Source organism: Danio aesculapii, chromosome 1 (genome assembly GCF_903798145.1).
Source record: "Danio aesculapii chromosome 1, fDanAes4.1, whole genome shotgun sequence".
In the NCBI taxonomy this organism is placed as follows: Eukaryota; Metazoa; Chordata; class Actinopteri; order Cypriniformes; family Danionidae; genus Danio; species Danio aesculapii.
This window is the reverse complement of record NC_079435.1, coordinates 7,351,551-7,423,639: the sequence shown is the minus strand read 5'-3', so window position 1 is coordinate 7,423,639 and position 72,089 is coordinate 7,351,551. Positions and strand designations below refer to the sequence as shown.

At 33.3% G+C, this 72,089-nt stretch overlaps 2 protein-coding genes across 2 annotated transcripts in view; both read left to right on the top strand.

Annotated features, from left to right (window-relative positions):
- The window catches only part of rnf150a (ring finger protein 150a), a 23,556-nt gene extending 21,823 nt beyond the window's left edge, over positions 1-1,733 (top strand). Inside the window, exon 7 of the mRNA XM_056463808.1 lies at positions 510-1,733. Within this exon, the coding sequence (XP_056319783.1) occupies positions 510-622 (113 nt within the window). The 3' untranslated portion in view covers positions 623-1,733. The remainder of the gene's footprint in view (positions 1-509) is intronic.
- A 23,251-nt stretch (positions 1,734-24,984) lies between these two features.
- On the top strand, positions 24,985-66,926 carry tbc1d9 (TBC1 domain family, member 9 (with GRAM domain)). Its single transcript, XM_056463687.1, has 21 exons — positions 24,985-25,496; positions 38,011-38,121; positions 42,131-42,249; positions 43,884-44,112; positions 45,314-45,575; positions 46,935-47,142; positions 48,312-48,518; positions 48,999-49,172; positions 51,566-51,716; positions 53,989-54,203; positions 56,860-56,977; positions 57,705-57,990; positions 58,077-58,206; positions 58,991-59,089; positions 59,172-59,240; positions 62,005-62,245; positions 63,220-63,285; positions 64,796-64,882; positions 64,968-65,036; positions 65,766-65,869; positions 65,995-66,926. The coding sequence occupies exons 1-21, from the start codon at positions 25,376-25,378 to the stop codon at positions 66,673-66,675; spliced, it is 3,747 nt and encodes a 1,248-aa protein (XP_056319662.1). The 5' UTR covers positions 24,985-25,375; the 3' UTR covers positions 66,676-66,926.
- The last annotated feature ends 5,163 nt before the right edge of the window (positions 66,927-72,089 follow it).

The window sequence follows — 72,089 nt, the reverse complement described above, 5'->3', positions numbered from 1 at the left end:
GCAATTATGGAGGAAAAAATCTGAGTTATGGTGTGTAAAATTGGAATTCTCGAGGGAAAAGTCAGAATTGCTATGTGTAAACTCAATTTTGAGGATAAAAGTTAAAACTATGGAATGTAAACTTTGAATTCTGAGGGAAAAATCCAAAACTAAGCGGTGTAAACATGGAAGAGAAAGGAAAAAAAGTCGGAATTATGAGGTATAAACATACATTTTGAGGAAAAAAAGTCAGAATTATGGCATGTATACTTGAATTGTAGGGTGTAAACTTGGAATTATGAAGAAAAAAAGTCAGAATAATGGGGTAAAACTTTTTCGATTAGAGGGAAATTTAGAGGAAACAATCCCTTTCTTCTTCTTCTTTTTTTGCACAACAGAAATTAGCATCTCGACAAATCTTCCTAAAATTTAAATTCAGATTCCAAAATGAATAGCTCACACCAAATCTGCTACTAAAACAGGTTAGTTTCTCTCATCACTGTAGATCTCAGGTGTTGTTATTGTTGCAGGTGAGCAGCATCAGTCCTCCATGAGCAATGATCCAGACATCATGCCGATGGAGATCGTCCTGTCTGACACAGAGCTTCAGTCTGATCCTGAACAGGAGGATGTGAAGTCCTGAAGACTCTCAGTGCCATAAACACAGCAGCGGGACAATAACAGACCAAGAGCAATAGCAGCACAGGTGTGCAACTTCTTTGTTTTTTTTTGTCCATCCCAAAAAAAACGTCTCTTATAATTTTCTTCTGACGGAACTTCATATCGTCTCCAGCATTACCAGACTGCGAGGAATGCTAATGCTTTAATTTCGGTAAAATATTGACAGTCAACTTCCCTGTGGGATCACTGCCACTACACATCAGGATATTCCAAAATGAATATGCATCGATGAGTGCGGCTTATAATGGCTTTTGAGTGTCTGAGGTGTGTTTTGTGTGTTTGTACAGTCTAATTTCATCTCTTAGTGAAGATTACACTAATTAAAAAATACTATAGTAGTTTACAATAATAAATACTTGTGGTTTTGAACCATATACTCTAATGCAGTGTTTCCCAACCCTGTTCCTGGAGGCACACCAACAGTACATATTTTGGATGTCTCCCTTTTCTGACCCATTAACTTCAGGTGTTGGAGTCTCTTCTGATGTTATGATAAGTTGATTCAGGTGTGTTTGATTAGGGAGAGGTAGAAAATGTGTACTGTTGGTGTGCCTTCAGGAACAGGGTTGGGAAACACTGCTCTAATGCATAGCTCACAAACTCAATTGCATCAGGGCCACAGCTCTGCACAGTATTTCTCCAACCCTAATCAGACACAGCTGATCCAACTAATCAAGCTGTTCAAGACTACTAGAGGCTATTAAGCAGGTGTGAGTTGGAGGTGGGTGGAGCTAAACTATGCAGAGCTGCGGCCCTCCAGGAATTAAGTTTGAGACCGATGCTTTGGTGTATTACACTGCATATATTTTATCATACTGTAGTTTTAACTATAGTGTGAACTGATAAACTAATAAATACTGTAGTATTCTTAAGATTTTACTACAGTAAACTGTGGTGTATTGTTGTATAATATACCGTTTAGTTATAGAAAACTACAGTATTCACTTGTTAAGTGTGACGTCACGCGAAGCGGCGTCCAGGTCCAATCGCTCTATCAATCTGTATGGGTAGACTCATCAAATAGTAATAATAAAAGTTTACAAGGCACTAAAATACTTTCGAAAATCCTGATTGCAATATATATATATATATATATATATATATATATATATATATATATATATCCATGCCTAATATCCGATGACCAGAAGGGGATTAATTTTTTATAAATTGTTAAAATGTTTGTATTTGTGATGCAGCAAGTCCAGAGACTGTTGTGTACACCATGATTTTATATCAAATTCACTTTAATGTGTGATAGGACTATAAACGAATATTTTCTCAATTCAAATAAGTAGCGGCTTGGACCCGGACACAGTATTCCATACGTCACAGGTACGTCACGACTTAACAAGCGTATTGGCTCCTTTGTTTATATTACCATAGTTGTTATGTTGCCATAGCAACAGTAGAATCTCCACAACAGATTAATACTGTAGAATGGTTCAAAATCACTATAGTGTTGTCTACTATAAATTGCTGTAGTATTTTTTCATGTGGGTCACCGTTGTGTGTCGTATACAGGTTATACGCTATTATTGTATCTTCTCCATAGTAAAACTAACTCATGAGTATTTTAGCAGCCATTTCCAGTGTGTCACGGCAGTGTTTCTGAATGCCGCAAAAGCACAGATTAAGCAGATGCTTCACACTAGTTTAGTTTTGACAGTGTTGTCGTCTGTTCCTTCTCAAGCACACTGCTAAATACTGCTAGCGTACTGTTAACTAAATAGTAAATACTGCTAACGCTGGTCATTTGTGCAATGCCAAACAGAACTGCTTAATGAGAAGCTGAAGTGGGCTGAGCACTAAACACTTGACAAAACAAATGCAAAAGTTGTCATAATTATGTTAGCTTCAGAAAGTCTGATCAACTATTTAAGCCTATTTTTTCTTGACCTAATTTCCTCCAAGTTTTATTTATGCTTCATTTTTTCAAATTAATCAGATTTAGTTTTCATAAACAGGACAATCAAAGCTACGTTAAGTTCCATAGACTTTAATTCAGGGTCTGAAAACTTCAAGCTAATCAAGAGCTTATCAAACATTAGCTCTTACGGATCTTTTAACTCACTTGTAAACAAGCCTAAGACATGCTAACAAACTGCTTAAATCATGCTAGTAACATGGTAAAACATTTTAGTGTGCTAAAAAAAGTATATTTAAAGTAAAAGTATATGTAAAAAGTAAACATTTTAAAACAAAAAAATCTAATCAAGAGTTAATCAAACATGAGCTCTTACAGATTTGTAAACCCACTTGTAAACAAGCCTAGCACATGCTAACAAAATGCTAAAATCATCCTTGTAACATGGTCAAACGTGTTAGTGGGCTTAAAAAAAGTATATTTAAAGTAAAACTATAGTAAACAAGCTAGAAACATGTTAGCTACATTTTAGCTAACATGTCAATTCTAGTCACCAATAGGTTAACCATGCTAATAATTTGGTAAACATTTACATTTACAAGTTATGCTAGCTATGTGCTAACCATGTTAGAAACATCCGAGCTAAATGTCTAACATTTTAGCGTTATGCTACTTAATGTTAGCAAAATGCTAAAATGTTTTAGGCTTGTCACTAAATGTGCTGAAAACATGTGTAGGTGTGCTAGCATATGCAACATAATGTTAGTAACATGTTAGTTCATGACAACATTTTTAATATATAGTAACACAATGTTGAATCATTTTAGCAATGTGTTAAATCTAATGTGAAACAACATCATTCATTATAGCTATTTGTTAAAACATGATATTGGACTTTTTTTTCTTTGTTTGAACTTCACCTTAAAGGGTTAGTTAACCCAAAAATAAAAATGTACTCACTGTTTATTGATTCTCAAGTGGTTCAAAACCTTTATGAGATTCTGTCGAACACAAAAGAAGTTATTTTGAAGAATGTTGGAAGCCGGTAACCATTGACTCCTATAGAAAACAAAATACTATGGAACTGATTACAGGTTTCAAACATTCTTCAAAATATCTTCTTTTGTGTTCAACTGAAGATAGAAACTCGTAAAGGTTTGCAACAAGTATAAATGTTAAGTAAATGATGCAGTATTTTTATTTTTGGGTAAACTGTCCCTTTAAGTTTAAGCATATCCCTAATAAAGCAGTTTAAAATGTTCAGACTTTCTCAGCCAACGGGGTGTTTTCTGTTCTGTTCTGTTTGGTTGCTGCAGAAATTTCAAGCGTAGCTTTTATGGGACGGTAGTGAAAGTGTTTGGTCAGATCCGTTTTGGAGATTATGATAATATGTTGATACGCTGTAAAGAAATGATTAGTTGACTTTACTTAATAAAGTGAGTAAGCCCATTGTAACTGTTTAGTTTATTTAAGCTCATTTTTATAAAAGTGCACATAGTTCATTTACTTTAAAGTTTAAGGCAGGGTGGCACGATGGCTCAGTGGTTTGCACTAGGTTGCTGGTTCGAGTCCCGGCTGGGTCAGTTGGCGTTTCTGTGTGGAGTTTGCATGTTCTCCCAGAGTTGCGTGCACTTAAAAAAAAAACTACTTATTTAAAATAAGCTGAATCAACACAATTCTTGAGATTTCATTGGGACAACTTAATTTTTTTATGTTCAATCCACATAAAATTGTTACAAGTGTTAAGTTAACTTAATCCATTTGCGTTGGGACAACATGAATGAATTGTGTGGAACCCTGCACTTTTTACAGTGTGGGTTTCCTCCGGGTGCTCCGGTTTCCCCCACAGTCCAAACACATGGGCTATAGGTGAATTGAATGAACTAAATTGGCCGTCGTGTAAGTGTGTGCTGTGAATGTGAGAGTGTATAGGTGTTTCCCAGTATTGGGTTGCAGCTGGAAGGGCATCTGCTGCATAAAACATATCCCAGATTAGTTGGCGGTTCATTCCGCTGTGGCGACTTCTGAAATAGAGACTAAGCCGAAGGAAAATTTTAGGTTAATTAAATGAACTGTGCATAATTATAAAAATTAAGTTGATTTAACTTCACAGTTAAAATGGCTTTACTCACTTTTTTAAGTAAAGTCAACATGTTGCTTTTAAGGTAGCAGGTTTACTCCCTTTTTCTAAGTAAAGTAAATAATCACATTTTACAGTGTAATATGGGCTGGTTTTAATGACCGCTTTTTATTTATCACGTGCAATAGGAAAGCGAAAGACTGATGAATGGTTATTTTGATATCAAAGGGTTTATTTTTCTAAAAAAGGAAAAAAACTAAGACATGATAAAAATTGCAGAAGCACCCCTTTAAATATTTATGTTGTATTATTATGATTATTATTATAACTAGATTTTCTTTATAGAATATACAAATGTTGTGATCTCAATGTTTAATACAGACTTTAACGCAGCATATCTGTATATCTGGCAACCTCACATATTACTATATTGCTGTGTATTAGTTTAATAATATTTAAAATATGTCATTATTAATAATTTATTATTTGAATTAATTTGGGTGTAAAGTAATTTCTGATATTTTATTAAAATGAGTCTTTATCTCATAATGCACATCCCCAATTAAATGCACTGCAGTAGTGGGATTGGCTGATGAATGTTCAGTAGACTAAACCAAAGCCTCAGTGTTTAGTTTCCGCACATTGTTGGACATGTTTGTTTAATATGTTTGTAATGTCTGTTGGACATGTTTGTGTAATATGTTTGTAATGTCTGTTGGACATGTTTGTGTAATATGTTTGTAATGTCTGTTGGACATGTTTGTGTAATATGTTTGTTAGGTCAGGATAGGTGGATATGGCACATATTTCATAATCTGCTTATCTTCATGACGGATCCTCATATTCATATTCAGGGATGTTAAAGGTAAAGGCTAATACAGTGCTATTTGCATCTGTTGGCCAAAAAGCACATGAGATTTGCAGAATTATTTTAGTCTGGTATGTTAAAAGCATTTTTAACATTAAATGTTTTATAAGATTTAATGATTATGCACTTGATTTGGTGCTTGTTTAATCAGTGCACAAGTAAAATGACAGGGTTGAATTCCTGAAGAAGAAAATCCTGAAAAAAATTGAATAAACGTGAATATATAATTAGAAAACTTAATTCTTCTAATATATATATTATTATAGGTTTTTATATATATATATATAGTTGAAGTCAGAATTATTAGCCCCCCTGTTTATTTTTTCCCCCAATTTCTGTTTAACGGAGTGAATTTTTCTTCAACACATTTCTAAACATAATAGTTTTAATAACTCATCTCTAATAACTGATTTATTTTATCTTTTCCATGATGACAGTAAATAATATTTGACTAGGTATTTTTCAAGACACTTCTATACAGCTTAAAGTGACATTTAAAGGCTTAACTAGGTTAATTAGGTTAACTAGGCAGGTTAGGGTAATTAGGCAAGTTATTGTATAATGATGGTTTGTTCTGTAGACTATCGAAAAAATTTAGCTTAAAGTGGCTAATAATATTGACCTTAAAATGGTTCATAAAAAAAATTCAAACTGCTTTTATTCTAGCTGGAATAAAAGAAATAAGACTTTCTCCAGAAGAGAAAAATATTATCAGACATACTGTGAAAATTTCCTTGCTCTGTTAAACATCGTTTAGGAAATATTTAATAAAGTAAAAAAATCAATGGGGGGGGCTAATAATTCTGACTTCAACTGTATATAAACTTATATAAATATATATATAAATAAACTTTTGCCTTCAAACTGTAAGAAAAAAAGATTTATTTATCATAAATATGTTGGAAAATACAAAAAAACAAGAATAAAATGTCACTTGAAGAAGAATTCTTGATAAGAATATGTTTGGTGAATTCAGCCCAGTTTGTGTTCTTTTCTTTATTATCTTTATTAAATGAAGGAATCTTTTGTGAGATCACTAATCTTGTTGTTTCATGTTATTATTTATTAGGGAAATAATTTACAGTATTTGTGTGCTGTGCCTTTAAGACTGCGTCTAGAGATGTCTAGAAATGTTCAGTTATTCATTATGATAATCACTTCACCCTTTAAAGGAATGAAAGAGTTTGCTTTTCCAGTGCATTTATTTATTTATTTACTTATTTATTTATTTTTCCCACCATCCTAAATAAGGTCAAATGCATCTGTGGTTGAACAGAGTCTGCAGCTCTCTGTGCTCGTCTCCTGTCTAATTTCTAACTCTTTTACTGCTGTTTGTCAAGTTTGTATTCATAGCTGCACATGTTCATCAAGCACTTTATCTCCTTTCTGAGGAAGCTCGCATTAAGAGTTTAAAGATGAAGCGTGTCAGTTTGTTATTGGTATTGATGGTTGCAGGATGAACATTCACTAGGGCTGCACGATACTGGAATATTACATATTTTTGAGATTAATGATTTAGCCTTTGCCTAGATGAATGCTTTTTTATTCCTAAATAGTTTATTTATTTAATGAAATAAACGGGTAAAATATATTTTTAGATTATAATTCAGACTAAAAATCAGCCAAGGTGTAAACATGTAGTCTTTAAAACACTATGAATGAGTGAAAACCTGCGCAGGTATTCTGACTTCAATTGGCTGTTGTCATTTTCCCGCCATTAGTTTATTTTCAGCTCTGGGTTCAGCTTTGGGCCACTCCAGCCAATAGCAGAACAGCGACTAGTGAGGAGGCGGGGCTAAAGATGGTACAGCCCCATCTAATTGGTCAAATTTAGATAAACAACCAATGCATAAAATGTCATTTATCATACATGTCTGCGATACATATTTTGATAAACTATTATCGCAATAATGATAATTTTGTAATATATTGTGCAGCCCTAACATTTACAGAAATTCACTGAAATTTCAAGATTCAGAAAATTGTTAACCCCTTAACTTCCACTACAAGAAAATAATCCAAAAATAAGTCTTTGGTTAAATTTAGTTCCTGAAATTGACACTTTCTTTGCTTCATTGAAAATTTTGACATCATACATTCATTGTTTGATTGTTTCTGGCCACTTTGAGTTTCCTTCTTCAGTTAAACACAAAAGAAGATATTTCAAAGAATGTTCAAAGAAACCTGTAACCACTGACTTCAATAGTATTTATTTTTCCTACTATGGAAGTTAATTGATCTCAAACATTCTTCAAAATATCTTCTTTTGTGGTTAACTGAACACCGAAAAACTCTAACTGTTTTGGAACAACCCAGCAGGCACCAGACATCAGACAGACCTAAAGTTGACATTGGACTCTAATGTCAGACTAACTTTGAATATAGTTTGTATATGAAAATCGGGTTGACGTCAGAACCCAACGTCAGTTTGAGTTCAGACTCCAACGTCAAGATGTTTACACAACATAAAACCAACCAAAGATAAAGACATCTACTGATGTTAGACTTTGACGTTGTATGGATGTCATATCATGATGTAAAGGTGAATATCAATGCCAGCTAATGTCGATATTACTGACATCAGCAAATTGACGTAAATTTTGGTTACCCGACGTCGCAACCAAAATAGAACTAAAGATTAACGACATATGACATTGTGTGCCTGCTAGAAAGTCAACAATAAGTAAATGATGGCAGAATGTTTAATATTGGGAGAACTATCTCTTTAGGCGTGTTTGTTTTGCTGACCGTTGGATTTGTGTGAAAGCAACGACCCGCTTCACCTTTAACCTCTCTGATTAAACTGGTCTGATAAAGACTGAATGCTTTTGTTAGCTTCTAGGGCTATTAAATCAGACATAGCACATGATGTACTGTACAAGTCGCACTTTTCATACATGTCGGTGTGGGAGCTGTCGTTTTAAAAGGTTGTGTACTGAATCGAGCAGCTTTTTTATGGTTATGGAGGACAGTGTAAATATATTCAGTCACAGTTATGATACATCATCTCATGTCCATGATTGTGAGGGATAATAAACTTTATTGCGAGTTTTTAAAAGCACTGATCGCTTTGTCTTTGATTATTCTTCGTGGTTAAACATGGTTTTAATATAGAAATGGGGGGAAAAATATCTGTTTGGGTTGTTTATTTACTCACAGTGGCATTTTGTGAAATTAATTAATTTGAAAATGTGTTTCAAAATGCACATTTTTGAAATTTAATCCATTTCGTCAATGTCAAATCATGGTGAATGTGGTCAAATATGTGGTAATATGACAATGCACATTTTACATTTTAAAGGGTTAGTTCACACAATAATTGGGATTTAGTTCCAAAGCAAAGGACCAATCAGATGAACTTGGAGGCGGAGCAAGAGTTTTGAGCTTCTGTTTACAGTAGCAAGTTGGCATGACAACTACTTTATTTGATGGCAACATTGTGGAGGCGCTTTTAAGGAATCCATTCCTGAGAGCTTCTCATGTTTTTAGATGCAACATTTATAATTATGATGAAATATTTGCATCATCAAACTTGAGAAAGACTAAACTCAATGAGGTTAAAAACATTTTCATAGCGCCCAAGAACCACCCAATATTTTGTATGAATCATCAGAGTAGACATTATATCCTGACATTTTATTTGATTTACATGCGTCATGAGCACAGTATTGCAGCATGCCTGATTTATTAAAACGGTGAGTATTAGTCGGTGCCTATAGCGTAGTGGAAAGTGCACTGACACATGCACTCTGGTGTTCGCGGTGACCTGGGTTCGATTCCCACCTCGAGGTCCTTTGCCGATCCTTCCCCTCTCTCTACTCCCATGACTTTCCTGTCAACTCTCTACTGTTCTGTCAAAATAAAGGTAAAAACCCCTAAAAAAATTATAATAAACCGGTGAGTATTAGAGGGAACCCATTATGCCCCTTTTTACAAGATGTAAAATAAGTCTCTGATGTCACTAGAGTGTGTATGTGAACTTTCAGCTTAAAAATACCACACAAATAATGTTTTATAACTCTTCGAAAACTGCCCATTTCAGGCTTTGATCCTAATTGTGTCTTTTTGGTGACTGTCGCTTTAAATTGAAATGAGATTGAGCTCTTTTCAGAAGAGGGCGGAGCTACAAACGCCTGTGTGTCAGCAAAGTGGCAGATTCAAAACTCTAATGGCGGATGGCTGCTTCTCACTCAGGGCTGTTTATGCTAATGAGGGAGAGATCATAACTAGTGGACGGGGCTTTTCCCCCTCTGATGGACACGTACAAAGGGAGAATGTCAATCAAAGTGTTTCTGGAGACCAGAAACACACAAATAATGTTTATAACTCTCTGAAACTGACCCTTTTTGGCTTTGATCTTAATTGTGGCGTTTTGGTGACTGTCGCTTTAAATTCAAATGAGATTGTGATGTTTTTAAAAGAGGGCGGGGCTACAAATGCCTATGAGTCAGATCAAAAACAAGACTTACGCCCTATGCTAATGAGGTAAAGATCATCACCAGTGGGCGGGGCTTTCCCCCTCTAATGACACATACAAATGTATAACGTCTATCTGTCACTTAATGTCAGACTGTTTTTATCAAGTGTGATTGTAAATAATACAATTAATTCATTTTGACTATTGGAAGCTGGTCGTATTCAAACACTGCAGCCACACAATTTTGCATAATAGCTCCCCTTTAATCTAGTTAATCTGTGTCTGATGTAAAACAAATGACAAGTTTCACCTTTTAATGACTAAACCATTACATAACTGTCATTGGTCTTCCTCTAATGCAGATCATTAGTTTTGTTTCCAGGCAACAGTTAACATGAAGATGACAGACCGGACTCTTAGACAGGCGATGCAGCGGAAACCATTAAACACAATGACAGAGCTGTGTCAACAACACGTTACAGATCTTTCCACCAGAGAGGTGACAATCAGAAATGACACACAGGTTTGAATGCTGCACGTCTTTTCAACACTTTCAGTTGATGTTAACATTTCATTTTTCACATGAAAACAGAAAACTTTATGCACTTTAATTGGTCAATTATTTAACGACAGAATTTTTGATTGCCTAAAAATGCAATCTTGAAAATTAGGTTTTAAAATGGAATTATAATGGAAAATGATCATTATAGCGATAATAGTACATGCAATTTGCATATCACAGACATGTGTGATGATAAATGACATTTATTTTATACATTGGCGTTTATCTAAACTTGACCAATCAGATATGTCCTTGCAATCTTTAGCCCCGCCTCCCCAGGAGTAGCTGTCCTGCTATTGGGTGGAGCGGCCCAAAGCTGAACCCAGAGCTGACGATAAACACTAATGGCGGGAAATGGCAACAGCCAATCAGATTCAGAATATCTGCGCAGTTTACACTCATTTGTATTGTTTTAAAGACTAAATGTTAACACTATGACTGTTTTTTAATCTGAATTAGAGTTAAATCGAGCTGAAAAATGTATTTTACCTGTTTATTTTAGTACCATTAAATAAATTATTTGTAAAAACTGCTAATAAAAGTAGCATTTTTAATATCGTTATTAAATATTGTATTATTTTACCTGAACGTTTCAGCGAGACATCACTCAGACTTTGAAAAAATTACGAAATTTTCTCACAGCTGCTGTGGTCGTCAGGGGCAGGGAATGGCACAAAATATGAACAAAAATGCACCATTTGGAACAAATTAAGATGAGATTTAAAAAAAAGCACTTGGTATACAAGTCTAATCAGCAAAACAAGTGAGTATACTGAGGGTATATGAAATTATTGATCCTCAGAAGTCGTAATACCCAAAGGGCTAGTGGAAAAAAGTAGGCATACTGAGTATACGTGCGTATAGCCCCAACTACACCACTGGTTGAAATGTATTTTTTGTTAAAGATATTTTATGTATGATATTTCTGTTCGAAAATAAATCAAATCAACATAGATGTCAATCCAGGAACATGTCCTGTTGGTGTTATGTCCATGTGTATCACATGTTCAGTCTATAGTCATGTGAAAACTTAATCAAAACAACACTGGTGTACTACAGGAATGTATTCGCGGAGGTCTGTGGTGTTTTTATAAAGTTTATCGCCATCTACTGGCCTGACATGCAGAATACAGTATAATTTAATAGTTTTTGCAGATCTGTGTGAGTTGATACAATTCTGATGTCTTCTTTTGCTCAGAAAGCCGTCTTTTTAGTACATGATTTAGTCAAATGCACCCTCAGTTGTCACAGTTTATAAACTTGTTGAGCAAAATTGGTCAAAACATTAATCTGGAGTTGCATGCTTTGGGCCAGAATGCTAAAAATGACCTATTTTTTTATATCACTATTGTCTCAGATGAAGGGAATGCTGTCCAGGATGTGCCTCACCCCAGGAAACAGATGTAATATTTTACTTGACCGCTCTGTTTGGGTGGATCATAGATTGTTTCCTAATCTCATCAGTATTAATCTCATGCTTCATCTTTTGATATTTTGTAGGCTGAGACATTACAGTGGCCTAGTTACGCTTGCTAATTTTGTTTTGTTTTGGAGTGCTGTAATAGATTTACATCCACCAAAGGTAAATATAAATATATTGTCCAAAAATACGCATAATGCAGCATCAGTTCTTTACACAGTGTCTGAAAATGTTTATTTATTCATTCTCTTTCAGCTTAGTCCCTTTATTTATCAAGGGTCACCAGAGTGGAATGAACCGCCAACTTGTCCAGCATGTGTTTTTACACTGCGGATACCCTTCCAGCTGCAACCCAGTGCTGGGAAACACCCATACACTCTCGCATTCACACACATATTCATTCACTATGTGAAGTTTAATTATAAACTAATTTCGAGAGGATCACATGCTTATGATTGGTCTCAGCTGCTCACGCATCAGCTCATGATTGATTCTCCAATCAGATGATAAAAGTAAATAACCAGAGTTCTCAATATCTTCGTCTTGAAAAATCCACCCCTACTCTCCCTCCTTTCCATATGGGCGACACGGTGGCCCAGTGATTAGCACTGTCGCCTCACAGCAAGAATGTCTCTGGTTAAAGTCCCTACTAAAGTCAGCGCCAATAGCCTATTGGTTAGTGTGTCGACATGCAGCACCCTGGTACTTGTGGCCACCCGAGTTCGATTCCTGGCTCGAGGCCCTTTGCAGATCCTTCCTCACTCTCTGCTCTTCACACTTTCCTGTCTGTAAATCTATCCTATCAATAAAGGTGAAAACCCCTATAAAAAATAATCATTAAGTACCTACTAAACCAGATGACATTTCTGTGTTTTGCTCATTTTCTCCATGCTCATGTGGGTTTTCCTCGGGTTCTCTGGTTTCATCCCACAGTCCAAAAAACACGCGACCTAGGTAAATTAAAAATACCAAAAAAAAAAAAAAATCAATACCATAGCCAAGCTTAGCGAGTACACCTCTCCTCAGCCATACATACCTGTCATTAGCCAGAAATAAGCCGGGGGGGTTCATCGAGATCTACCTGAGCTCAAACGAGCTCTGCAAACGAGAGGGAGCCCTGGGCTCGAGGATCTCATAAGCTCAGGGCTCTCTCCTGGGACAGCATGCCAAACTTGCTTTATTCTCAATCATCAGCTAAGTGTGACCTCTTGAAGGCCAATTTGGTTTATTCAATTCAATTCAATTTAGTGGGTTTCCTCCTGGTGCTCCAGTTTCCCCCACAGTCCAAACACATGTGCTATAGGTGAATGGAATAAACTAATTTGTTCGTAGTGTATAAGTGTGTGTGGGAATGAGTGTGTATGGGTGTTTCCCAGAACTGGGTTGTGGCTGGAAGGGCATCCGCTGTGTAAAACATATGCTGGAATAGTTGCCGGTTCATTCCGCTGTGGCGACCTCTGAAATAGAGACTAAGTCGAAGAAACGAATGAATATAGAAAATAGAACAAAATATTTTAAAATCTTAGCTATACAAACAAACAAATAGAAAACATACAAATGTTTCTGTGTTCGTCATGAAATCTCTAGGTTCATCTCTTTGTTGCATCATGAGGATCCCGACTTTGCACAGGCCGTTCTAACCCAAAAGCATGGCCTCGATTTCCGACCTGTTCCTTATTATAGACCTACAGTCACCCTGCTTATGCTCATGTTTTAAGCCAATGCTTTTTCAATGGTTATGCATGTTCCATGCACTGTGCAAACCAGATTTATTCTCTTTTAGTGTCTTAATTTCTCATCTTGAACTCTTTGACACCTTGAATTGAGTAATCAACAAAACATGTCTTTGCTGGTTCTGTGGTATCCAGCATTGTCTTATTTAATACAGGCTGTTTGGCTACAGTCCACTTCATTACTATATGCAGAAATGCTTGTGTTGTTTTGTTTTCTCTTTTGTTTACTGCTGTCAGGAATGAGGAAGTACTCTTGATATTAATAATTGATTTTGAGAGATATCACTGATCCAGTGCCATTAAGTGTCAAGGCCACCTGTATACACCAATGATATCTCTTGGCTAATGCAGCTACCAAATGTGTGAGCATTCTTCTCATATAAACACATTGTTCTTCAACACAATCTAGTCAACATTAGCTCTTTCAGCATAAGGTGATATTTAATAACATCGTCACCTTAGAAATACCTTGAAAAATATCGATATTTGATATCATTTTCGATACTGTGGAGAGCAAATTACACAACATTAAAAGTATGCAAATTAAGTAAAAAGCGGAAAAAATATATAACTAAACCTTATAATGCTTATACCAGGTACGTCAACAGTCCTAAAGTTGTAAGTCCAAGGCTGCATCCGAAATATACCCCGTATGTACTGCATTTGAATTTAAATGTACTACTCGACCGTTAGAATAGTGCATTCTATACAGTATGAATGTGAGTACTATGAATGGAACTCGGATATTATACGTACTACATCCGCCATTTTGTCATGATTACTTGACCAACAGTCAGTTATCGCTTCACTCCCAATCATGAATTTTCTCGCTATTATGATATCGTTGGAAGTAGAAGGTCATCCGGGTACTTCTGTTTTTCGAATTCTATAAAATTTGGACATACTACTCGGCTCGCATACGTTTTTAGCATACTACATAGTATGGAAGTATGCGATATTATACAAAGCCCAAGTCCTAAAAACATTCAATAACAGTTAAAACCAACACATTTGAATGGTTCCTGTTGTATTTTACAATATTTATGTTTTAATACGCAACCTGTAAAAGACGACAAACTAGTCGAGATCCATCTGTTAAAACCAATGAAATTTCCATTACAAACATTAAAACCACCACAAATTTAATGGTTTCTTTCTTGTTTTCTTCAGCAGAGGAGGAGTATGAAAACTACTTTCGTAGCCTGGAAAATACAAGGTAATGAGTCCAAAGTGAAGCCTAGTTATCCTCATTTTTTTTGGATACTATTGTTTTTAAATGTGTATGACAAAAGCTATTCGCCGCTAGTCAGTAGCCGCTAACCTAAATAGCTATGATAAATATTCTATAAATTGTATATATTTGCACCGCCATTCCAGTGTGTTCATGATTATGACAGTATAATAACAAATTGGCTGCAAAATCTAATTGTAAAATCAATTGTTTAAAATTAAGCGTCATGACAAACCTTATTTATGCTGAACACCATTGACACCGGAAGTTTCCCACAAAATGACCGCGCTTTACCGACGTGAAAGTAAAGTTGGCTACAAACTACAAGTGGATTATTCAATGTATTGAAAAAGACTACATGTTTTACAAAACGTGTAGCTATAACATTAGCTATTTATTATCCATTTTCTTCACTTAAAAAAGGGGGGTATTGAATCAATCAGTTATGGCGGCAACAAATTAATTAAAATGTAAACCAAATGAAATATACGAACAGATTGCATAGAGGAAATTTACATGACTAAGTGGATTCGAATCTGTTAAGTATTTTAGTCTACTTTACATTAGATATCTTACATTACGAGCTTCCGACGTGTCAAAAGCGACTGAACAGTCTCACCTGAATCAGATCTCCAGTGCCGCTTGTGAGACAAATGAATCTTTTGAATGAACAGGTTCATTGGGTTGAATGTCGTGAACACGTGAACATTTAGGATGAACAATTCATGTAAATGTATAAATACTGTATAATATTTGCAGACGCTTCTGTAATTACTGCTGTTCAGAAAATTATGTGGATTATTACCTGAATACACACTGACCTCTAGTGGAGGCTGTTCATAAATATTGAATGATTATCTGTCAGGCTTTGGATTTTATGTGTTTTAATCGTTTTGATTGACACAGGAGGGAATAAGTATGTTTTTATGTAATTAATAAGTATGTTTTGTATTGTGATTAATGAACATTATTTTTAGGACATGTAAGTTATATAAAACTGAGATTCTAAATACTGAAATAATACTGTAAAACAATGATAGATGTTTTTAAATAGGCTATAAAAACACGACAATGCAGAGTAAAATAATAAAAGAAAACCTAAACATTAAAGATATTTTAAATTATTAATGTACAATATAAAAATAATAGGTATTTTTACAAGTGATGGTCAAATGTTTAAATTTTATTTTAATATAAAATGATTAATTTTAAAACTGAAAATGAAATGAACATTATTTATTGATACATATACAGTAAGTTACAACTGAAATTAAAATAAGCTGAACAGATATTTTTAAAAATAAAAATATACATGACAAAAGCTGAAAGTTCTTAAGATAAAAAAGATAAATGAATTGATTGACACTGATTTAAATTATTAAGCATTTTTGCAATTATTAATTAATATTAAAACAGAATATATATTACAATAATGTGGATTAACATTATTATACATTTTATATATATATATATATATATATATATATATATATATATATATGTATGTATGTGTGTGTGTGCGTGCGTGCGTGCGTGCGTGCGTGCGTGCGTGCGTGTATACAGTTATATACAGTTAAAGTCAGAATTATTAGCCCCCCTTGATTTTTTTTTTCTTTTTTAAATATTAAATATTTCTCAAATGATGTTTAACACAGCAAGGAAATTTTCACAGTATGTCTAATAATACTTTTTCTTGTGGCGAAAGTCTTATTTATTTTATTTTGGCTAGAATAAAAGCAGATTTAAATTTTTAAAACACCATTTTAAGGTCAAAATTATTAACCCCTTTAAGCTATATTTTTTTCTAATGTCTACAGAACAAACCATCGTTATACAATAACTTGCCTAATTACCCTAACCTGCCTAGTTAACCTAATTAACCTAGTTAAGCCTTTAAATGTCGCTTTAAGCTGTATAGAAGTGTCTTCAAAAATATCTAGTCAAATATTATTTACTGTCATCATGGCAAAGATAAAATAAATCAGTTATTAGAAATGAATTATTAAACCTATTATGTTTATAAATGTGTTGAAGAAATAAATATAAACAATATTAACATAACATTAAAATACATTAAATTGTAAGAAATTACTCAGATTTGCAAAAAATAAAAATTACAGACACCAAACCTTCTAAACCTTCTCGTTTTTTCCTCTCAAACATGTGATTTTACCCAAAATTGTTATGGAAAAAATCTCCAACACATTGCATTTTGCTCCCTGTGATGTAAATGAAGTATCAGCTGAGGTGTGTGTGTGTGTTAATGAAGCTCAGACTCCTCTTTGTCTGCAGGTGTTTCTCGTTTTCACACTCGGCTACAAAACATTTGCTCAGAGTGTGATCATTTCAAACGCCACAGAAACAAAATCACACTCGTTTGTTCTTATCTATCATAATTCATCGTCCACGTGGAGAATGAGAAACCCAATGTTGGGTCAAATTATGGACAAACCAAACTTTTGGGTTAAAAAGCTTTTAAATTAAATCGAAAAATATTTGTGCATTTGTTTCAAGTGTATAGTGGAACATTTCCCTTGTACAAGAGTTTGTAGACCACACTGTAAAAGAAAAAAGTACACTGTTATGGTATAAAAAAAACTTGGCAGCATTTGCAGGAATTTTCTGTTTAAAAAAGTTTATTTTACTGTTAAAATGATGGGTTGTGGAGTTTGCATTTTCTCTTTGTGTTGGCCTGGGTTTCCTCCGGGTGCTACGGTTTCCGCCACAGTCCAAACACATGAGCTTTAGGGGAATTGATGAACTAAATTGGCCATAGTGTATGAGTGTGTGTGTGTGTGAATGAGTGTGTATGGGTGTTTCCCAGTACTGGGTTGCGGCTGGAAGGCCATCCGCTGTGTAAAACATATGCCGGAATAGTTGGCGGTTCATTCTGCTGTGGCGACCCCTGATAAATAAGGGACTAAGCCTAAGGAAAATGAATGAATGAATGAATGTTAATAAGGACACTCGGGTTTCCCTTTTTTATTCCCAGAGTCAGATTTAGTTTGTTTATGAGTCAGATATTTTTACTGATGAGACATAAGAGCAGAATTAGACAAGTACAGTCTTCAGAGTTTCGTTCTCGCTAATGTTTCTGTGTGTGGTGAAAAGAGGAAAGTTGTTATTAGTCATAAAGTAATCTTTCAAAACAACCCCTCACCCTGATGGACATTTCAATCAAAGCTTTTCACACAGAGGCTTAACATTAAATCTATCAGTTTGTTTATTTATTAAATCTATCAGTTTGTTTATTTTTTTAAATCTGTCAGTTTGTTTATTTATTAAGCATTTTTTTTTAGGAACAACAAGTGTTCATTAAAGTGCTGTATACAGTCATGAGTTAGATCAACCCACAAGGCAATTACAAAAGTTAGACATTATGAAATGTTATGAGATAGTATAAAATAAGATTAATTAAACATGAAATATAATCAAACAAAATAAAATGAAAAAAAAATGTATTTATTAATTAAATGAAACAAAATTAATAAATAATTGAATTAATTTAAACCAAACAAACATAAAAACAAACAAAAGTAAACACAATTAATTAATTAAACTACAATAGCATAAAATAAAATACAAATAAAACAAGCAAAACAAAATTAATAAATAAACAAAGTAAATTAAACAAAAAAATAATAATAAAATCAAACAAAATTAAGTTAAATTAATTTAAAAATGAATGAATGAATTAAACTAAACTTATCAAAATAAAAAATAAACACAAACCAAATTAAATTAAACAAAACTAAATTAATAATGAAATCAAATAAAACAAAATAAGAAATAAACTAAACTAAATAAACATAAAATAAAACCAGGCAAAATTAAATTAAACAAAACAAATAAATATTTAAACTAAACAAAAATAGCAAAATAAAAACAAACAAAATAAATTTCAATTAAATTAAATAATAACATTTAATTAAATTAAAGAGCACAACAACAATACTTTGAAGAACATGCATACGTACAGTTGAAGTCAGAATTATTAGCCCCCCTGTTTATTATTTCCCCCAATTTCTGTTTAACGGAGAGCAGATTTTTTCAACACATTTCTAAACATAGTTTTAATAACTCATTTCTAATAACTGAATTATGTTTGTCATGATGACAGTAAATAATATTAGACTAGATATTTTTCAAGACACTTCTATACAGCTTAAAGTGACATTTAAAGGCTTAACTAGGTTAATTAGGTTAACTAGTCAGGTTAGGGTAATTAGGCAAGTCATTGTATAATGATGGTTTGTTCTGTAGACCATTGAAAAATAAATAGCTTAAAGGGGCTAATAATATTGACTTTAAATGGTTTTAAAAAATTAAAAACTGCTTTTATTCTAGCTGAAATAAAACAAATAAGACTTTCTCCAGGAGAAAAAAAATATTATCAGACATACTGTGAAAATTTCCTTGCTCTGTTAAACATAATTTGGGAAATATTTTAAAAAGAAAAAAGTTAAAGGGGGCGAATAATTCTGAATTCAACTGTATTTTACTATATAAAAATCAGTATCTAAATCAAGCCTTTCTGTAACATTTGCAATCTTTCATTTAGGACTTTTATAAAGTTTCTGAAAAGCAAGTTAGCTCCAAACGTAACAGAAAAGTCCCATATTATTATTTTTCTGAAGAGAGAAAATGAGTGAGAAATGAAACCTGAATTACTCATTCTGACTGAATCTCAAACTGACCATGGACGTTATTTCTGAAGGGAATTTAGCCACAGAGGAATAATATTTTTAGCAGTATTAAATGTTGATGTGAGAACTCGTCACATCATTATTCTTTCACATCCTTCTTTTGTTACACAATGCAATTTGTAATAAATTCTGATTGGCTAATCACAGCATTCTCACTGTAAATAAATTAAAATAATGAATAATAAATAATTTCATTATAAATGATAAAATAATAAGGGGGCTGCACAGTGGCGCAGTGGGTAGCACGTTCACCTCACAGCAAGAAGGTCTCTGGTTCAAGTCCCGGCTGCGTCAGTTGGCATTTCTGTGTGGAGTTTGCATGTTCTCCTCATGTTGGCGTGGGTTTCCTCCGGGTGCTCCAGCTTCCCCCACAATTTACCGTAGTGTATGTGTGCGTGAATGTCTGAGTGTATGTGTTTCCCAGTACACAGAAGGGCATCCACTGTGTAAAACATATGCTGAATAAGTTGGCGGTTCATTCTGTTGTGGCGACCCTAGATTAATAAAGGGGCTAAGCCAAAGAAAAATGAATGAATAAATCAAATTAATATTGATACAGTTGAAATCAGAATTATTCGCCCCCTTTTGATTTTTTATTCTTTTTTAAATATTTCCCAAAGGATGTTTAACAGAGACAGGAAACTTTCACAGTATGTCTGATAATATTTTTTCTTCTGGAGAAAGTCTTATTTGTTTTATTTCAGCTAGAATAAAAGCAGTTTTTAATTTTTTCAAAATTGTTTTAAGGTCAAAATTATTAGCCTCTTTAAGCTATATTTCTTTTCGACTGTCTACAGAACAAACCATCATCATACAATAACTTGCCTAATTACCCTAACCTGCCTAGTTAACCTAATTAACCTAGTTAAGCCTTTAAATGTCACTTTAAGCTGTATAGAAGTGTCTTGAAAAATATCTAGGCAAATATTATTTACTGTCATCATGACAAAGATAAATCAGTTATTAGAAATGAGTTATTAAAACTATTATGTTTATAAATATGTTGAAAAAAATCTTCTCTCCGTTAAACAGAATTTCGGGGAAAAAAACCAGGGGAGCTAATAATTCTGACTTCAATTGTATTTAGATCAATTGTGTATTTCAGTTTTATAAATACAGTGTTTTCCCCCTGAAACTTCAGTTTTGTTCACATTCTTGGTTCTGTTATGCATATTCATAGTTTTTAAAGAGGGATTTACATTTCAATTTACAATTTTAAAATACAAAATCACTTCTGTAAAAAAATATTGACTCTAATATGTTAAAAAAAAAAGAAAAAATGTTTTGAACCTGAATTCATTCAGACTTCATTCATATTTAAATAACTATTTGCAATATTTTATCTCATTCATTCAGTTTCCTTCGGCTTAGTCCCTTTATTCTTCAGGGGTCGGCACAGCAGAATGAACCACCAACTATTCCAGCATATGTTTACACAGCAGATACCCTTCTAGCTGCTACCCAGCACTGGAAAACACCCATATACACTCACATACAGACATACATGACTGTGTATGGTCAATTTAGTTCATCCAATTCCATATAGTGCATGTGTTTGGACTGTGGGGGGAAACCGGGGCACCCGGAGGAAACCCACGCCAACACAGGGAGAACATGCAAACTCCACACAGAAATGCCAACTGAGTGACTCAACCTGGTCTGAAACTAGCGACCTTTTTGCTGCGAGGCGACAGTGCTAACCACTGAGCCGCTGTGCCGCCTGAAACAGTTTCAACCAAAACTAAAAAAAAGATAAATAATTTCCTCATCCTTTACTTATTTCAGACCTCTTTGAGTTTCTTTCTTCTGTTGAACACAAATGATGATATACTGAAGAATGCTTGAAATAAAACATCCATTGACTTAATATAGTAATAGTATTTCTAGTTGCTACTATGGAATTCAATGTCTGCTCATAACATTCTTCAGAATATGTTGTGCTCAACAGAGGACATTCAATTATTCAGTGTAAATGATGATGAAATGTTCATTTTTAAGTGAACTCTCCCTGACCTATGAGTGTATTGAAGCATGTTTATTTTGCTGACTGTACTCTCCTCCTCTCCCTCAGGCTTGTTTATTTGTTGTTTTGCGTCTGCGGTTTGATTCAGGAAAAAACTCTTCATCTCTTCATCTCTTGATCCTCAGTGGCTGACAAACCACCTCATTGTCAGATGTTTTATAGGCTCTGCTGTGGCTGTAAATGCGGTCGTTTTACTTCAGTCCATCCCACCTGTCGAGCAGAGGTGTTAAACCTAAATGACGGCGGTTCACCACTTGGAAACACACGCTTGATTATAATGCTTCAGATGCAAATGCGCTCTTATTATGTGCATGTTAAGCAGCCGACGGGGAAACACCTCATGCAAACATCACAGACTGCTGTATTTACTTGACCTGTTTATAAAGAGCAAGAGTTTTCAGTCCCACGACTGCTTAAAAGACAAACACAAAAATAGCTATTGGGTTCTTTTGTTGTAAACAAGTTGTTGCACATAATGTGATGGTTTTTTTGGTAACCTGGCACTGTTGTTCAACCCAGGAACCCCCATCCAAACATTTATATTTATTGAATATACAGTTGGAGTCAGAATTATTAGCCCCCCTGAATTATTATGCGCCCTGTTTATTTTTTCTCTCCAATTTCTGTTTAACAGAGAAAAGATTTTTTTCAACACATTTCTAAACATAATACTTTTAATAACTCATTTCTAATAACTTTATAACTTTTATTTGATCTTTGCCATGATGACAGCAAATAATATTTGACTAGATATTTTTCAAGACACTTCTATACAGCTTAAAGTGACATTTAAAGACTTAACTAGGTTAATTATGTTAACTAGGCAGGTTAAGGTAATTAGGCAAGTCATTGTATAATGATGGTTTGTTCTGTAGACTATCGGGAAAAAAAAGCTTAAAGGGGCTAATAATTTTGACCTTAAAATGGCTTTTAAAAAATTAAAAACTGCTTTTATTCTAGCCGAAATAAAACAAATAAGACTTTCTCCAGAAGAAAAAATATTATCAGACATACTGTGAAAATTTCCTTGCCCTGTTAAACATAATTTGGGAAATATTTAAAGACAAAAAACAAATCAAAGGGGGGGCTAATAATTCTGACTTTAACTGTATGTACACTGTAAAAAAATATGATCAATTAGTCCTGACAGCATATGTTTTGGTCATTATAACTTATTAAACTAAATTATTCATGTTCTAACTTAATTTTATAAGTTATGCAAGATGTTTTAAGTCATTTTAACATAATATAAGTTCAATAGACTCATACGGGTCATTTGTTTCAGCTTAAAAATTTAAGGCACCAAGAGTTTTTATTGATTTTTTCATAATAAGTTATACACAGCAATGAGTAGAACATACAGAATACCGTATTTTTAAGGGAAAAAAAAAATAAATAAAAAAAATAAAAAGCAGTGTGGTCTAATTCAAAACAATATTACAATATCTCGGTGTGCACAGTTAAGGGTAAATAGACTTATAATCAATACCAAAACAGGTCAAAGGAATTTCCCACAGCTTCTGAAATGACTTGGATTTGCCTTTTAATATATGTCCAATCTTTTCCATAATTATGGTTTTGCACCAGGATTTCTTTCCAGTGTAGGATATTTATTTATTATACCTCTGCTCGACAGGTGAGACAGACTGAAGTAAAACTGATTTATGATTGATTTATGAAATATGAATATTTACAATTTATTTATTAAAATAAAAAAATCCACTTTAAAATAATCATAATAAAATAAACAAAACAAACAAAAATATATTAGAATGTACAGTAATGTGTGTATATATATATATATATATATATATATATATATATATATATATATATATATATGCACACACAGGCTGGGCCATTTATATGGATACACCTTAATAAAATGGTTGGTGATATTAACGTCCTGTTTGTGGCACATTGGTATATGTGAGAGGGTAAACTTTTCAAGATGGGTGGTGACCATGGTGGCCATTTTGAAGTCGGCCATCTTGGATCCGACTTTTGTTTTTTCAATAGGAAGAAGGTCATTTGACACATCAAACTTATTGGGAATTTCACTAGAAAAACAATGGTGTGCTTGGTTTTAAAGTAACTTTAATCTTTCCTGAGTTATTTACAAGTTTCTGACCACTTATAAAATGTGTTCAATGTGCTGCTCATTGTGTTGGATTGTCAATTCAACCCTCTTCTCCCACTCTTCACACACTGATAGCAACACCACAGGAGAAATTCCAGCACAGGCTTCCAGTATCTGTACGTGCTGCACGGCTTGCCTATTTCCCATACGAGACATTCTACCAAAAACTTACATTTACACTTATTAAAAATGTGTCAGGGCCATTTAAGCTTGTTTTCTTCAAAAAAAAAAATCATACAAAAACAAGCATCAAATCATACAATTAATTGATAGACTGCATCCTTGATCACTGTCAGCTTCTCCATCAAACGGTGTCACTTCCGAGTCACAGCCTCCACATAGTACTGCACACATTTTATGTTAAATTTACTGTAAATGTAACAGGACTGACAGAAACATAGAGACAATTGTACATTTATTTGTATTATATATTTATAGAATTTATTTATGATTTCATGTTTTAATTAATTGATGTGAATAATAACAACTTAAACTTGCTATTCCTGAAGTATTATTTCTAAATAACAGTTTTTAGCATAACAAAACCATTAAGGCTGTAGGTTCAATTGGGCTGATGACAATGACAGGGTTTGTACAGTGTAAAGTGTTTTTAATAAAGAACAAAAATCTGAGAACCAAATGACTGACATATTCCTATACAGAACAACTCACAGAAATCAACACACAGTTTATTTTAGACATTTTTGGGATCAAATACTTTTTATTGACGGTATTTATGTTTTTATTTCAGGGACAGATAATGTATGTTTCTGGTAGAATGTCCCATACATTATTAGTCACCAAACTTTGCTCCAACTCTTACTTTTCCTTACAACAAAATACATCTTTATCACAGAATCAAATCTTTAATATTGTAATCTAGAATACTTCATCTTCAGTATCAATTCAAAACATTCTTGAGTCCAATAGAGTAACACACAATATTAAGCGATTTTTTATTATTGTTTAACATTTTGTCACATAGGTAAATCAAGTGATGGAGGTGTTTCTATTTTACTTTAATTGTATTACAGAGAGACTGTTAAACGTAAATTCCAGACCCTGTTATGCTTTCCAATCTGACCAGTTTTCTGTTTACGAACCAACGTGCCTTCCCGCCCACACCAATGACGTCACGACGGCATGCCCGTGACGCAGGCCTCCTGCGCGCCGCCGTTCGTGCTGCAGTGGCGCTAGTGAGTAAAAGAGCATCATTAAAACCACGGCTGAAATGTCAGGCATTGTTTACTCGGCGTGCTTTCGGTGGCTCTTTAAAACATCTCAGTATGAGTCTCCGGAATCAACAACTCCAGCAGTTTGATGTTCATTTTTAGATTTAGCCGTCGTTGTCAGAAGAGCTGTTTATGCGAACGTTAGTATTTAACGCTAAAGGTGCGCGCGCGTCTTATAACGACCTCCCGAAGGACTATATTTATTTTTAAAGCACACATTTTTATTATTATCAACCAGTTCGACGTAGCAAGCGATGTATTTTACTGACAGTCGATAATTTTGTGTTTTACACCATTTAGGTTTTCGAAGCGCGCTCTGGCGATTTTCCGCTTGGATAAACTCGACTCCACACCGGACCTCATATGTGAGATTTATCAAACACACTAGATATACGGGATTTATTTTGATGTCCCAGGTGAGGAGATCGAGCTGAAGATGTGGGTGAACCCTGAGGAGGTGCTGTTGGCCAGCGCGTTATGGATGACAGAGAGAGCCAATCCGTATTTCGTCCTGCAGAAGAGAAAGGGCCACGGGGATGGCGGAGGAGGACTCGCAGGTAGAGAAAGCCTTGATTTCTCAATGAGCCGCTTGCATGATTGTGTGTTTTTGTGATGACGGCGACTTCACAGGTGTTTTCATTCATGCTTGTGCACTCAGGTGGACGCGCGCTCATGTCGGTCACGCCGCGTGTGTTTGTGCGCGTGCCCGTGTGGACAGAACACTAAACAAAACACCATGTATACAATATGGTGTAATACAAGGCATTATTGAGGTAAAGTTGGTTTTATATTCGCAGATTCATTCATTTAACGGTCCTTATTCTGTTTACAACAATACTTTGAATATTTGGTCTGATATAACATGCAAGTATGACTTCAAAAGCAACCTTAGCACTATTCAATTGACTGTGAACAATGTTGTACTGTGATATTCATTAGCTGCTAATTTTACTTTTCTGAAAGGAGAAGGTCATAATTTGTGAATATAACACCAACTTTACCTCATTCATGGGATTCATTTAAGTCTTTTTGGGGACACAAAGCCATCGTCCTCATGCAGGGGCAGATTTAGTGATTTGGGGTGCCTAAACAATTCCAGCCCCATGGGGCCCAACAGTCCTAATATGCACCCCGTTTCTATTTTTATTTATTTATTTAGCTGTCTTATCTTTTATTACTCAATCTTCTATTTTTTTACTTTCTTAAAATAATTAATAGTTTATTAAAAATAATAAACTCTTTCATTTTTATAAACTCAGTCTTCATCTGATTTGACTGCTGGACTGTTCCACCATGTTGGGATGGGGGACGAATTTGCAGGGATGTAAAATTTAATAAAAAGGTTAATTATTAGTTCCTCACCTTATAATTTGTTACCGATAATTTGTGCTCCTAGGTATTTATTGGGGGCCCCCAAATTTCCTAGGGCCCTAAGCGGCTGCTTACCTCGCTTATTGGTTAAATCCGCCCCTGTTCACATGAGAGGAACCACCGTCCTAAAATGATAAAATGCACCTATAGAGTCCTAGGTTATTTTATAAAACACTTAATACTCAAACAACAGACAATATGCAAATACATTTAAGTTAATGTGTTATTGTTATTACATATTACTGCTTTGGAATAATTTTTGTGAAAAATGCTATACAAGTAAACTTGAATTGAGAAAGTATAAAAGACCCAAATATTTTATATTACAAATATTTGAGTAATTGATCAGTTTAAATATTATATTATTATAATATATTGAATTTATTAAATAGGCTGGGTAAATGTATTAATGTTCAATATTTTATTAATATATGAAAAAGTTTTATTATATTATTTTTTTATTTATTTTTAACATTTACCAACATATTATCAGCAAAATATACAAATATTACCATGAATTTTGAAATTCACATTTTGTATGTTTACTTTTTACTATAGTGACATAGCTTGACCAAGGTTTAGGTTAATTCTGTTCATGTTATTAAGTGATATTACAAAAATTAAATATACAATAATAAAACCAAATACAAATTAGAAAGCTGGATTTCAGTCAGTGAGTGTTTTGCAAAACAAAAGTTATTATTCAGAAATATTTACCTCTGACTGGCATTTAGCATTTCAAAAATTATTTTAATTGATTTAATAATTTGCAATTGATTTATATGCATATGGCAGTGTAGACCATACAGAGTATACAGCCTTACAAACGTAATTTCCATCATGCATAAATTTAAAAAAAAATAGTCTATGTGGGATGTTTTATTGTGTAGACGTGGGGCTGTAATCATAACTAGCGGTTGACTAATGGGGTTTCACAATGACTGTAAGTGATATCACACAACATTTGTGCTTTTATCCAAAAGAGGAACAAAAGCAGCTTGTCAAGCAGCCAAATATATTTGTTATTCAATGCCGTTTTTTATAGCTAATAATCCGTTTGCCTGACGACAGGGGGGGGGGGGGATCCTATAAAATTACCATGCATTTTCATGTCAGAAGTTTTTAGCACAAAATTTAGCCTGGACTCTATTAAAAGGGCTACTGAATTGACCTAGAGGGTATATTACCCCTCTAATAAACCAATTAAAAAGCCTCTCATATAAGATACTCTCACCAAACATGTGTGGTATGTTTATTATCAGTGTCTCTGTACAGAAAATTGAGCCGATGTGGTGGTGTTGTGTTTTATTGACCAGACATGTATTTAAAGGCATTCATGGGCTCTTAAACTTTGATTGACAGCTGTCATGATGGGCTTTTGACGGGTGCTAGTGAACAGTAATCAGTGTGGTAGTAGCAGAGATCAGCGCTGGAAGAGTTCTAACCGTTGGCAGTATTTGTGCATCTACCTCTTTGTGTCTATCGGTGAGGAGCGACAGACACAAAAGCGTACACTAGCGAGGGAAGATGATGTCATTGTTACATAAATGTGCGAGCTGTGTGCCAGTGTGAGTCGGTGAGGCTGGCACGGCCCAGCAGACTGACCCACAGAGTCTCAGGGAGCCGGCGTTTGGCCAGAAGCAACAAAAAAGAGCCGATCTATATGTTTAGCGGGAACATAATGATTCACTCGACTCACGGTTCAATTCATGGTTCAGTTTTTTCAGGATTTTTCTAACAAGATTTGTTGAAACTATTTAGAACTGAATAAAGTGCCCTTTTAGTTTTATTAAATGTATACCTATTGTTTTCTAAATTGTTTCTCCTCATTTGTCAGAAAAATCCCCCCAAAAATTGTATCATGAATCATGAGTCGAGGAGTAAGTATCTTTAACTTGAACAAATTAAGGAGACATTCTTGCAAAATTCATCTTTGCATCTAAAAATACCATTTTTTATTATTATTTTGTTATTTAAAGCATCCCATCTGCCATGTTGGCAATGCAATCAATCTCATTGCAGTTTGCAGCTTTTTTATTTAGTGCGGGGGTGTTCAGTCTCAGTCCTGGAGGGCCGGTGTCCTGCTAAGTTTAGCTCCAACTTGCTTCAACACACCTGCCTGAAAGATTCTAGTACATCTAGTAAGAGCTTGATTTGCTGTTTCAGGTGTCTTTGATTAGTGTTGGAGCTAAACTCTCCAGGAAACTGGCTCTCCAGGACAGAGTTTGGACACCCCTGATTTAGTGGCTAATTGGTGTTCATTTGTACGTTCATTTATACATTTTAGTAAGATGTTCTCATCCCCCAGTAAGGGCATGTATAGGGGTGGGGTTTGGGGCATCCCTCCTTTATTTTTAGCCTGTGTCGCTGATTATTATCAAAGTCCCTTTAACCCTCCTGTCGTGTTCACCTCCTGACCCTTACTTTAGCTCAAAAAGCATTTTTTCACCACCAAATATTTATTCAAGATTCTTTAGCTGTAAACAATGTCTAAAACTAATGTTTAACATGCATTTATAGAATTAAACATGAAGTAACTGCACTGAAAATGTATTACAAAATGAACATGTAATGTCATAGAGGTAATCACGAGGGAATATTGGCATATAAGCATGGGAAAGAGATGTGTACCCACAAAAGACGGTGTTCAGTCTGAAATGTGTGAGTGAGTGAGTTGGAGTGGAATGTGGATACCCATTTATTTCCTAATAAACTTTTGACCGGGAACACCACAGATGTAACACGGTAGATTAAAACACACAAAATTCACCAGAAGTAGTGATTATCACTTTTATATGTTCGAGTGCGTAGTGTGGAGGATATCATAAGGCCTTGAGGGAATTAGATATAAAACACAATATTTAGGGGTGTTTTAAGTTGTCAATCGGTCAGATTTGACCAGAAATTGACAGGAAGGTTAAGGCAAGTCATTTTACTTGGTGGCCATCTTTGAAACGCCTCTCAAGCAGAATGCTCGGGCATTCTGTCTGAATGGGCAAACATCAAATTCCCCAAACCTGTTAACCAAGCTTGGCGATTACATTACACATTTGGAATCACCAATAAACTTAAACAACATCTGTCTCTTACATTTCATTTCTAAATATTCGAATCAAACAAAATCTGCATATTTTCAGGTTGCCTAATCTAATGCGTGTGCGCATTCGAAAGCAACGAGATCACGACACCAACCTCATTTATAGCTGTTCTACACATGATGATCCCCTGAATAGTGCTTCGTCAGATTGAGCTGCTCTTCTGAAGTTATTCACAACTTGGTCTGGATGGCAAATTTCCAGAAATAACAGAGACTCTTTGTTTACAAGTTTGTGTGTGTTTGAGTATTTGCTGTCATGTGATGTGCGTTTGACAGGACGGACTGCACCTCGCGATCATTTTATGCAGATTACAAAACCAAAAACACTTGTTTTCAAGTGCACTTGGTTCATTTTCAAGCTTTATTTGTATATATTTCTTATGTCTGTGACGCAAGTATTCGCTGAGATTCCAGTGTTTGTTGACCACCAAACTGTCATGAAAACACACGTCTGGTCTGAGCTTTTCCCCCGGAGAAACGTCAGTCTATTACGATCAATAATTGCCTTCTGTACTAGTAGGCGGGGCTTCATTCACCATATTGACCACTACACTTTTTTCCGATTTTAAACTATACAAGTGACACGTCTTGTGTTTTCTATAGTCTTTGTTATTATATGGTTGTGAAAACATATTGACATATTATATATTTAAAAATGACTTTCAGTGCAACAACAAAATTTCTTATGATATAACTAATTAAAAATAACGCTATTTTATCAGCACTTTAAAATAATTATTTATGCAATGATCATACTAAAATAAACAAGTAATAAATATTTTTCTAGGCTAATTAAATAATAAAAAAAAACAGTGACTTTTAAAACAATTAGACTTCCTCGGAGGAAATTCAGATACTTATTTGGCTGTTGTCATGTCATTTTCCTGTCTTGTCTACCCAGCACTAGTATTTATTTTCAGCTCTAGGTCCACCTAACAGCACCTACCTACACAAATGCTTGCCACATAAAGTTAAAGTTATTGCACTGCACTGCGATATGGATATTGCACATACTATTATCAAGATAATGATAATTTTTGATTATATTGTGCAGCTCTAATTCAAATCTTTCCTGATGTTTTTCTCCCACTTCTATTTAGCGATCTCATACTAAGTTGAAGTTGGTGTTTATATGAAAGAAATGCCTCTTTTGAGCAATCTAATTGTAGGTGATGTATTTTTAAACACACTCGAGTCTAAGACAGATGCAGTTTTGTTCAAAGCCTCGTGCTTTGTGTGTGTTCATTTAGGACTAAAGGCCTTTTCTGTGGCTAAATCTGGTTAAAGCTGATCGCTCCTTTGGTTTTTAATGCTATTCAATAGAGTTGTATCAGGTTGATGCTGTTCAAGAGAATATTGATTGTGTTCATGTGCTGGAAAGACTGTTTTTGTCTGAGCAGAGATGAATTCAATTGAGAGCAGAATGTTCTATATTTAGGATGAGGGAAAAAAGACGACAGCGAAACGTCCCTCCTACAGTCTTAACAAGACTCGCAAGAATCACAGGACAGATTGGATTGTGTTCCCAGACAAGTATTTAAATGCACAGGACAGGAGAGCATGAGCACATATGTAAAAAAAACTATAATAGTCAAAAAATTAAATGTGCGGTGTACAAATGTATGGTGTGAAAATTGTAATCAATTACAATGCATTTTTTATCAGCAGAACAATAACTGGATGCTCATTTCTTGATTCATCTTTGTAATAGGCTTGTGCCGGTATTCGGTAATGCGATAAATCACAATCACAAGTGGGCACTTCAAAATACCGTGAAAAATAATAGATCCGAATTTATATTCTTGGAACGCGCCTTAGCTTATTTTCCATCAACCGCTTGAAGAAACACTGCGTATATGCTGCGCAGAACTGATGCGCACTTTGATGTAAACAATCCCCACATGTAGAAGCACTGTGTGCACGCAGTGCGCGCCACCGCTGCCACCGCACTATAATCCTCACACGAAGAAGAAGCATGGCGGAAGGAGGAACGCTGCCGACAATTTATCCCCCTTCAGCTTATTTTCCATCAACCGCTTGAAGAAACACTGCATATATGCTGCGCAGAACTGATGCGCACTCTGATGTAAACAATCCCCGCATGTCGAAGCACTGTGTGCACGCAGTGCGCGCCGCCGCTGCCACCGCTCTCTTATCCTCACACGAAGAAGAAGCATGGCGGAAAGAGGAACGCTGCCGACAATTTATCCCCCTTCAAAAAGGGTAAAGTCAGAGGTTTGGAAATATTTTGGGTTCCAAAAAAATGCACAGGGATTGCTGATCGAAGACGGTTTCCCTTTGCACATTCACTTTGATATAATTGCTCAAGTTTACTTTTATATTGTGTATTGTTTTATTTATATTTGTTTGTATTTAAATGTTTGAAGTACTTTTAGTTAATTAAAAAATTATTAAAGTTACTAAGTTGACGAAACTGAAGTTTATTGTGTTTTTTTTACCTGTTTCTCTAGTAAAATTACAATATCGTGATAATACCGTATACCGTGATAAAAGCTCAATCAATTAATCGCAGCATGAAAATGTGATACCGGCACATGCCTACTTTGTAATAAGGTCATGGGACATCAGTGTACTGTGGCTACATACTAAATAGTTTTTTAATGAAAAATAAGATTTTTTTACACCAGCAATTAGGATGTATTTTGTCAATCTGATAAGTTTATAGCATTAAATATGTGTGTAAATGATGTTGAAAATTGGTGAGGTTTGTGAAAAGCTTGTGAAGGTAGTTGAAAATGCATTTGATCTGATTGTTATTGTAAACTCTCATGTGGTCAAATGCATGTGAATATCTGTAAAAGACCAGTGTGAATTCTACTAACTCATCTCTTGTTTATACTTTAAAATGTTGCACAAAATATGCACATGCATTTCATTCTCTTGCTTTCCTACTTCCTTGTAATATATGTAACCTGGCTTTTTCACTTGTGCATCACACTGTGTGCTCCTGTGAAAAATGAAAGTAATGCAGTGCGTGACTAAACAAGAGTGAAGGGTCTTGGCTAAATCTGCCTTTTAGAATTAATTTGTAATGTGTGGCAGACTGCCGTTATTCCTGTTCTCTATTTGACCAATACAAAATTATCGAAACGTCGCTGGTATCTTGACTCAATATAAAATCAGTCTTATTTGAGTATTATTTATGTGATATTATAATAATATATGATTTATTTTTACTTTATTTTTTTTTATTTTAGATGTTATTTATTTATTTAGTATTTCTAATTAACCCTGTTGAATCTCAGTTAGTCTTTATGGTAACATTTCCAAATGTACTTGAAATTCTTCATGTAATTTATAATATTTTACATGTTTGTATTTTTAAATAATTTAGTTAATTTTTACAATTATTTTATTTACAATAAAAACCTGCACTGACTAGGGCTGCATGATATGGACTGGAAAAATATGTGATATGCAATATTCTTGCTGAGTACGGCGATAACAGTATTTGTTATAATATAAGATTTAAAACACTATGAACGAGTGTAAACCTGCACAGATATTCTGACTCTGACTGTTGTCATTTTCCTGCCATTAGTGTTTATTTTCAGCTCTGGGTTCAGCTTTGGGCTGCTCTAGCCAATAGCACAACAGCAACTACTGGGGAGGTGGGGCTAAAGATAGTAAGGCCCCATCTGATTGGTCAAATTTATGATTAGAAAATAATTTCATAAAATAAATGTAATTTATCACACATATCTGCTATAACTATACTTTTGCAATATATTGTGCAGCCCTACTGCAGACTTCTTTGCTGGTTTGGTGTGGTATGGTTGCTGCATGCAGTGTTGTGAAATTGTAGAATTTATTATTACCATGGAGTGTCATCGTGGTGTGTGTGTGTATGGATTGCGATATGATGTGATTTTTTTTTTATTTTTTATTTATTTATTTATTTTTTTTTCATGTGTGAAATATCTAGTGTGATTGCCCCTTGATATGAAACAAAGAGTGTTAAACGACTCTTCTACAGTGTAACAGTGTGAATTTAAGCCATACTGCATGAACATTAATTCTGGCAGGCGTTGCTTGGGAACCTTTTGGGGTTGTCCAGTCAAGCAGCTTAATTAATATTCATGAGCCAAAAATAGAATATTCTAATTCATGGCCACACTTTATATTAATCTACATTCTCGCTATTAGCATACCACTGACAATGACTTGTGCCTCAGTTAGCTCATAATTTGCTGCTTATTAATAAGGCAATATTTCATTTTTGGGATTAGGGATGTAGAATAAGATGCAGAATATCTATTTATAAACAGTTTACAGTTGAAGTCAGAATTATTAGCCCCCTTTGAATTTTTTTTTTCTTTTTTTAATTGTTTTACAGAGCAAGGACATTTTCACTGTATGTCTGATAATATTTTTTCTTTTTGAGAAAGTCTTGTTTGTTTTATTTCGGCTAGAAGAAAAGCAGTTATTAATATTTAAAAAAACATTTTAAGGTCAAAATTATTAGCCCCTTTAAGCTATATATATTTTTTCCATCTACAGAACAAACCATCATTATACAATAACGCCTAATTACCCCAACCTGCCTAGTTAACCTAATTAACCTAGTTAAGTCTTTAAATGCCACTTTTAAGCTGTATAGAAGTGTCTTGAAAAATATCTAGTCAAATATTATTTACTGTTATCATAGCAAAGATAAAAGAAATCAGTTATTAAAAATGAGTTATTAAAACTATTATGATTAGAAATGTGTTGAAAAAAAAATCTTCTCCGTTAAACAGAAATTGGGGAAAAAATAAACAGGGGGCTAATAATTCAGGGGGGCTAATAATTCTGACTTCAACTAAGTACTAGTAAGCAGCTAATCCACTAGTTAATAGTGAGAATTAAATTTAAGGTGTTTCCCAATTTATTTTAAAAAGAAAGTGGATGCACATACTTCTTATTATTGATAATATAACACAACGCTTGATGACCAGAGAATATTGTATTATTATTATTCAGGAATGCATTAATAGACATTTCTCCAGCAGTAATATTAGAGTTTTTAGATTTTAATGATTTTATGCAATTGTTATTATCACTGTAGTTTCTAATAAAAACTGACATTGCGATATTTTTTTTTCTATGATATATATTACGATATTGAGTAATTTCACCAGATGAAATCAATATGCCTGTTTGTAAAGAATATATAATTGTATATACACTAGGATGATTTCATATGGCATCTGCATAGATTATAATAAACCAATCACAAACATTGAAAAGTACAGTAGAGCAATGATATGATTTTATAACTTTATGATGTTCTGTAATAAAATCAGCACACAAATATAATAATCAAATGTGAAATACTGTATAGTCCTGTATATTTAAACACAAATACAGTTAAAGTTAGAAGCCCAATTTCTTATGCCTGAATACTTTAAACTGACTTCAAATCCCCACACAGGGCCTGAAAACACACATAATTGCTAAAAGTATTGGTAAATATAAATAAACACTGCAATTAGTCCACAAATCTCGAGTGTTTTGAAATAGGGTCAATTATGATATCGGTTCTACATTGCAGATCATCCGACGTGACAATTGCCGATGCACATATTGTGAAATCGATACAGCCCTAGTTTCCAATATTTAGTTTTGTTTGGAATATGTTTCTATTTTTATATGCCGCAGTAAATTATTCAGAATATTTCATTGAAATGACACTGTATGATGAAATTTAACTCATTTTGTTTTGAATGACATCATTTAAAAAATTAAATACATATATTGTGTAATAATTGTTGAGGTTATAAAATGCATTTGAAGAGTTATGTCAAGCATGATGTCATTTGCATATAACACAGGAATGCAGTGGTTTGGCTTTTACTGTCAGAGAAACTGGAAATACTGGAAGTGAACAGACGAATGCTGCTGACGCTTGAAGCTCCTGTAAACATACCACCCAGCGCACCGCTCAATAGATCATGTGATCCGTACAGTATCCTCAAATCTCCGCTCTCTTGTTTCGCAACCAAGGAAACCGTGGCTCATCCGAGCATATGAAAGCAAGAACAGAAAGTCATGTGTTTGTGGTGGGGGGTGGGGGGGGGTGTTATTATCACTCCTACAGACTCGAGCACAAAGAGGAACTCACAGCTATTTGGTGGATCCTGAGTCACACATGCAAGTCTGGGGAAAATCTGTGGTTTCACAGTGATATTAAATGAAAAGAGTTCGTTTCTTAATGCGCTTTTCTGATTTTGCTGGGCTTTAGGGATGGAGATGATTGCAAAATATTATAGGGATGCACCAAATGAAGATTATAGGTGGAAACTGAAAAACTCTGAATGCACTTGGGCGAAAACCAAAACAGAAAATGCTGTGTAAGAAATATTTATTATTTTATTAAATAATTTAACTTTGTAAGACATTTTAAATTTAACTCAACTTTAAACTATACTAATTGTTAGAGCACAGTAGCTATTGCATGCAGCAGGAACAAGTATACTGCATAGAAATCTCCTGTTGATGTTATTTGAGTGGACTTTTTTTTTTTTTAGTCAGTGAGCATGTGCGGTTCACGCACGGATGCGTATATGATTAGGTTATCCGCAGAGAAGAATATTGAGCTGTTTTGAATTTTGACCAAGGTGCATGTGCAAGCTAGTCAGTGGTGCTTTCTGCTGCTTTTTCCCTTTCAGCTGGTGAAATGAATGGGTTTCATAGCGGATTGCTTTCTGCGTCTAATGTAAAAACCGATGTGCAGTGCATTGTCCTATTTTTTGGCTAATATTTTTGGCAGTTTTTTTCTTTCTGCCAAAAATGGGTGGAGTTAACATGTCACTCATATTAGATCCACCAATAGCAAAACATCATTGATTAGAGTGCATTTGTGCCCACCCACTTTTACAGAAATGTTGCTGCTTAAAGATTTTTTTCCATAAGTTTTTCACATAGGGATTTAAAAAAGAAAAACCGTTAAAGCTTGATGAACCATGATCCAAAACAAGCAGCTACAAGGAGAAACTTTGATTCGAAGCTAAGGCATGTATGAAAATAAAAAGACCAAGTTATAAAAACAGCAGTAAAATATAGAAAACTATTCATTTAAAGATTTAGTTTGTTTTTGCACTTAACGCATGCATCAGGTTTCTTTGGTAATATGCAAGCATATACAAGTGTTTCCATATTTTGAAGATTCATTTGTGAAGTTTTATATGATTGGGTGGAGCTAAAGATCTGTCTTGCTTCACTTTTTCTTGTTGCAACTCTATTATAGGTGAATTTTCAGTACAGCATTATGGGTAATGTAGTTATTTTTGAATGAATTCCACTATTAAAATCTAATTTTCACAAATAAGTTGAATTGATGTCAATAGATAGTTTCTAAAAAGCATGCACAATTGATTGACAACCTCAGCCCTCACAACAGGTCTATTTTTTATCGAGTTATCATTACTTGATTGTTAAAACTCAACTCCCAATGCTCTTTTATTAACATTCCAGAAGTTGTTTCCCCATAAATAACTCCATTTAATGCTTATTGTCAATAGTGAAAATCTTGTTGTTGTTTTTTTACATCTCCTTAAATCCCATGTCTGCCGGTACTTATTGAGACGGGTTGAACAGGTCCAGGATCATGAAAGTGTGTTGTATCTGTAGAGAGATCATCTGATCCTCTGATCTGCAGGTTTCACAGGTCTTCATCTGGCATGTCTGTCACTCTGATAGTGATTTGTAGCACTAGTCTCGCCCCGCAGCACTGCTAGTGCTGTTCAGAGCCGTTAACCTCAGTTTCAGGCTTGCCCAAAGGGGTTACCGGCAGCAGACTTTGAGGCGAGTTTTATTGCTACCCATCCACTTTGCAACCAGGTATCATCAAAACACGGTGCCTTTATTTGGTCAAAATATTAAGTAGCATTGCAATTTTGGATACTTGTTTTATGCCAAAGCTTAAATAATGAACAATTTTGATCTATATATACTTTGTAGTTTTGTAATCACACTGTTATTTTAATAAAAGTAACTGTTTAATAAGAGTGTTTTGTTTAATGCACCAAAATATATTGACTATATTCATTGAGAAATGAACTGAAATGTTCGTTTTCAAAGTGCTGTACTCATGTATGTTGTGCTCGGTATATATGTGTTTATATGTATTTTATTTGTTTGTGTACATATATATACGGTATTTCCTAATACATTTTTTTTTTACTTTTTGCAAAAAATGCTAATAATTGAAATATTATTAATTAATATATGAACGTTTATCATTTTTTTATAATAAATAAATTATAATATATAAATAATATTTAAAATAGTTACACAATTCTGGAAATGGTCTGTTGAGTCTTCAATATCGACTGTAACTTTAATTATTTGATCTTAATGAATAGCTGGAATTTATAAATAAATAGAATGAAAACCCTTAATAAAAATATTTAATGAAGTAATTGAATATAATAATTTAAAATAATTATTGCTTTATATATTTAATTCATTCATTAATAAATTAGTTTATTTATGTATAGTATATTTGAAGTACTGTCACTTTAGCCTGTTCAAGGCTCCTGATTCCTCAACATCTTTTGCATTATCCTCCTGATTATGTGTGTTCATCTGTTATTCCTCAGGACTGCTGGTTGGGACCCTTGACGTTGTGCTGGACTCCAGTGCCCGTGTGGCCCCATACCGAATCCTCTACCAGACTCCTGATTCCTTGGTCTACTGGACCATCGCTCACGGTAAAACAACACTTCCGCCTGCTCCCCAAGGCTTGCGCTGTACTTTAGCTCACGCTGGAGACTGAAATCAATGTGCACTTGGTGAACAGAGGCTTTTAGAGATCAGCTCAGGGCAAAATCAATGCTGGTTGCCTTTTAAAGGGATAGTTCACCCAAAAATGTACATTTACTCACTATTTACTCTCCCTAAACGGTGAGTAAATGCTGACAGAATATTCATTTTTGGGTAAACTGTCCCTTTAAGAGCACTTACTGTATGAAACTACACACCATGTCAGTGGTAGATTGATTTTATGTAAACATTGGACTGTGGATGATGTTTTGCAGTATTTGTTATGCGTAGAAGCACAAACAAGCGTTTTGTTTCCTAATAACACAGTTCAGTAGTAGCAATAACAGTAAAAAGTCTGATTTTTATGACATCCTAAAACTTTTTAAATTAGTAATGATCAGGTGTTTTATTTCACTTTAACTTAATTTTTTATTTTAAATGTAAATCTAATGCAGTTGAATATAAAATTATTTGCCTTTATCTTGTGTAATTGTATTTTATTTTACTTTTTAATATTCCCCAAGTAATGTTTAACATAGCACAGACATTTTCATGGTATGTCCTATTATATTTTTCTTCTGGCTAATTTTTATTTATTTATTTATTTATTTATTTATTTATTTATTTATTTATTTATTTATTTATTTATTTATTTATTTAATTATGTATTCATGTTTAAAATTTATAAATTGCTATGGTGAATATTATTATATATGGTAAATAGTATTAAAAAATCCCAATTGGCTACAGAACTAGGCACTGTTGTCATAATATTTAGAGTACATTTGGATATTAATAGTTAGTTGTCAGACATCACCTTAAATCCTTAAAATTTTAATAAAATAATATTATAAAATAATAAAAAACTTTTATTATTACTTGTATTATAAATACCTAATGTGTGTGCAATAATACAAAATATATGGACTGTGGATGATATATTTAGCAGTATTGTTAATATAAAGCACAAACAAGCATGTTGTTTCTTAATAACTCCGTTTCAGTAGTAATAATGACAGTAAAAAGTCTGATACTTTTTGTGTTATTATATTAAAAATCATAAAACTTTTTAAGTTAGTAGTGATCATTGTTATTTTTTCGCTGTATTTTTTTCTTTTAAATGTAAATCTAAATGCAGTTGAATATAAAATCTTTAGCCTTTATCTTGTAAAATTGTATTTTGTTTTATTATTATTCCCCAAGGAATGGTTAACATACCAAGGACATTTTTCACAGTATATTCTATTATATTTTTCTTCTGGAGAAAGTAAACATTTTTTGTATGCCAGATTTTAAATGATTTATTTTTATGATGTAAAAACTGCTGTGGGTAATATTGCTATATATGGTGAAATATTATCATATTATTATGTTATTACATTTCCGATTGGCGACAGAACAATTGTTGTCCAATGACGTGCCTAATTAACGTAATTTAATTAGACAACAGCCTTTAAATTGGACTTTAAACTGAATACTAGTATCTTGCAAAGTAAGTTATCTAAAGTTATCTACTGTCATCAAAGGCAAAGACAAAATAAATTAGTTATTGGAAAAGTGTTATTACAACTTTTATTTTTAAATATGTGTTTGGGGGTTGAATTTGCCTTAAACTGTATATTTTTAAATCTAAAAGTAGCCCTAAATAATATAATAAACATTTACTTTAATAATGCAAATACATTAAAACACAGTGTGCAGTCTTCAGTTTTTAGTCTTCAGTTCAATTATTTATTTAAAATGCATTAAATCTTATATTTAAATAACATTTTTCGAAATAAATTATATATTTTTGCACATTGTGGAGTGATTTATGTTTTGTTTTGTGTTTAATCCTGAGCAGAAAATAGTCAGATGTTAGTAAACAGATGATAAAGTTGAATGTGGGATGAATGTATGAGTATGGTGTGTGTGGAGTCTCTCAGTATGGTGCGTCTGTAGCCTGAAGTGTGTGTGTGAAGGATGAAGGAGATCTGCCTTCCCAGAGGAGCTCAGAGTGCTCTGAATCTCTGCTAATCTGGTTTGCGGAGCTGCTTCATATTTCACAAGCTGTTTCTTCTCTCACCGCAGGCCATTTGCTAAATGTCTTTATTTAAGGCCAGAGATGCTGCATGTGTTCAGGCTGAGGCTTCAGCATGACTCTGCATTCACTGCTTCATTTCTCAAACACACATAATTATAGACTGTGTTCACAGTGCATTGCTGTTTAGACATCATCAACCACTAAATAAACGTAATAGTTCATATTAATATATCAAATATTCTAAATACAAATTATTTGTGTAATTTTGGAAATTGATTGTTGGTCGTCATCATAAAGAACAACAATGCAGCAGTATTCATTTTATTTAGTGTAGTGTATTTATACATATATTATAATGTTATAACGTTCAAATGTTATTAATTAATTTAGCTGTTTTTGTTTCTTTCAAATGTTTTCTTAAATATCAAATATTTAAGTGTCATTTTGGAAATTGGTTGTTGGTTGTCAGAGACTATAAAGAACAACAGTTAAGTATTACAGCATAAGGAGATACATAAGTATAACAACAATAATGCAACAGTTTTCATATTTAGTGTATCTATTAGAATGTTTTTATTATATATATTTTTTACAATGTTCAAATGTTATTAATGTAACTTTTTGTTTCTGTCAAATGTTGTAAACGAGTAAATTTATGTAATGGTGGCTAATAATAGCACATAAATGTGTTAATATAAACAAAAATATGTAATATTTATAACACATAAATGACAAAATTAACAGGATAATTGTTTATTGTTAGACAATCATGATGAAATTAATTTAATATCTTTTAATAATTTTCATTAATATTTAAGGCAGTATTACAACTAAATTAATTAATGGTTTATTATTATTAGAAATTGTATTATACATTTTATTATAATCATTAGACATTATACAGGTGATTTCTTGCTAATTTGTTTCTGTCATAATATTTATAGTACATTTGGATATTAATAGTTAGTTGTCAGAGATTTCCACACACACAAAAATATTACATTTAGGCTTTTAAATCCTATAGATATATCTATGTATCTATCTAATCCTATATATATATATATATATATATATATATATATTCTATAATAGTAGTGCTGGGCAAAAAGTAATTGCATCCGAAGTAAAAGTTTGTTTTGTATATATGTGTGTGTACTGTGTATATTTTGTTTTGTTTATATAAATGCACTCATGCATGCATATATTTAAGAAAATATTTATTTATATTTAGATATAAAATATGTACATGTATGATACAAATTATATATTAATTTAAGTATTTAATGTAACAAAAAAAATGATGTATGGTATGTGTGTGTATTAAAAATGCATAATAAATATTATGTTATGTTATGCTGAAACAAAATTTTATTCTGGAGGCAATAATCACAAAAAAAAAAAAAAAAAATTGCCCAGCAGTAAATATTAGTAAATATTGTATTTCTTAAAAAAAATATATATATAATTATATTTATTAATTTATATACATTTATTAATTTATATATATATATATATATATATATATATATATATATATATATATATATATATATATATATATATATATATATATATATATATATATATTAAATGCACTAACATCAAATGTAATGTAACCCGTTGTAATTGTTTTGTGACAATCTGATTTCTGGTTAAACTGCTAGTGCCATGTGGATCAATTACAAAAATGAAATAATGTATTTCCATTTCTAGCTAATTGCAGGCCACTTGTCTCCAAACTCTGTTAATGAATCCGTTTGCTTGCCAGTAATGAGTTTGATAGAGGCCTAAGCAGAGCTGTGCTAATACACCGCTAATGAAATGAAGAAGCTGAACCCATCTGCTCGTCACTCCTGCAAACAAATCAAGCTCTGCAGATAAAAGCCTTGGATTAGTCTTATTTGTGAGTGTTTTCTGTGTGTTTGTACGGACAGGGAGCTCTCGAAAGGAGATCACAGAGAACTGGGAATGGCTGGAGCAGAATCTGCTGCAAACGCTGTCCATCTTTGAGAACGAGAACGACATCACCACCTTCGTCAAGGGCAAAATACAGGTCTGACACAAACTTCACACACTGGTTTAGATGCTGTTTCAATAATGACTTTACAAGTATGTCCCTCATATTGTAAAAAAAAAACTAAGTAAAACATGTCTGAAAAGTCCAAAAGCATTTACTTTGTGGTAAAGTCTATAATTCAAGTAAAATATAAGATAATTTATAGATGTGACCATACTTCAAGTTTTTTTTTTTAAATACACAGTTGAAGACAAAAATATTAGCTTTCCTGTGAACTTATGTTGTTTCTCTGGAGAAAATATGATTTATTTTACTTTGATTAGAATACATAAAGTAAAAACTGATATTATAACAAGCCACTGTTGTTTAATGACTCTCCTTGTTATCATAAATTGCCTAGTTAACCAAATTACCCCTCTTTATACTACACTTTAAGCTGAATACTATTGTCTTGCAAAGTAACTAGTAAAATATTATGCTTTATTCTGCAAAAATAACCAGCTTAGATGTACTTTCTCCCTCTTATTACACTTGCCACAAAACATAAAAATTAGACACAAAACATTGTTCTGAGCTGTAATAGCTTATTAATTCTTCAATTAAAGGCAAAGCTGATAGAAATGAAAACAGCTGACGGAGTATACACTAACCTGCACATTGTTTAAACACAAGATGGTGCCAAACAGTCAAATAAAATTGTAAAGTATATGGATCTGAACTACGGCTGCACAATATTAAATCTAAAATTAAAAAAATTTAGCTTTGCAATATATTTTGCGATATGAATATAATTTCACCCAATGAAATTCCTATATTTGGAAAGATTTCATCAATTTAGATCTGCTGGGATGATCAAGTCTTTTTCTGTGCAGTGTATCTGCATAAATTATAATAAATTACACACAAAAACGAATACATAAACACTGCTTTATGGTTTTCTGGGGAGTTGGACAGGATTCAAGTGCAAATGTTGAACAATCAAATGTAAAATAACATGGTCATCGTTGTATAAATAATTAAAAAATAATATTTAATAATTTCTTCTTCTTTTCCTCTTTGATATACCATATAATCCTGCGATGTGACTATTGCAGATGCACACATCACGATATCGATGCTCAAACGATATATCGTTCAGCCCTAATTTGAACATTTTCACTGACGCTCAAGTTGATTCAGAGTTACTGGATGAGCTTGCGTTTTTTAGCGGTTGTTAATTTCTCTGAATAGCTTAACCTTGGAATATCACGAATGACCAATCAGAACTGAGTATTTCAGAACGCTGTATAATAATAAAATAATAATAAATATCTCCATAAAACAAATCTTGGAAATATTTAAAATAGAAAATTCACATTATTTTGTTTTCAACTCCATATGGACCAATGGTAGTTTCAAAATGGTGAAGACTTTTCCAGACTGAAAAATGCATCAGGACTGTTAGTGCTTAAACGTGTCCATCTATATGTCTTATGTGTATAGTTACATATCTTATTGTATATGTTAGTTATGCATAGGTTTTTTTAAATGGCTCTTATGTCCAGTGTTGTGTTTGTGTTTATAATTAATTTATGTAGCACCGTTGTCCTACGAGACGCATTTCGTTGCTCTGTACGTCCACACATGTAGCAGAATAGCAATAAAGCTTGACTTGACTTGTTTGTGTGCAGGGCATTATAGCCGAATACAACAAAAGCCATGATATCAAAGAGGACGACGACACGGACAAGTTCAAGGAGGCCATTGCTAAGTTTCGCAAGCTGTTCGTGATGCCGGAGGAGGAGAAGCTGGTCAACTATTACTCCTGCAGCTACTGGAAGGGGAAGGTGCCTCGACAGGGCTGGCTTTACCTCAGCATCAACCATCTCTGCTTCTACTCATACCTGCTCGGAAAAGAAGGTGAGGATGTGAAAAATAGACAAAACATAATCACGTGCGTCTGTTTACTACTGTTTTTTATTTTACTGTAAGATGCTATTATATGCATTATATTAATCTGTTAGATTGTGTTTGAATGTTTTATAATGATGGACTTGGCAACCTTTGCACTGTTATTGATCTAAACTGAATCAACACTAAATTTTATGATACAACAAGACTTTTTTTATTAGATTTTAGTTGCATATTTGCTAAACTTGCTTGCATTTTGCAACATTCACACTTTTATTGTGTATTAAAGCTGCATTGAAAGATTCCAATTGTATAATTGATTATAAAACGTGTTTCTTATTGATCTATTGCCTCTTTAATGATCATTCAATAGACAAATGAGCTGTTAAGAACAAATCCTGGTCATATTTCACTTGAATTTTCTCAATAAAAACAAATGGAATAAATGGTGCCACTTTTGTTAGAATTTATTACATAAATTGGCCTAAATTCAAGGCAGTGCAACAAGTATTACTATAGTTGATCTATTATATTAAACATTTTATATGAAACTCAAAACATAAAAGATACATGATGAATATGTAATGAAATGCCTGTAACTGTACAAAATAAATTAATAGAGCATCTCAAATTACTTATAACTATTTGTTTGAATATTTGCGACAAACACGCATATAAATATATATAATATACATATTTCATTATTTAATTGTTTTTTATTTAGTTCAACTTTGTTTACTAAAATGACTTATAAATAACAATACAAATAGGCAATATTATTATTATTATTATTATTATTATTATTATTATTATTATTATTGTTCTTTTGATGATTTTGTGCCTCATAAATTGTAATAATATTGAACAATATCTAGTTATATAAATATATAGTTACATTTTGTATACTAAAATGACTAATAAAAGACAATAAATAATACAAATTTTAGGCAATATTATTATTATTATTATTTATTCTTTTGACGATTTTGTGCCTTATCAATCGCAATAATATTGAACAATATCTAGTTAAATATTATGTACTGTTATCATGGCAAAGATATTATTTTAAATTATTAGTTATTAAAACTATTATGTTTAGAAATGTTGAAAAAAAAAAGTATTTCCGTTTAACAGAATTTGGGGGGAATAATATACAGGAGGGCTAATAATCCTGACTTCAACTGTACATGTGAATGTCTTTGTTTTACAGTGAAGCTGGTGGTCCGCTGGGCAGATGTGACTCAGCTGGAGAAGAGCGCCACCCTCCTGCTGCCGGATATGGTGCGTGTGAGCACTCGCTGCAGTGAACACGTCTTCTCCGTCTTCCTGAACATCAACGAGACCTTCAAGCTGATGGAGCAGCTGGCCAACATTGCCATGAGGCAGCTGCTGGACAACAAGGGCTTCGAGCAGGACCGCTCCCTGCCCAAACTCAAGAAGAAGTCACCCAAGAAAGTGTCCGCCCTCAAGAGGTGAGTAAGTGAGTGTGGGTGTGTGTGTGTGTTTGTGCGCGCGTTTGCGTATGTTTGTGTGTTTGCATGTGCTTTCGCTTGCGTCTGTGCATGTCCATGCGTCTGTGCATGTCCATGCGTCTGTGCGTGTCCGTGCGTATATGTAAGTGCGTTTGTTTGCATGTGTGTGTTTGCATGTCCATGTGCATTTGCATGTATGAGATTGCGTGCGTCTGTGCATGTTCGTGCGTTTGGGTGATCATGTGTTTGCGTGTTCGTCAGTTTGCGTATCCGTGTGTTTGTGCATGTGTGTGTGTGTGACAGATGCTCATCAGTAGATGAATCCAGAAACACTGATTATGACGGAATCATTTTATTGAATTGAGATTAAATGTCTTTGCAGGTTTTCACAGTAATTTTTTGTGTGATTTTGATCTTTCTGTTCTTTTAAAATAGTTTAGATAAATTATTCAAGTATTTGAAAATATTTAGTAAAATCTTACAAAATCATTCACAACTTTCAAGCTATTAAAAATCTAAAATCTACAAAAAAAATTATAAAAATAAAAATAATAATAAAAATATTTAAAATAAGGAAAAATAACATGTTTAGCACTTTTAATGCAATATGCGCATATTTATTTCTGTATTCATATTTAAGTTATATTTAAATAGACAATACAGCCTTTTTATTTACATTTATTGATATGTTTATTTATATTTTGATTAAATTAAATTTTTGTCCTGTTGTTCAGTTTCAATTTCTTGTTTGTCATCCAAAAATGTATTTGTGATTTCAATATAGTTCTAGCAATATAAACCTTTAATATGAGACGCATTCATTAAGAAATTGTATTATTATGAGCTTAAGAGGAGTATTTCTGTCATAATCAATCAGTTATAAAACTCCTTATTTATGAAATTTATCTTGTCAGACATAATTTATTAGAATTATTATAGTGATGTTGCATTACTGTACAATATATGTTGATAAATATAATTCATATAGTGATAAATGTGATTTCTAGTGTTGTATAACATTTCATAATATTGATTATTCTCAAAACTGCTTATAGATTTCAATAAGATAATACTACAAACAATAAAAAAACAGTAATTTCCTTAGAAATGGCAGTGGAAATACAAAATAGGATTATTATAATTTTTTAAGTAGATGTCCGTCTGGCAGCTGTGTGAAATTGGAAATTCTTTCTTCAGAGCTCTTTAAAAGCTGAGCAAACTAAGAGGATTATATAAGAGTTGTCTGACGGCTCCGCTCCAGCAGTTCGACACTTAAAGAGACAGTACTGTACAGTCTCAGTTTAGAAGGAGCAGTTTAAAGCAGCATTTTTTTGTGTCATATTTGTTTTGTAACTTTAGGGACTTGGACGCCAGGGCTAAAAGCGAGCGATATCGGGCCCTTTTCCGCCTCCCGAAGGATGAGAAATTGGATGGACACACAGACTGCACGCTCTGGACGCCCTTCAACAAGATGCACATCCTCGGCCAGATGTTTGTGTCTACTAATTACATCTGTTTCACTGGTAAAGAGGAGACCGTCTGCAGTCTGATCATCCCACTCCGAGAGGTCTGATCACCAGAAAATACTGAACACACACACACACACACACACACACACACACACACACACACACACACACACACACACACACACACACACACATACTAGGAAAATTATACATACATAATGGAAAATTCTGGGTTTAAACTGAATTCTATATGAAAAACGACACTGAAAATATCTTTTAATAATTATTTATTAATAATAATAATTATATATTTTTAATATAATAATTATAATTATTATTCTTTTGATGAAGTTGTACCTGATAAAGTACTTTATTTAATTAATTTAGATTCATTTTAACTGGAGATGCGCTGAAAGAAAAATTCTGGATGCACTTGGCTGAAAACCAAAAATGCTTTATATTATTAAATAAATACTTCATAAATAATACAAAGGTAATAATTTTGAAATGTAACCCTATTGCTTGAATTATACTGAGATAAAAACAAAACACAAGACAATAAATAGCCACAATTTTTTGACAGTAACTAACAAAATCTGACAGAAAAAATACAGTATTTTTTTTTAGATTTGTCAGGTGATATTAATTTTGGTCACTACAGTGTTATTAATAATTATCAATACATTACCAGGTCTACGCATCAGAGTCAGATATAGTAGATTTTGTAATCTAACGTACTGTTATTAGTATCTAAGCACGTGAAACCTGCTGTTTTATTTTATTTCTGGTTTTTTTTTTTCTAATGACAATTTTCAGAGGCCAAAATTTCTGTGTGTTCCTAAATTATTTTTTATATTATATTTTATGTTATTTTTATATATTTAAAATTATATTATGTTTTATATTATTTATTACTATAATGTTATTATAAATTTGAGTAAACTATTTTTATTAAATATATTTAAGCATTTATTCATTCAGTCATTCATTTTCTTTTTGGCTTAGTCCCTTTATTAATCAGAGGTTGCCATAGTGGAATGAACCGCCACCTATCCAGCATATGTTGGATGCCCTTCCAGCCACAACCCATCACTGGGAAACACCCATACATTCTCATTCACACACATACACTAAAATTCAGTCAGATCCAAAATTAAAACATTTCAAAGTTAATCATCTGTTTTTTTAATTAAATTTTTTATAAATATTGTGGATGTAAGTCAGTTTGAGTTGCATTTTTGCATCCATCGCTCTCTGTCTTTACCAGGTGACCATCGTAGAGAAAGCCGATAGCTCCAACGTCCTTCCGAGCCCCTTGTCGATCAGCACCAAAAACAAAATGACCTTCTTGTTTGCCAACCTCAAGGACCGGGACTTCCTGGTGCAGCGGATCTCAGACTTCCTGCAGCAAACCACTTCCAAAATTTACTTTGAGCGGGAAATCACAGGCAGCCTCAGCAGCTCGGATGACGAGGTGGGCACAGTAATATACAGGGATGAACCAATATAGAAGTTTTGGCTGATACTCGATGGAAAAACTCCCACAGATTCACAAACTCAGAACTAAAGCTGATTTCAATATTTAAAAAATAAGCGTTTATTGTCAGATATCAATATGGACATTGATACTGTATTGTGCATCATATAATAAAATACCGTACATGCTGATATTAAAAGTTTGGGGTGAGTACAATTGATTAAACGTGACTGTAAACTTATTTCTAATGTTGTAAGATGTAGATTTATATGATTCTTTTCTTTTTAGCATAAACTCATAATTAAAAGGATGCATTTGATTAATCCAAAGTGCCAGAATTATATTTTAAATAAATGAGCAAAGAACAGCATTTAAATGAAACAAATCTTTATATATCAATACTGCTATTTTTTGATCAATTATTTTATCCAGTGTGTATATGTTTGACTCTTTGTGTGTGTGTGTGTGTGCGCGCAGGTGTACTCTCAGCAGGGCAGTGTGTTGTCCTGCAGTCCTCAGCGCAGTGCTCTGGGCTCTGAGGGAGAAAGTGAGCGTCAATTTAATCTGAATGATAACCGGGTTCCCACCGCCACACAAGCCCTGATGACCATGTACCGCCGCCGATCGCCAGAGGAGTTCAACCCCAAACTGGTACAACACCATCATGCATCATCACATGACAACACAGCTGCATTTTTCTTTCATCACCTATGAAAAATACCAAATTTCTATTACATTTCTTTAAATGCTAATCAGCCACTGCTCCCCTCCCCCTTTTCTAAAAGAGGGTGGAGCCTTTACAGCTCGTTTCTCAGTTCTCAAAAAAAAAACTCGTCAGTTTAAACTCTGCATGAACTGGAAGCTGCGACCGTTTTTTTTTTTTTGTTCCTAGAGAAATGGATTATTGAATGAGAAAATAGTGGGCGTGGTTTGGTTTTTCAGCCGTGAGCTTATTGGATGTAGTAAAGTAGACATTTCATTAAGAAAAGATCTGGAAAACGGGTTTCAGAGGAGTTATTACAACCTAACAGACTCCTCCGCGTCAGTTTGTTGTCAAAACTGACGGCTGGAGGAGCGTGGTTGGGTATGTTAGCCACGCCCAATACTTCAACCAGACATAATCTGACAATTGAACTGAAAACAAACAGGAAGTGCGTTTTCAGATTTTAATTAAAGAAGATTAGAAGGGGAAACTTATTTTTTTCTTAATGACATGCACAGATGAATTCACCACAAATCTAATAATGTGAGAAAACCAAATCAATATGTTTAGTTTTGATTTTATTTGTACTTTAAATGCAAATTAGCTACTTCTCCCCTTTTTCAAAAGAGGGCGGAGCTTTTACAATTAGTGCCCCAGTTACTCTGAAAACTACAAAACTGTGTTTAAGTCAGTTTAGGGTGCTTTCACATCTGTAGTTCGGTTCATTTTGTCTGGACCAAGGGCAACAATTGATGCATTGTAGCATTTTTCTGTTGTCTTTGGGTTCCTTCCACACCACACTGATTGCTTTGGTCCAAACCAGTTGAAAAGAACCAAAATGAAACCCACATCACTCATTGGCCAGATGTGATTGAACTTGAAATTGAAAATGCCAATTTAACTCCCACAAGTAAACAAACCGGCAGACACAAAATGTCGCTTTTGACTATGGAGCTGCAACTGCGCTGGCTAATTGTATCTCTGCTCATAGTATACTATATAGCTTGTATACATCATTCTCAAAACTTATAGTTTGTCTAAAGTGAAGTGCGGCTGCGGATGGAAAACAATGTTTTAATGCATTGTAATTGGCGAAGGCGCATCGCACATCACTTATTTCAGAAATATTACCAACCATCCATCAGGTAATGTTCTTCCCTCTCTTTCTCCCTGTTTAAAATTGTTGGTGAAGCGCTGTGCACAGCGCATCAGCCTATGGCAGCTGGATTAGTCCAAAAAGGTGCAGTACTTTTTGCGGTTGGGTCTGTTTTAGTTCGGATCATATTCTCACCACAAACGAACTGCTCTAGGGTTTGTTTGAAAGCGTACTGAGACCACCTCTTTAAGTAGGTCTTGGTACGCTATATTGGTCCCCTTTTGGTGCGCACTGGAGGACAATTGCTGCATTCACACCTGCCCAAACGAACCAAGAGGGAAAACAAACTCTAGTGCGATTCAACCGAACTAAATAAGGGAGGCGTGAAAGCACCCTTAAACTCCTAATATACAGTTTTCTGTACACAAAGCACACTTAATTACAGGATGTTGACGAACAGTGTAGTATCTTGTATGAAAAGCACAGGTGTGTTGAATTTAAAATTGGATTGCACATCATCAAGTCATAATTAAAAGCTGGTTGAATAATAATAAAAATAAGAAACATTATTGTGTTGTTGGGGTTGAAGTAGATTTAGTAGGATGCAAATACAAAGGAAGTGAAAGTAAAGTGATAGTTCACCCACAAATGAACACATTCTGTCATCATAAACTCATCTTGTGATTGTTTAAAACCTTTATGAGTTCTTTCTCGAGTTAAACACAAAAGAAGATAATTTGAAGAATGTCGGAAACCGATAACCATTGGCTTCCATAGTATTTGTTTTTCTACTGTGGAAGTCAATTGTTACAGGTTTTTCAGCTTTCTTTAAAATTTCTACAAACTGATAAATGTTTATAACCACTTGAAGGAGAGTAAATAATGAATACTTTTTCATTATTAGGTGAACTGTCTCTTTAAGAGAAAAAATGCACAGTTTCTGTTAGCAAACCTGAAAACCTGCTTATCCAAGACATTTTCTTCGAAACATCCTAGTCTTCTGTTCATTTAGTCACGCTCTAGTAAAACGCACGTACATGCTGCAGAGAGACGCATATGTTTTGCATTCAGAGGAGTATTTTAGTTTTTCTTTTTAGGATTCTGCTCACAAGATGGTCTAATCTAAAGGTTTTTCATACATCAAAAGCACCACATTGAAAGCTGATGAGGTTCACGGCTGACTGCTTTTTGCATCAGCATTTCTGAAGTCCTTAAAATCCTCTTTTTTTTTCCCCCTGTTTTCAGGCTAAAGAGTTTTTGAAGGAGCAGGCCTGGAAAAATCACTTCACTGAATACGGTCAGGGTGTATGCATGTACCGAACGGACAAAACCAAAGACCTAGTGCTGCAGGGCATCCCGGAGAACATGAGAGGAGAGCTGTGGCTGCTGTTTTCAGGTGAAACAAACAACTGGGTCACAGACGGGATGGTGCTGAGAAACGCTGAGCTGGATACACAGGCCATTATTTTTAACTAAGCAGAAAATCCAGCTTTTTTAGGACAGAGCTTGTTTTGTGCACTTCTGTCTGATCATGTCTTGAGTTGCTGACCTCAAAGGCCATGTGATACAATTGGTTTGTTATAAATGTATCTGATATTTGGTTGAGGCTTGAGAAAACAAGCAGAGTAAACAAGACATGACCCAGATTACGTTGTGTTTTGAGTCTTGACGCAGTTATTATCTAGATAAATAAATAATGCAATAATTATAATAATAATAATAATAATAATATTAATTGTTTTATTAAATTAAAAAAAATTACACTTGTTTTCAGTCAGGATTGATCAATCAGTGCTTACTCTACATAAATATATTCAAAAGCATTAAATACATCTATGCAATCAGTATCACAAAAGGAAAACGTTTTATCCTAATTAATCATTTTATTCACTAAATATGCATTAAATTCATCAGGAAAATGTTAGACCTGCTAAAAAAACACCAACCACAGAGAGAAATTAATTATAATTCAAATTTAAATAAATAAATTCAGTCATTCATTCATTTATTGTATTATTTTAAGTTAACAACAGAGGGAAATTAATATTTAAATAATTAAAGTACATAATTAATAATAATAAATAATTTGTTGTATTTAACAAGCTAATAATAGAAATTAATTATTAATAATTACTTAAATTATATTAAATAAATAAATTATTAATTAATAATTACTATTAAAATTCAAAAATGAAATGAAATGTAATAAAAAATTAAGCGCAGAGAAAATAATAACAATATTTAAAATAAATTAATTGTAATATGTTAAGTTAACGACAGAACTAAATAAAAGAAATTTAAAAAAAAATTTGCTATTAAAATGTAAAAAATTAACCACAGAAAGAAATTAATATTGATCAAATTTAAATTGATTAAAAAAATTATTCTTTGTAGGTAATGTTAATAATTAACCACAAAGAAAAAAATATATAATTATTAAAATAAACAAAAAAGAAATTAATTGTAATTAAAGTTAAAAATTAACCACCGAGAAAAATTATTAATAATTAAAAATAGTATAAAAATTAATTAATTGTAATTAATAGGTTAATAATTAACCACAGAGAAAAATTTATAATAATTAAAATAAATAAAAAATAGCTAATTGTAATTAATAAGTTAATAACTAACCACAGAGAAAAATGTATAATAATTAAAATATATTTTTAAAAATTATTAGTTATTATTAAATATTTAAAAAGTTAACAATTAGTTAACAGTTTATCAATAACAGAAAAAACATTTTAAGTAACATAAGATTTTATTTTACAAATAATTTTTACATTATATTATTTTTTTTAAACGCAAATGAAAAGAAAATAAGAACCAGACTACAAGAAATATGCTTTGTGTGTACCATAATGTGTGTCAAGCTGTCAGATGTTGTTGTTGTTATTATTATTATTATTATTATTATTATTATTGTTATTATTATCAAATAAATAGATTATAGTAAAAATATATATTTAAATAATATAAATAAGTTTCATAATCAATTTCAAGAACAACTGAGCAAAATATGCAATGCAAACTATATTTTCTAATCTGCTATATTCTACTGCAATTTATAAAGATATTAACGTATTATAAATGCTAACATCATCATTTTCTGTGGTGCTGCTTTTCAAATTGTGTGTATTTTGTAAAGTTCTACATACATAGATGCATTTAACAAGATGTAAATTCAGTAGACCTTGTAGGAAATCGCTGTTTTCTTGTTCCCTTTTTACCACTCACACAAATACACGGCTGCTTTGTTGTGGTTGTGTTCGGCAGAAACGCTCGTATGTTTTACGTGTATGTTTTTCTCCAGCACTGCTTCCTGTTCTGCACATGTGAAGGGTTTTTCAGGCCAATGCACAGACTGAACACACAAGCACACTTATGCTGTAGCAAGCAAAGGAGATGTCTGTTTTCCTTCACACACATCTCTATTAGCAGGAGTAACACAAGCGCATGATAAAATCACAGCACTGAGGATTCTTAAAAAGCAGAAATGAAGTTAGCTCTACATTGGCCATAACTAGATGGGAAGCAGAGAGCAGATGTCATGATAAATCTTCAGAGCTTCGTTTCAGGAATTAGCTTTAGTAATGATTGACATTTTGTTGGTAGCTGTGGAAAAAAAACATGTTCATGTGAGTGTGTGTTTGGATTGGTGTGTGCAGGAGCGATTAATGAGATGGCCACTCACCCAGGGTATTATGAGGATCTGGTGGAGAAGTCGATGGGCAAATATAATCTGGCCACAGAGGAGATCGAGAGAGACCTGCACCGCTCACTGCCTGAACATCCTGCTTTCCAGAACGAGATGGGCATCGCTGCGCTCAGGAGAGTCCTCACTGCATACGCCTTCAGAAACCCCAACATCGGCTACTGCCAGGTGCCCACAAACATACACACACACACACACACGCATGCATGCAGACGTGTTCCTATATTCCAGTAAGGACTGTCATAGATGTTATGATGTTTCTACTGTACAAACTGTATATTCTCCACCTGTACTCCTAAACCCAACCCACACAAGAAACAATCTGCACTTTTCACATTTTCAAAGTACTTCGTTCTGTGTGGTATATAAAAAAAATCAAGGTTCCCAAGGTGGCACAGTCCCCATGAGTCTGTGTGCATTCAGGTTTGTCCTCACTGGGATATAAAAACAAGTATATACACACACAGGCCACATTAGCAGCAGTTTTTAGAGTTTATACTGCATTATGCCTACGCAGAGACCATGTAAACAATCTATAAACGTATGAGTGTGTGTGTTTTATACATGGTTTACAAGGTCTCTCCATAGGTGTAACATAGTTTATACTGTAAAAACTATTTATTATATGGCCTTACCCCAACCCTACTCAAATCCAACCCTCACAGAAAAACTTGATTATCAAAAGGCCTCATTAAGCTAAGGTGTGTCCCTGTAAACTATCTTAATAGAGTACACCTAGTACTCTTACCCATGTTGTTATATAATGACCCATTTCCACTGAGTGGTACGGTTCGGTATGCTTTTATGGTCTTTTCCACTGTCAAAGGGTACCTAAAAGCGAACCGTACTGTACCACTTTTTGGTTACCCGTTGCAAAGGGTGCCTAGCACGAAAAAAGAGTACCAAAAGGCAGAGCTAGACACGTAACTGAACGCTATTGGTTTACAGAGATGCATCGCTCGCTGAAGCAGGAGAATGAAAACAAAGGAAGCGCCATTTTTAAAAACACAGCCGAGACATTACACTGTAATAATATATACATATAATAACAAGCCATGGTCAAACCAAGCTCAAACAAACCTTGTCGTTGTCTTGATGAACAGACACAAAGACAAGAAGAACAAAATCTGCCATGTCCTGTTGTTGTTTTACGAGCCAGTCTAAAAGTGTGAGCAGTTTTACTTTTTCCAGAGAGCTCGCCGCACGTCTATATTTGGAATAACAAACTTCTTGAGCTCATATTACTGATGTGCTCGTGATCATTGAATCGCTTCTGATATCCGATCCTTTCAGAAAGCGACAAACGCGAGAATGAAGCGTGAAAAAACAAAGGAGAAGCCGGAGAAAACAGCAGCAAATGATGCTTCTGCAACCTAAAACATGAACAAACTGCCATGTTTAACTATTATCATCACCTCTTGGATTATTATGAACTCAGATGACGCAATTACTCTCTAACAGAGGCTACATGTGCTGGTTATGATTACAGATACAGATGAGAGGTCTGCTCTGACTGTGGGCTATATTTCGTGTTGTTCTTAAACCCAAATAGAGACTAAATGTAGGCTGTGTGTAGTTTATCTGTAATTGATAACTTATTGGAGACTGTAAGGGGGTGTATGTGTTCATATATGTTGCATTTATTTATTTATTTCATATAATTGCAGACGTTACAGTAGGCTATTTCGCATTGATCTGCAGTAATAATCAACTCATGTTCATAGAAAGGTTATTAATAAACATTTATACACAAGTATTTAACATTTTGTGTATAAAGCATCTGTTTTATGAGAAGTGCTTCTCATATGATATGTGAACGACCAGTTTTACTGTGACATTTCCTCGATAAAAATGATGAAACTTTTCACCAAAAAGGTACCCTTTTGGCAGTGGAAACACAAGCCTGATAAAGGTGACCCATACCGTACTGTACCTCAGTGAAAACGGACCATAACTTGTTCCTATAAACACACATATATACATGCATGCATACATACACACACACACACACAGTGATATTATGCAGCACCTGAAAATAGTCCTTAGCTAGGTAACTGAGTAACAGTGATGTATAATATAATTGCCATCCTAAAGCATGGTATGGCAGCAAAATGACTCGACTGTTACTCTGGAATAATAGTACTTAACCATATTCAATCATTCATTCATTTTCTTTTCGGCTTAGTCCCTTTATTAATCAGGGGTCGCCACACCGGAATAAACCGCCAACTTATCCAGCCATGTTTTACACAGCGGATGCCCTTCCAGCTGCAACCTGTCACTGGGAAACACCCATACACACTCATTCACACATATACACTATGGGCAATTTAGTTCACCTATACCACATGTTTTTGGACTCGTGGGGTAAATATGGGAAACCATATTGACCTAGAAAATAGCAATTTTCATTTTTCGCCAGTCTTGATACACAGTGTAACTATAGAAAGAATCCAGCTTTAAATAGGAAAATTATTAAAGATCTTTAAAAAAATGAAAGCAAGATGCTAACGGTCTAATCAGATTACATGATCTATACTGAGCTAAGCCACAGAGATCAGCTGAGTGGATTCCGAAATTGTAAAACTCAACTAGCGGAGTTAAAAGAAATGAGTCCATTTTGCAAAAAAAAGTGTTTGTTTAAAGCTCCATTTACACACTTTGTATTATCATGGCAGTGCAGTTTGTATGCAGGTCCAGAACAGAGAAAATGAAATGAAAAATAAACTAAAAATGAATGCAAAAACAATCTGATTTTGATTTGTGGTCAGTTGTTCTGTGCATATCTCTCGTCATAATTCTGACTCGCTCTTCTTCTTCTCAGGCGATGAACATCGTGACATCTGTTCTGCTGCTGTACGCTAAAGAGGAGGAGGCCTTTTGGCTGCTGGTGGCCCTGTGTGAGCGCATGCTCCCTGACTATTACAACACCAGAGTCGTAGGTGAGCTCCAGCGCCAACTCAAACAACTGCAAATTTTGCTACATTTTTTTTGAAAGCACACATGAACTATTCCCTATTCTACTGCTACTTCTACTACTACACCCATGTCCTCTCAGTATCGAAAATGCTATTGAATATATTTCATGATATCGTATCGAAGTTAGAAATTCTAGTGTTATGATAACACTTCTGTACATTAATCCCTTTATTAATCTGGGGTCGCCACAGGAACGAACTTATCCAGCGTGGGTTTTATACAGCGGATTCCCTTCCAGCTGCAACCCATCACTGGGAAACACCCATACACTTTCATTCACACACATACTCTATGGACAATTTAGCTTATCCAATTCACCTGCACAGCATGTCTTTGGACTTGTGGGGGAAACCGGAGCAAACCCCCGCCAACACAGGGAGAACATGCAAACGCCACACAGAAATGCCAACTGACCCAGCTGAGGCTCGAACCAGCGACCTTCTTGCTGTGAGGTGACAGCGCTACCCACTATGCCACTGTGCGGCCCGCTAAAGAATTATTTATACATTTTTTTTGTTGGTATTTTGAGATTATTTTTGGTTATATTTTCACGAATTTTGAAAATATAAAGATTGTTTCCTGTGAGGGTGGGTTTAGAGGTAGAGGGAGAGAATATACAGTCTGTACATTACATCTGTGGGAAGTCCCCATAAAGATAGCTTTACAAGTTCATGTGTGTGTGTTTCTCAGGTGCTCTGGTGGATCAGGGTGTGTTTGAGGAGCTGGCTCATGTGCACGTCCCGCAGCTGTATGACTGTATGCAGGCTCTGGGTGTGATCTCCACCATCTCTCTGTCCTGGTTCCTCACACTCTTCCTCTCCGTCATGCCCTTCGAGAGTGCTGTGGTGGTGGTCGACTGCTTCTTCTATGAAGGCATCAAAGTCATCTTCCAACTCGCTCTGTCTGTGCTCGACGCCAACATTCACCAGCTGCTCGGCTGCAAAGACGACGGAGAGGCCATGACCATCCTGGGCAGGTACTGCAACTGTATAAATGCTCAAATATATTGAGTTTAAGTCAGAATAATTAGAAACCCTGATAATCCCGAATAATCCCTTGAAGGTATCTGGACAGCGTGACCAATAAGGACAGCACTCTTCCTCCCATCCCTCATCTTCACTCTCTGCTGACAGATAATGGAGAGCCTCATCCTGAAGTCGACATCTTCAAACTCGTGCGAAGCTCATATGAGGTTTGTTTATTTTAAATATGATTATTATTATTATTATTATTATTATTATTATTATTATTTATAACTGTCATTTATATTTGTAGTTAACTAATATTATTACATTATAACTTGTTGTTGTTGTTGTTATTATTATTACTATTATATAACTGTTGTTGATGTTATATAACTATTAATCTTATTATTTTTATAATATTTTACTTAACATTTAGAAGATTTTATTACTTTTTTATTAATAAAATATAATGATTATAATAATAACAATAATAATAATATTAATTATTATATAATGACGTTTTTTATAACTTAATATTATTATTATTATTATTATTATTATTATTCTTTTCTTATTATTTTTATTCTTTTCTTCTTATTTTTATTAATATAATTGCTATATAAACTATAATAATAATAATAATAATAATATTATTATTATTATTATTATTATTATTATTATTATTACTACTACTACTACTATTATTCTTATTATGTTTTAATAACAATAATAATCACAATAATAATAAATACAAATGCCTTTTTAATTATCATTCACAACATTTGTTTTGTCAGTGTACGGGACTTTTATTTTGACAGCATTGAACGCACCTGAGCATCTTAGCTACCGTTCTTTACCTTTTACTTCATCGTTCAATTCATGAATACATGAAGTATACCATCATGCATGTTATGCTCTTTAAATCTACATGAACCTGTTAAAACATCATTATTAGGCCACTAGTGTATGCAGCACATGAGACCAATAATGTGTCCTATTGCTGATTTTCAGAAGTTCGGCTCCATTCGTGCAGATGTGATTGAGCAAATGCGTTTCAAACAGAGACTCCGGGTGATCCAGGCCATTGAAGACACCACCAAACGCAACGTGGTAATGAAACGCTCTCCATATTTACTCAGCCAGTGCATCTGAGGGTGTTGATCTGAATACACACTCATGTTTTGTGTTTCAGGTGCGAACCATCGTGACGGAGACGCCATTCACCATCGATGAGCTGGAGGAGCTGTACTCACTCTTTAAGGTCAGTCATTTTAAGGTCAAGAGATGCATTAGTTTTGTGCGTAGTGTGCGTAAAAATGAAAACGATAAACTATAACTGATGAGAAAAAATTGCGATACACTCGTACACATACAGTACTTTTAAGTGTGTAACAGAAGAGTTTGCAAGCTTTGGGACATACTACTTCCTCATTATTGGACCAATATGTTGCTTAGTTGCGACCCCTGTCAATCATGTTCACACATTTCTTTCATATTTATGTCCTATCTCACTGAAGATTTAAGCAGTGGCAGGTTAATCTGCCATGAGTCTTTTATGCAGAGAAATCTCCTAAGGTCTTTATGCAGAAGTTAATGTCCAAACATGTCTTTATTTAGAAGTTGCATCACGTTGTTGCAGATGACATATGTCATGGAAAATGTGATATAATATTTTTCAGTAGACTGGATATCAATTATCAGTCATTCAATCATCTTTACCGATGCCTCACTACTTGATGGTTGCTCTTATGCGTCCACCATGTTTGTAGTTTGTTTACACTACTTTTATCCGCGTTTGTAGTTCTAATTGAATTCACATCCAACATTTGATGTATTGTGGGCAATATTAGCAGTTAGAGTATTAGCGCTTTGAATTTCTACAGGAAATAATAGACCAGGGGTGCCCAAAGCTTTTTGTATGAAGGGCCAAAAACCAAATATCATTGAGAGTTGTGGGCTGAAGATAAATATACCAAACTATTTTGCATTAAAGTTGCTTTGAATCGTATTAACTAATGCAGTATAACTTTATAATATTATAACTTACTGCAATAAAAACAAAAACCATCACAATTACACAGTGAAGTTCAATGCTGAATACACTAGTCAAGCAGTATCTGCCTTTGCCTTGATTTGCTCATCAAAATCTCTGTATTCTTCTCTACCCCTCGGGTGACAGTATGTATATTTTAAACTAAATTACAGCATTTAAATGGAAACATTTAATTTCAGTTCACTTTTTTTGTAGCTTAACAATAAAGAAAACAAATAAAAGGTTACATTTTATTTGAAATGACTGTCTGCGCAATAGCCTAGTGGTTAGGGTGCCGACATATTGTGCAGTAGCACTTCAGAGAGTCCTGAGTTCGAATCCCGGCCTGAGGACACTTCCCTACCCAACCCTGCTCTCTCTCTCCAACTTTGTTTCCTTGCTCAATACTGTCTTATCTAATAAAGGCAAAAAGGCCAAAAATAAAAAAATAAAAATTGAAATGACAATCTCTAAACCATCCCCATTATTCTCCAAGGGCCAAATTTGGTCCTAGTTTGGGCATCTCTGTAATAGACCATCTGGGAACCTTTAACATACTGTTTTTCAACATACTGCCCTTTGGGATACACTAATTCTGTTTTCGAGTACTATTTAGGATGGATAGTATGTGAACCGTAGCCATTTTAAATGCAAAGATGACATTGTTTAAGATGTCTTTAAGGCATAAACAAATACATGTCATCCTGTTTTTGTGACTACTTCTTGACAATACCAAGACAACAGAACTTGTCATAAATCTGTAATCAACATGACTGTCATGAGGCCATTATAATTGTCAAGAATATTTATGCGTTATATGATTGAATATTATATTTGTTTACGTTTATAACAGCATCATGAATGTTGAATTTTCTTGACCTCAACTGCAGTGGTACAACTTAAATGATTCTGTCATAAAATGATTTGACAGTGTATTGAAATGTTTTAAAGAGAAATTTTTATAACAAATTAATTTTGATTCATCAGAAAAATATTATCAACACAATTATAATGTTTATGACAGATTTATGACAAGTTCTGTTGCATTGGTAATGTCAACTTGTCAGTATTTGTCAAGTTTTCATAACAAAGACATCTCAAACTGTCATCTGTGCACTTAAAATGACATAACTGAGCAAATGACACTTAATGACAGTTGTCATATGCATGCATAAAATCTCCATATAAAGATTATTAAGGTGTCATTATAACACTCTTATGAACACTCTCTTCAACTAAAATGTGTTACCCATGACTTGAAACAGGTTGTGATGTAACATTAAATAAGGTACTACTCATTCAATGCCTTCTGTACTATAAGCTAGCTATATCTAACTGCTGGAGCATGTTAATGTCTGCTGTGATTTAGGATAATGAGTGGAGATCTGACTGCAGATGCTGGAGTTTTATTGCAGAGTCGTGTTTCTTCCTCTTTATCTGTTCTTCAGGACATTGATTAGCTCTCAGTGATGTAGTAGTTGCTCTGAGGGTTTCTCTATGTCTGGATGAAAGCTATTTGTGTCAGAACGGTCTAGTTAATTTAAAGGATTACTTACTGTGGTTATTAATTAGAGGATGGTTGATTTTCATATGATAACAATGATAAAATGTCACAGAAAATTAGATTTTTCAGAAGTGGTGCCATCTATCTGAAGTTAAAACATTATTTATTTTATTGTTGATTTATAATTTATTAGATTTCAGTGTTCAAATTTCTAAGCAGTCATAAAAATATATGTATTATTATACATGCTGTATTATTATTATTTTAATGAGTAAATGACATTTAAAATGACTTAGGTTTTCCTTTTTTAATATTGTGTGATTCTTTCTAAATAATTATTGTTATTTCATTATATAGTAATAAAATCAAGATTACTCAAATGTATTGATATATAAAATAAATTAAATATAATAATTCGCTTTCGCTTTTAAACACATTGCCACATGAACTCAAACGTCCTGACCATGTGCTCATTTGTGTTCCCATCAGGCCGAGCATCTGACCAGCTGTTACTGGGGCAGCAGCAGTAACCCGATGAGCCGTCATGACCCCAGCCTGCCGTATCTGGAGCAGTACCGCATAGACCTGGAGCAGTTCAAGGGTCTGTTCACTCTGCTCTTCCCCTGGGCCTGCGGGTCTCACGCTGACGATCTGGCCTTCAGGTTTTTCAGACTGCTGGACCACAACACTGACGCGCTTATCAACTTTAGAGAGTTCATCAGTGGCCTGAGTGAGTGTGCAATTCGTGAAACACCATCTTAATATCCAGGATGTTTAAAGATCCCATGAAGTGCTTTGAAATGTGCTTTTTTTTGGGGGGGGGAAATGTAGCTAAAATATCGTGTCTCTTCGTCAGGTGTTTTAATGTAGTTTTTATTTTATTTTAATTCTTTACTTTATATTTATATCATTATTATTTATATTGTTAAATTTGAATTTTGTTACTGTACGTTTTTGTAATTATTAATTTTTACTTGATTTCATTTTTCATTTTTATTTGAAATAAAAAATCATGTATTTATGTTTTTAATGTACATTTTTATTCTAATTTTCTTTTGTTTTTGAATATTATTTTATTTAAATAATTTTTCTTTTATTTTATTATTTTTTTATTTCATAAATAATAAAAAAAAAATGTATTTTATATTTATTTTTATTTATTCATTTTGTATCAACTCGTCATGAAATGGGAAATTGTTATTAAAGTTATAATAATCTGAAGTCTTTATTGATGATATTATCATTTATTACGTTTTATTCCATGTTGATCTTGCCATGAAACTAAGCAAAGTATAATTATATTACACACAGAATAATTAAAGGGGGTGGAGCTTGATTATATTGTTGGGTTTGCTATTTGTGGATGCTGTATGAGTTATAGTTTGACCCCGTCCTTATGCCAGTAAACACCAATCAGTTTATTATTTTATGTTTATTTTCCATTTGGGGGTCAGAACTCAAAAAAACTCAAATTACATGTATGACAGATATTATCTTTCTACTAAATGTAATTTTCTGACATTGTTTTTGCACCAAAAATGTTCAATAAAAATATATTTGAAAAAAAAAAACATCAATCAGATAATAGAAGTCATTGATGAGCGAGGGACAGTTATTTTGATTAAAGCTGATGAGGATTTTAGTTGTTGTTGTTAATATTTAATATAATATACTTAAGTTGACACTGTTGTTTTGTGTTTTTAGGTGTTCTGTGTCACGGGGACCTGACGGAAAAACTCAAATTTCTCTACAAGATTCACATACTTCCAGGTAGGAGAGAATATTTAGGCGAAAACATAATAAATATAACTTTGGTAATATTTTGGTAATTATTACAGTTTAAACTAGTTAATATATTCACTATATATTATATAATATATTCTAGTCAATACAAGTTTAACTATTAAGCAATTAAAAATAATTATTACGATGAACAAATGATTAATAAATAGCTTAAAAATATAAAGTAAATAAATTAATTTAGTAATTTTAGAGTAAATAAACAACTGATATGTAACATCAAAAATATATAAATCTAAAAAAAGAATTTATTAAAAATAAATTAATACTAAATACATATTATAAAGTAAGATACTTTATTGTATACTATGCATGATGCTTTATAGTTGTATTAAAAATAGTTATAATAAAATTAAACCCTTTTTATTTTTATACATTATAAACTCATAACATGTACAATTTTACAATGTACATTTAACATGATCAATAAAAATGTAAATGCATAATGATAGAAGATCATGTTTATACACAAGTAGTTCATCAATTTTGCATGACCTTTTGCAAACATGCATATATAATTTTTGTTAACAGTAAGATTAGAGATATTCTTATCCTATTCTTATCCTTCTTATTTTTCATGAGAAGAAAAATATTAAAGAAAGCAGAAATGAAAGTGAAGACGGATGTTTGTACTTCATGTCTCACGCTTCAGTTATAATGAGGTGCTGACTCGAAAGCAGTCACCAACACAAATTGTCCCTCACATATTAAAAAAATAAAAATGTTTCATTCAAGATCATCCAACAAGTACTATAGCAAAGTTTATTAATAGCGAAGTCACTGAAGTGTTGCTCCATTTACACCTAATTATAACGTCCAGCTACTCTTCAGATTTCTATGGACTTTTTATATCTTGTATTTTGTCATTTGTATTTGTGATTACATGTTGTCAATGTTCAAATGAAATGTGTTCAGTATAAGCTCTAGAAGATATTGATTTTATTGTATTAACTTATTTTATTATTATTTTAATACATTTTAATACATTTTATTTTTTATTTTTTATTTACTTGTATTTTATTTGACTTTTTTAATGTATTTTTAAAAAAATTATAGCAATGTTTTCCACACATACTAACAGAAGTGTGGCACACAGAGCTTTTTACATTTACAAAATGAATCCAGAAAAAGAATAAATTCATTACTAAGTGAAATAAGTAAATCAACTTTAAGCACTCAAAGATATTAATAAACTACAATATCAAAGTAAAATTGGATAATACAGATTTGTTGCTTTTCAATAGTTAATCCACTTTTGTGTTTATTTCTTAGCCCATAATTTAATAAAGATTAATTTATAAATATATATATATATATATATATATATATATATATATATATATATATATATATATATATATATATATATATATATATATATTTATTTATTTCTATTTCATTTTTATTTTTTTATTTTTTTTTAAGGTTTATTTTTATAAGATTTTATATATTTATATGAATTAATTTGATTTATTTCCAGAGTTGCACCATGAGCAGGAGGAGCCGGACTCGGCCTGTGAAGCCACACAGTATTTTTTTGAGGACATCACTCCAGAGACCTCCAGCGGTACTGCTGCACACTTATACACACAATAAAGCAGCACATGAGTTTTCTTCAAGTAATGCTGATTGTGGTGACCTCTGCCTGACAGGTCTCGACCACAAGAGCAGAAGTGAGAAGGACGACGGTTTCGTCAGAGTCACGTTTAAGAACGAGAAAGGTGAGAAGTAGCAGCCATTCATACTGAAACAAAGTTAAATAATTGATGAATAATAAAGATTGTAGGGCTGTGCGGTATTGAAGCAATATCAAGTGATGTTTTGATATGCAATCCCAGAATTTAACAAATATTACAACCAACATACAGCTGAAGTCCTCCTGTGAATATTTTTTTTTCTTTTTCAAATTCCCAAATGATTTTTAACAGAGCAAGGAATTTTCACAGTATTTCCAATAATATTTTTTCTTCTGGAGAAAGTCTTATTTGTATTATTTCAGCTAGAATAAAAGCAGTTTTTAATATTTTAAAAAATATTTTAAGCTCAATATTATTAGCCCCCTTGAGCAATATTTGTTTTCGCTTATCTACAGAACAGACCACTGTTATACAATGACTTGCCTAATTACACTAATTAACCTAGTTAAGCCTTTAAATGTCACTTTAAGCTGAATACTAGTATCTTGAAAAATATCTAGTCAAATATTATTTACTGTCATCATGGCAAAGATAAAATAAATCAGTTATTAGAAATGAGTTATTAAATCTATTATGTTTAGAAATGTGTTGAAAAATAATTTCAGTTAAACAAAAATTGGGCAAAAAAATATATGGGGGCTAAATATACTGACTTCGACTGTATATTTGTGATCATTTCAATAAATTGTGCAGTTGTAAACAGCAGTGCATTCAGTAAAGTCTTCTCCTGTGTGTGTGTGTGTGCTGATGCAGTGAAGAAAACTCACACTGCAGATTATAGGACATACCTGCGCCTCTGGAACCAGGAGACCAAAGCCAAGCTGGAGAACATGAAGGATCTGCCCAAACTCAACCAGGTACACCTCAAAAACTGTTTGGGCCAGGACACACCAAGCATGTAGAATAGGGCATATGCACACAAGACTACTATTTACAGACTGTATGGATTGTTTGTGTTTCATTTCTCCTCCATTATTTTCAGAGTCAGTTCATCGAGTTGTGCAAAACCCTCTACAACATGTTCAGCGAGGACCCGAACGAGCAGGAGCTTTATCACGCCACTGCTACAGTCACCAGCCTGCTGCTGGAGATGGGAGAGGTGGGAAAACTCTTCTGTACAACCGCTAGCAAACACAACGATGAAGACGATGATGAGGAAGAAGACGAACGCCGCATTCCGACATGCAGAAACAAGCAGGACAGACCGCGACGCAAACCCTGCGACATCACAGCTCCGTTAGACGAGATCAAACTGGAGGACTCGTCGCCGAAAGACACGGCCACGTCCTCCGCTATGCTCATCTCAGACGACGAGACCAAAGACGACACGTCCATGTCCTCGTACTCCGTCCTGAGCGCCGGATCGCACGAGCTGGACGATAAGCTTCAATGTGAGGATATTGCAGATGACACCGTTCTTATACGCAATGGCGGAGCAGGGCATCATGGGAGATCCGGGCTTCCTCACAGCACTAGCATCGATAAAGACTGGGCAATCACGTTCGAGCAATTCCTAGCCTCCGTGCTCACCGAACAGGCCCTGGTGCAGTACTTCGAGAAGCCGGTGGACGTCGCTGGGCGGATCACCAACGCCAAGAATGTTCGCAAGGTGGGACACCAACACATGTCTGCAAGCGACTACGAGATCTCGCTATCTGGCTAATTGGATTACATTTGAAAACTATTGGTTGAAGGTTGGTGGGAATGCGAATTCCAAAAATTCTAATTATGACATCATCTGTTGGTAAATGTGTTCCAAACCTGTTGAAGTTCACTGTAGTGTTACGATGGAAGTAGACGGTGACCCTTTGTGTTAAGCTAATAATAAAATAGCAATTAGAAATTAAATTAAATGGTGTTTATAGCTAAATAGAGACTAGTTCACCCAAAAATTTGATTTAACTCATTATTTACTCTTCCAAAAGTGTTTTCCAAATTGTGATTTTTTTTTTTTTTTTTTTTTTTTTTTTTTTTTTTTTTTTTTCTGTTGAACACAAAAAAAGATATTTTGAGCAATGCTGGAAACCTGTAATATTGAGTTTTATAGTAGGATAAACAAATACCATGGAAGTCAATGTTACAGGTTTCCGGCATTCTTCAAAATATCTCCTTTTGTGTTCAACAGAATAGAGACTTTAATGACAGAATTGACATTTTTTGGTTTACTTTCCCTTTAAATTTCTTCAATGAAAAGCAGTTACTCTTGCTCAAGTGGTTCCAGACCTTTGAGTTTCTTTATTCTGTTGAACACAAAAGAAGATATTTTGAAGAATGCTGAAAATATTTAACGATTGACTTCCATAGTAGACAAAACAATTACAATGGAAGTCAGAGGTTACAGGTTTCCAGCTTTCTTCAAAATATCTTCTTTGGTGTTCAACAGAAAAGACTTTGACAGAAATGCCATTTTTGGGTGAACTATCTATTTAAATTTCTTAAACCAAAAGCAGTTATTTAGTGGATCTTTAGTGGATAGTTCAGCTTTCACTCTATGGAACTGAGCAGCATGAACATTTGGTCAAATGTCTTCTTTTATACTTTACCTTAAGTAAGTAATATTCTGACTTTTTGATCTCATTTAAAAAGCTAAATCTGAAAACAAAGTTTTATTTTACAAAATTAAATGATAGTCTTTCCATAAAATTAAATGTATGATCACGTCGTTACAAATGTATATAATGTGTTTTCTTATGTTAAATACAAAGTTTTAACACTTAAAAAAAATGTAATGCTAATTTTTCCATACAGTGAAAGTGGATGTGACCGGCGCCATAAAGATAATAAAAAAACACCATAAAAATCAACTTGTGCTCTGTAAATTGAGTTTTACAATTAGAAATATTGTTTAAATTTACTGTTAGAAATACTATTTTTAAACTCGTATATTTTTGTTTCATACAATGTTAGTGAACGGTGACCATCTGTCAAATAAAAAAATACAAAAGAATAAAAAAAATAAATCTATGCTACTGTAATTTTTTGGTGCTCAAAATCTCCAGTCTCCATTCACTTGCATTGTATGGAAATGAGCAGCATGAGCATTCAGCTAAATATCTCTTTTTGTGTTTTACCTGAAAAACATGCATCATTTTCAAATAACTTTTATTTTTATATATTAGTTTAAAAAAACTATTTAGTCCATATTGAACATCTTTGTAAAAAAACAACAACAACTTTGTTTATATTTATTTAAATATGGCAAACTTCATTGTCATTTTTGGTGCTCAAAATCTCCAGTCCTCTTTTACTCGAGTTGTATGGATATGAACAGCATGAACATTCAGCTAAATACCTCTTTTTGTGTGTTACCCTAAGAAATGCACAATTTTCACAGAACTCCGTAGTGAACATCTCTTTAAAGTAAAATAAAACAGCTTTATTGTCATTTTTGGTGCTCAAAATCCCCAGTCCCCTTTCACTTACATTGTATAGAAAGAGTCTCATGAACATTCTGCTAAACATCTTTTATGCTCTAACCTTGATTAAAATAAAACTATATAAAAGTCAGGTTTGGAACAACATGAAAATCAGCAAATGATGACACAAGTTTTGTTTCTGGTCAAGCAGTCCTTCCGCTTCACTGACCCGTCCACCTAATTTACCAAACCTCAGTCGATGGATCTGGTCTTCAATCAGTGTGAGTCTTCAAAGCTCTTTACACACAGACACTAATGACTTTTCTCTTGGATGATGAGCTTTTTACCTGTACAGAGTCTGTAGACGCCACTGCGCTTCATGTGCTTTATACTGTATACACCACTCATATTTACCACGCGTAGACTGTTTACCATAGTAATCGTGTCTAGAGTAGCTCACTGCGACAAAAAACCTCAATCTTTTTCTTAATCAGTGTTTTTATTTAAGCGTCTAAACATTAGTGCTGTCAAACAATCAATCTAATACAAAATAAATGTTTATTTAGATGATATATGTATACTATATATATATATTTTTTTGGTGCTGAATATCTCCAGTCCCCATTCATTCACATTGTATGGAATTGAGCAGCATGAACATTCAGCTAAATATCTCTTTTTGTGTTTTACCTTAAACGCATAATTTTCACAAAACTTTAATAATATTTCTATGTGCATATGTGCAATTTAAAGACAATTAGAGTCCACAGTGAACATCTCTGTAAAGTAAAAATAAAAATACTTGAAAAAACAATAAAATGAGCATTAAGGAAATGAGCAGCATGAACATTCAGCTAAACGCCTCTTTAAGTGTTTTACCCTAAAGAAACGCATAATTTTTTACAAAACATTAATAACTTTGTTTATACGTTAAGTTCATAGTGAACACCTCTGAAGTTATAAAATACTTTGTCATTTTTTTTGCTTAATCTCCAGTCCCCCCCATTCACCCACATTAAGGAAATGAGCAGCATGAACATTCAGCTAAATATCTTTTTGTGTTTTACCTTAAGAAACGCTAAATTTTCACACAACTTTAGCAGTTTTTGTATGTGCATACGTTATAGTTTATAAAAACAATGAAAGTCCATAGTGAACATCTCTGAAGTTAAAAAAACGCATTAATGTCATTTTTGCTGCTCAAAATCTCCAGTCTCCCATTCACTCAAATTGTAAGAAAATGAGCAGCATGAACATTCAGCTAAATATCTCGTTTTGTGTTTTACCTTATTTTTAACAAAACTTTAATAATATTTCTATGTACATACGTTATAGTTCTTAAAAACAATTAAAGTCCACAGTGAACATTTCAGTGAGAATTAAGGAATTGAGCAGCATGAACATTCAGCTGAACGCCTCCTTTTTGTGTTTTGCCTTAAGAAACGCATAATTTTCACAAAACTGAGTTTTGAATACCTTTGTGTGTACTTAATAGTTCATAAAAACAATGAAAGTCCATCGTGATCCTTTCTGAAGTTAAAAAACACAATGTCATTTTTGCTGCTCAAAATCTCCAGACCCCCCATTCACTTACATTGTAAAGAAATGAGCAGCATGAACATTCAGCTAAATCTCTCTTTTTGTGTTATACCTTAAGAATCGAATAATTTTCACAAAACTGAGTTTTTGTATGTGCATATGTTAAAGTTTATAAAACCAATAAAGTCCACAGTGAAAATCTGTAAAGTAAAAATTTTATAAAATTACTTTAATAATAAAACGAGCATTAGGGAAATGAGCAGCATGAACATTCAGCTAAACGCCTCTTTTGTGTTTTACCTTAAGAAATGCATAATTCCACAATTAATTTCACAAAACTTTAATTATATTTCTATCCACAGATGTTATAGTTCTTAAAAACAATTAAAGTCCATAGTGAACATCTCTGTAAAAATAAAAGTGCGTGAACAATAAGACGCACATTAATATCATTTTTGGTACTCAAAATCTCCAGTCTCCCCATTCACCCACATTAAGGAAATGAGCAGCATGAACATTCAGCTAAATATCTTTTTGTGTTTTACCTTAAGAAACGCAAAATTTTCACACAACTTTAGCAGTTTTTGTGTGTGCATAGTTTATAAAACCATGAAAGTCCAATGTGAACATCTCTGAAGTTAAAAAAATGCATTAATGTCATTTTGCTGCTCAAAATCTCCAGTCTCCCATTCACTCAAATTGTAAGAAAATGAGCAGCATGAACATTCAGCTAATTATCTCATTTTGTGTTTTACCTTTAGAATTGCATATTTTTAACAAAACTTTAATAATATTTCTATGTACATACGTTATATTTCTTAAAACAATTAAAGTCCACAGTGAACATTTCAGTGAGAATTAAGGAATTGAGCAGCATGATCATTCAGCTGAACGCCTCCTTTTTGTGTTTTACCTTAAGAAACACATTGTTTTTTTTTTTTTTCGTTTTTTTTTTTTTTACAAAACATTAATACCATTGTGCATACTTAATAGTTCATAAAAACAATGAAAGTCCATCGTGATCCTTTCTAAAGTTAAAAAACACATTAATGTCATTTTTGCTGCTTAAAATCTCCAGACCCCCCATTCACTCACATTGTAAAGAAATGAGCAGCATGAACATTCAGCTAAATCTCTCTTTTTGTGTTTTACCTTAAGAAACATATAATTTTCACAAAACTGAGTTTTTGTATGTGCATATGTTAAAGTTTATAAAACCAATAAAGTCCACAGTGAAAATCTGTAAAGTAAAAAATTTATAAAATTACTTGTATAATAAAACGAGCATTAGGGAAATGAGCAGCATGAACATTCAGCTAAACGCCTCTTTTGTGTTTTACCTAAAGAAATGCATAATTCCACAATTAATTTTATAAAACTTTAATAATATTTCTATCCGCAGATGTTATAGTTCTTAAAAACAATTAAAGTCCATAGTGAACATCTCTGTAAAGTAAAAATAAAAGTGCGTGAACAATAAGACGCACATTAATATCATTTTTAGTACTCAAAATCTCCAACGCCCATTCAAATTCTAGATTTATATGTATATAAATTAATTGAGGGTAAATTAGATAAATTTCTTTATCGCTCATTACTAAATAAAACTGCAAGAATATTCTTTTTTATAAACACCTTTTGTTTTTTGGAAACACTCCTCTATCTGTTATTGGTCCAAAAAACTGGTTCCACCCTAAACTCTCACCATTGGCTGAGCCATAGTCACTGGGTCAGGATGACAGAAAAAAAAACAGAGCAAGCAAAGCTATATATATGTTAAATTATTTTTCTAATTAAATAAAGTGCTAATTTATTTATTTTAGGTAGAAATACAAATGAAAAGTTTCTCATATATAAATAAAAGAATGCATGTGTATACTTACAATATATATGCATAACATATGCACAGACACACACACACACACACACACATATATATATATATATATATATATATATATATATATATATATATATATATATATATATATAATATATATATATATATATATATATATATATATATATATATATATATATATATATATATATATATACATATATATATATATATATACAGACTTTTATTTTGGATTTGTTGAGATGTAATTGTTTGACAGCGCTACTAGACATTCTAAAACATTTTACTTGAGAAGCAAAAACATTTTAGCATAATAAATGC

Coding starts and splice junctions, on each gene's coding strand:
- tbc1d9 (XM_056463687.1), top strand. CDS start 25,376: ATGTGGGTGAACCCTGAGGAGGTGCTGTTGGCCAGCGCGTTATGGATG. Junction 54,204..56,859: donor CCAACATCGGCTACTGCCAG/GTGCCCACAAAC, acceptor TCTTCTTCTCAG/GCGATGAACATCGTGACATC. Junction 59,090..59,171: donor ACACCACCAAACGCAACGTG/GTAATGAAACGC, acceptor TTTGTGTTTCAG/GTGCGAACCATCGTGACGGA.